The sequence below is a fragment of the Triticum urartu genome, chromosome 1 (assembly GCF_003073215.2).
Source record: "Triticum urartu cultivar G1812 chromosome 1, Tu2.1, whole genome shotgun sequence".
In the NCBI taxonomy this organism is placed as follows: Eukaryota; Viridiplantae; Streptophyta; class Magnoliopsida; order Poales; family Poaceae; genus Triticum; species Triticum urartu.
Genome location: NC_053022.1, coordinates 459747303 through 459819391, shown reverse-complemented (window position 1 = coordinate 459819391; position 72089 = coordinate 459747303). Strand labels below are relative to the sequence as shown.

The following is a 72089-nucleotide window of genomic DNA, read 5'->3' as shown; positions in this document are numbered from 1 at the left end:
CTTGCCACCATCATCTGCATTCATGTACTCAGCTTCTGTAGTTGATGTAGAAACACATTTCTCCGACCTTGATTTCCATGACATTGCTCCCCTGCATATGTCATCAGATATCCATATGTGAACTTCATACAATCCTTGTCACCAGCATTACCTAAATTTGCATAGCCCTGCAATACAGAATCACCACTTTCCAAAGCATGAACATTATGTAGAAGTTCCTTTGAGATACCTGAGTATCCACTTCACTGCTTTTGATTGAGTTTTGCCTCATTAACGGGCTAACAATTCCAACTGCATAGGCATTATCAGGCCTAGTGCACATCATGGCATGCATCATGCTGCCCATAGTAGATTGGTATGATACCTCACTCATTTCTTCTTTCTCCTTCTTCCTTGTAGGACAATGTGTATGATGGCCTACAAGCGGAGACATCACAAAATTTTGCATCTTTCATACTAAATCTTTGAAGTACCTTGTCAATGTGTTTTTTCTGTAAGAGCCAAAGCAGATTATTTTATCTATCACGGTAGATTTTTAGTCCAAGTATTTGCTTACCTGGCCCCAACTCCTTCATGACAAATGATATACTCAATGTCTTCTTGAGGAGAACAATCCTATTTGTGTTATTCCCAACAATCACATGTCATCAACATATAGCAAGAGAATAAAGAAATCACCCTCAACATACCTCTTCATAAGGACACAAAGCTTAGGTTGTGCTTTATGGTAACCAAGTCGTGTCATAAAAGACTCAAACTTCTTGTACCATTGTTGATGAGCTTGTTTCAAGCCACACAAGCTCCTGTTCATTTTCCAAACTAAGTCATCCTTGCATACAACCATTAACCCCCTGGCTACTCCATATATATCTCTTCCTTTTAAGAATGTTGTCTTCACATCAAGTTGTTCAATTTCCAACTCCATGGTGGAAGTCATGCCAAGAACAACTCGAATTCAAGACATCTTGGCCACTGAAGAGAATATTTCAACATAATCAATACCTGTTTTCTGACTAAAACCTTTCACAACCAATCTCGCATTGTACAAGTGTGTGAGGTGTTTTATTAAGTCTTCACTATGTACACACATATGTTCTTTAATGTTTTCTTTCCCTTTAGAAAACTCACCAATTCAAAGGTGTCATTCTCATACGGGGATTTCATCTCATCCTACATGGCTTCTGACCATTCGGTCTTGTGCTCATCAGACACTGCCTCCTCATAGTATAAGGGCTCATCTCCATCAATCATCAACATATATTGATGTGGTGGGTGCTTATGAGAAGGAATGTGACATCTTTAACTTCTTCCTTGTTGTTGCACTAGTGGTGAATTAGGTGGATTATCATCATTATAATGACTGCTCATCACTTTGTCTTGTACTGCCTTGGTCGGTTGCATCTTCACTCTCTTCAGCGTCATCATCTCCCCCGTGATTGTCATACACAAGGGTAGGACAAACTGGTTCCATCTGAATCTAAGGTGTGATGGTCATTAGCTTCTCTGGTTTTCCAATATCTTTTATTGTGTCATCTTCAATGAACCCAACATCTAGGCTTCTCGCAATCTTCCTATTGACCGGATCCCACAACGTGTAGCCAAGCTCTTCACTTGGTTGGTTGAGTTAGATACATTGCTTTATCTTGCTATCAAGCGTCGATCTCCCGTCCCTTGGCAGATGTACAAATGCCCTGCAATCAAGTACCTTCAAGTGCTCGTATGATACCTATTTCCCCGACCAAACTCTCTAAGGAATATCACCTGCAAGAGGAACTAGGGAAGATAGGTTAACCACGTACATATCATTCATCAACGCAAAAATGAATTGGGTAAATTAGCACGAGAGAACATAGTTGTGACCCGAGAAGTGTACGACAAATATATGTCAAAATATCGTTTATGAATGACAAGTGCCGGATGGATTGGCCCATTTAGCAGTTGCATGAATCAGATTTTAGGAACTTTCTAGGAGGTTCCTTGTAACGCCCCATCCACGGTTCTCACTTCCTGACCGTTACGCCCGACGAGATCTATACTCGCCCCACAAACCAATAATAGTCTTGCCTGCGCATTTGTTCTTACTTGTGCGCATCCGAAATCAATTTCCCAATAGTTGTAGATGGACTCTGTAAAAAAGAAGGAATTCCTTAATGAGACGAGTAATCTATTATTTCTATTAAGCCAAGATGTCACATACGCCCTCATTCATGCGCACCAAGGATCAACTTTCTAGAATTGTGGATGGCTCCCAGAAAAGACAAAATTACTTATTGACATGTGTAGCCTATCATTTCTATTAAGTCAGCATGTCACATATACTTTCACTTAAAAAACCAATGTCCTCGTCGGCTCAACAAAAACGTTCCCTGTTAGCACACGTCTATGTGTGTCGATGCCAACATCCACATGTGCAGATGCTACGTGTCATGTCGGGCCATACATGCCATGTACATGTTTGCGCCAATGACCCACACATGCTCGTGTAACCGCGAGGTTTGGCTCTAATGCCATTTGTAATGCCTCGGCCACAGCTACTAGTTCCCGGCTATTACGTCTGGCGAGATCCAGACTAGCCATATAGACCAACACCAGTCTTTTCTGCACATTTTGTCCTCACTTGTACGCACCCGAAATCTATTTTCTAGTCGATCACATATCCTTAAATTGCTAGAAGTCAAGCACGCTTAACTTTGAGATTCCTTGCGGATGAGCTCCTAAGAAAGAAGAAATTTCTTATTAATATGAGTAGTCTATCATTCCTATTAAGCGAGAATGTCACATTCCTGTTCAGCTCTTATCAGGTTTACGGACCTTCTATAGAGTTTCTGGTCGAATTTCTGTTTTTCTTTCCCTTTTTGTTTTTTCAAAATTTTCCTTTCCTTTTTAGAAATGATTGATTCTTTGTAAAAATGTTTTGAATTTAAAAAACAATTCACTATTTCAAAACATTTTCACAAAAATTTAAATGTGTTAATGTTTTTTTAAATCACAATTTCAAAAATTGTTTAATTTTTTTTACAAATGTTCACATTTTTTAAATTTAGTAATCCAAAAAAGAATGACTTTTAGAGATCTCCTTTTATTAAAAAATCAGAATTTTAAAATGTTCGGGCTTGGTAAAACTAAAATCGCCAAACTTATTCATGTTTAATTTTTTTTCCTTCCTAAAATGACCAGAAAAAACGTGTGCTCAAGTGTTTGACTATATACTTTGATCCGCCACAGTGTGTAGTAAAAAAACGGAAAATAAAGAACGGAAGGAACTGAATGTCGCTAAATGGGACGGCCCGTTCGCCCATACGCTGTATGTCTGGGGTCTATTTGACGCAAAATGTGTCATATAAGACGAGACCTCCTGTTCCCCGATTCGGTAGAAAGTGAGCCGAAGCCCATTGCCTTCCTGTGGGCGCTTTGGCTCCGCCCATCTACGGGGTGGGGTGCCGCTGCTTTTTCCTTTCATTTATTTTCGTTTTTTTTTGCTTCTTTACAGAATGTATGGGATTTCTAAAAGGGTTCGAATATAAAAAAATGTTCATAAATTTCAAAAATTGTTCCCGGATATGAAAAATGTTCATGAAAATGAAATTGTTTCTGTATTTAATATTTTTTATGGATTTAAATGATGCTCATGAATTTCAAAACATATTTATGAATTCAAGAAATGTTCATGGATTTGAAAATGTTACCGTATTTAATAAATATTTTATGAATTTCCAAAAATAATCATGAATTCATAATTGTTCATGATTTTTATAAATCACAGATTACAAATAAGTTTTGGCAATTTCAAAAATGTCTGCAGATTTAAAAATCAGTTCGAGAATTTTAAAAAATGTTCTTCAAATTTCAAAAGGAAATCACGAATTCATAGAATGTTCACGAATATAAAAACAAAATTTTGAATTCAAAAAATGTTGGCGCATTTCTAAAAATATTTATGAATTTTATAAAAATGATCACGAAATCATAAAATATTTAGGAATCTAAAAAAATGTTGCAAGTTTTGAATTTTTTTTTGCAAAATCAAGAAATTCTTCTGAATTTAAAAATGAAAAAATAAAGGAAAAACAAAAATACAAAATACGAAAATTAACAAGATGAGAAAACCAAAATAAAAAATCAGTAACCTGAAGAGGGGCCTAGGCTAGCCCAATAGTATCTAGCGGTCCGCTATAGGGTACGCATTATAAATCTGTCCTTCAAGGCAATTCCTATTTAACGCTGCAGGCCCCGGTTTCTACTGTTGTAACAGCGGCTGCAGGAGCTACTTGCGGGCTGGCCATATTTCATTTTTCTTCTGTTTTCTAAACTGGGTTCGACCCCGCGTCTAGGGTTACAAGTGATCAACCTCTAACCAACCCGACCACCTCACCAGGTGTGATAACGTACATGTTTTTCAACCTTTTCTTCATCCCTCTTTTTCCTTTTTCTTTTTTCTCTGTCCTTTTCTTTTTCCAAATTCGTAATTATTTTCTTCAAATAGATGATTTTTTTTCAGAATCCATGAACTAGTTTTTTCGAAACTAGTGAACTTTAAAAAAAAATTTATGAACCTTTTTCAAAATCGATTAACTTGTTTTTGAAACTTGATGAACTTTTCCATTTTTTTGAATTTTTTCTCAAAATAAATGAATTTTTTTCGAAATTGATGAAAATTTTCAAAATCGATTAACTTTTTCTTCAAAATCGATGAACTTTTCCAAACTGATGAACTTTTTTTCAGATTTGATGAACTTTTTTATCCAAAGCAATGAACTTTTTTAAAAAACAGATGAACTTTTTTCAGAAGCAGTGAACTTTTTTTTAATTTCGGTGAACCTTTTTCAAATTCGGTGAACATTTTTTCAAATTTGATGAAATTTTTACATTTTGTGAACTTTTTCAATTGGTACAAACGTTTTCAATATTTTGATTTCTATCAATTCGTGGTTTTTGTGAATGCCTTTTCAAATTTATATTTTTGTATTCAATAATTTATAGCGGATATACAAGAGGGCGAAGTATCAAGTGAAAACGTTTGATCAGTAAAAACTGAAAACTATCACCCTAGTCCATCGGATTAAGGACATACAGCAGAGATCGGAGGTGGGAATATGGCTATCCACTTAACAATTCTTTTGCACATAACCCCCCGTGCTTACATTCTATCTTGTGAAAGATTTAGCGAACTAGAAAAAAAAAGCAAAACGAATCTCGACCTAGGCGGCGGCGACTGGATTGCGACTTGGCGGCCGCCATGAAGCCTCGTCATGTGCAGAACGCCATGTGCCCTAGCTCTCCAATGGCTCAGTCCTTGAGCCCTCTTCCTCATCCTCCATCGGCCATGTACACCAGTGTTAGTCCTCCGTCGGCACCGCCCAGCAGCGTGAGCGCTCCGCCGCCCGTGATCGTCAGCCCACTGTCGGCCCCGTCCAGTAGCGCGAGCGCTCCGGCGGCCATGATCCCCCGTCCTCCGTTGGCCCCGTCCAGCAGCACGAGCGCTACGGCGGCCATGATCCCCCGTCCTCCGTTGGCACTGTCTAGCAACACGAGCGCTCCGGCTGTCATGATCCCCCGTCCTCCGTTGGCCCCGTCCAGCAGCGCGATCACTCCGTCGGCCGTGATTCCACACCCTCTGGCGGTGCCGTCCAGCAGCGCGAGTCCTCTGCCGGCCTCCGCGGTAAGCAATGATTTTTTTTGATGGTTTATTTTCTTCCTCCATTGATACGAACTGATCATGCTAATGACATGGTTACTTTTGTTAGCTTGGTGGTGATTTGGTTTTTCAAAACCATAATTGCGATGAAGGAGTACGCCATGACATTGAAATACATCCTCCTCCCATCAATTTGGATAGCTTCCGGACACCCAAAAAAAGAGCCACGGACGTCCTAGTTTGTGTGAGTGTCATACAACTTAGTTCAAATGCATCTAACAATTACTAACTTGTATGACTAATGGCTGTTGTAATTTTTAGAGTTCATCATGTACACCCAAATGCGATGAGAACTTGAAGCCAGCTGTAGGAATGCCATTTGATAGTATGGAAGAGGTCGAGGAGTTTTACAAGGCTTATGCGCACAATGTTGGATTTTCAGTTCGAATTGGACAGAGGAAGACTGTAGATAATGTGATAGTCTGGAGGCGTTTTCTTTGTTCAAAATCAGGATTCCGAACAGAGAAGGTGGATGAACCCAGGACGAATTTGAACGGAGAGAAGAAAAGAACACATGCAAGAAAGATCACTAGATGTGGTTGTGAGGCCATGATAACTGTGAAGCATATAAAGGATGGCAAATACTCAATATCAGATTTTCATGAAGAACACACCCATGATTTTGTCACACCTAGGAAGCAACATTTAATCAAGTCTAACAGAAAAGTCAGCGAGAAGGCCAAGGGCACACTATTCACATGTCATGCAGCTAGCATTGGTACATCTGGGGCATTTCGATTGCTTCATGTTGGTGAGGGTGGATTTGAGTTCGTGGGGTGCACAAAAAGAGACCTGCAAAATTATCATCGTGACATGAGAAGTACTTTCAAGGATTCAGATGCTCAAATGTTCATTGACAACCTTAGGAAGAGGAAGAAAATCAACCCGGGGTTCTTCTTTGAGTATGTTCTTGATGATAAAAACTGTTTGACACATGTATTTTGGGCTGATGCTTTTTGTAGAAAGAATTATGCTTTGTTTGGCGAAATGGTGTCCTTTGACTCTACATATAGCACCAACCAGTACAACATGATTTTTTGCCCATTCACAGGAATAAACCACCACATGGGATCTGTTTTTTATGGTGCCGCCTTGATTGTAGATGAGAAGATAGAGTCATATGAATGGGTATTTGAAATGTTCTTGAAAGCAATGGATGGGGCAGCACCAAGGCTTATAGTGACCGATGAAGACCAAAGCATGAAGGCTGCAATTGAACATATAATGCCAAACACTATCCATAGGTTATGCATGTGGCACATAATGAGAAAGCTTCCAGAAAAGGTTGGCCCTCCATTGAGAGAGGATGAACATTTCTATAGTACAATTAACTCATGTGTATGGGGCTCTGAAAACCCAGCTGAATTTGAGGCAAAATGGTCTTCATTGATTTCTGAATTTGGGCTTGAGGAAAATACATGGTTTGCTAGGAGATACGAACTTCGTGAATCATGGATACCAGCCTACTTCAGAGGTGTTTTTTTGGGTGAGACTCTAAGAACCACTTCAAGGTCAGAGAGTGCTAACTCGTTTTTCAATCACTTTATTGGCTACAAACATGCTTTGGTGGAGTTTTGGATTAGGATTGGTACAGCCCTAGAAGAACAACGTCAGAATGAACTCAAGGCTGACCATGAGTGCCTCAATTCTATGCCTCCATTGATTACATCTTGGGAGATTGAGAAGCATGCTAGTCTGGTCTTCACCCATGAGGTTTTCAAATATTTTCAGAAGGAGGTGCGTGCAGCTAGAGATCATTGCTTGATTGAAATCATATCACATGAAGGTGATGTGAGAACCACGGTTATAGGTGGTGACCGCTCTTTGAAGTCTCGAGAAGTTCAATTCAACACAACATCCATGAGTGGTCATTGCTCTTGCATGTTATTTCAGACACGTGGAATTCCATGCCGGCATATCATTGTGTTTTGAGAGGTGCAAAGATGAATGAGCTACCTAGCCATTTTATTCTAGATAGGTGGAAGAAAACGGTTAACAGGAGGGTACTATATGATAGCTACGGCAACTTGCTTGAAGAGAATGAAAGTAGTTCCTCTGATTTGGCAAAGCGAAAATGGTTTCTGAGATACACCAAGCAAGTGGATGATACAATTAGGTTGGCTGAACACTCTCCTGAAGAATTGGAAGCAATAAGAAACATTCTCATCGACATGAAAAGAAATGTTTCTGAAAGGGTTGTTGCCAATCATCCTAGTAGACAAGATGAGTTTGAGGCATATATTGGTTGTACTATGCCTAATCAAGTTGAAATTCATCCACCAACAGATGTCCATACAAAAGGGAGATGCAAAAGAATTAAGGGGCACTTAGACAAGGGTGGGCATCAAAATAAGGATGTAGAAGGGAAGCAAAATAAGGATGGAGAGGGGAAGAAAAATATTGGTGGACAAAAAAAGAAAGTGCCTAGAACGTGCAAGAAGTGTAAGCAAGTTGGCTTCCATGATAGCCGTAATTGCCCTAACAATAACTAAGAAAACTACTGGTACTTTTCATGACCATACAATTTATTTTTCTTTCAAAAATGTATACACAGACACAAACTTATCTGTTTATGTCAAACTGCAGGTCTTGTTCCAACTCCACGATGCATTTCGAAACGACAACTTTGCATTGAAGCTCATGTGTTGGACGGATTTTACATGAACTTTCCGCTTATATTTCCTAGGAGATTATTATTTTATTTCCAAATATTGTAGTTCTGTTGAATATTTATGTCTGAATATTGTATTTCTGAATATTTATGTCTGAAGATTCATCAAAATGGCCAGAGAGAAATTTTGTTTCGCGATGCAAGAATAATATTTCGCATGGCAAGTTGTTTGCTCCAGTTTACTGTGTACAAGTGATGTTGAAATCATCGCCTGCTTATGTCAAGTGTGGGAAAGGTTTGTAGATAACAGAGGGCATTGAGCTTACCAGGATCCCCCTGCCTACTCCTCCTGCTGCTATCTTTTGGCTGGCAACTGTTCGCTTTTACTGAAAAGGGTTAGACTTAGACAGGATAATAAGGCACAAGAGGTTCATTGGTTAACGTTGCGTCCTGTTGGTTTTAGCACATGTGCCTTACGGAATTCTGAAATTAGAAAGACAAAAGATGTTAAATCACCAGTGCATGCCTCACTTTTAACAAGGGAATATTTCTGCAACCAATTCACATTCATTCTGTAAATCTGCAAATTCAGTATGTACAGCAGTAGCAAAAGAGCAAATATTTCTTGTATATATCCAAATTAATTCAAGTGTTTTTTGAAACTGTTGTTTGTACAGCCAAATATTTCAGTATGTAGCAACATGTTCATACTTAAATGTACATCCAAATCGACGTGGATAGCAAAACAACAACAGTAGCAAGAGCAAATGTTTCTGTATGTACATCGACTCACGTGTTTTTTGAATACCCACTTTCACTTTCACTTCAGGTGAAGTAAAACAACAAAGATTTATCTTATCTGTACATCACCATTCAGTCAGCTACACAGCAAGAACACCAACGATTTTAATCTACAGCAAAACAACAGCTCCAGAGGGCAAGCAAGTTGCCGGGTCGCCGTCGCATGGAGGCAGCGCCGCCGGCCGCCGCCACTGGGTCTCCCTCGCCTGGGCCAGCGCCAGGTCGCTGGGTCGTGGACGTCGCCTTGGCCAGGGTCATCTCGGTGGCCGTCTTGTCGCCGTTGGGTGGGGATACCGCCAGCATGCGCCAGATCGCCTGGGGGCATCGCGGTCGCGTCGTTGCTCCACCGTGGCCTCCAAGTCGCCGTCGCTAGGGGTGCGGCGCCGGCCTCCAAGTCGCAGTCCAGTAGCCACCGCCAAGTCTCGCCCTCGCCTGGGTCGAGATTCGTTTTGCTTGTTTCTTTTCTTTCTAGTTCGCTAAATCTTTCACAAGACAGAACGTAAGCACGGGGGGTTATGTGCAAAAGAATTGTTAAGTGGATGGCCATATTCCCACCTCCGATCTCTGCTGTACGTCCTCGATCCGATGGGCTAGGATGATAGTTTTCAGTTTTTACTGATCAAGCGTTTTCATTTGATACTTCGCCATACAGGAGTACTATATGTTTAATGTTTATAGTGACAAAGGTCAAATAGAGCTATTTCCTCCTGCAGTCAATGAACTGTTCTTGGTCAAGTGGTTTAACGTGTCTGGTAGTGGCTCTAGTGTGAGGAGTTTGACTTCCACTACTCCCGAATTAACGTGACCTTTTTCCCTTCGCCCGCTGCACTTCGCGTGCGAGCTTGCAGCGCCGAACAGGAGGTCCCGTCCTTTAACCTTTGTGGGAATCATTTCTTAAGAAAACCTATGTGGGAAATAGGATCCGTCATATAGTAACTCCCCAAGGCGGCATATGAGAACACGGTAGATGTAGTCGTACGTCTTCACGATCCGACCGATCCAAGTACCGAACGCACGACACCTCTGAGTTCAGCACACGTTCAGCTCGATGACGTCCCACGAACTCCGATCCAGCAGAGCTTCGAGGAAGAGTTCTGTCAGCACGACGGCGTGATGACAGTGATGATGTTGCTACCAATGCAAGGCTTCGCCTAAGCACTGCTACGATATGATCGAGGTGGATTATGGTGGAGGGGGGCACCGCACACGGCTTGGAACAATCAACTTGTGTGTCTTTGGGTGCCCCCACCCCCGTATATAAAGGAGCAAGGGGGAGGCCGGCCGGCCTTGGTGCGCCCCAAGGAGAGGAGGAATCCTCCTCCTAGTAGGAGTAGGATTCATCCTTTCCTAGTCCTACTAGGAAGGGGGAAGGGGGAAGGAAAGAGAGGGGGAGGGAGAGGGAAAGAGGGGCCGCGCCCCCCTCCCCTAGTCTAATTCGGACTCCTCATGGGAGGAGGCGCGCCACCTCCTGGGCTATTGCCCTCTCTCTCCCCTCAAGCCCACTAAGACCCAATACTTCCCCGGGGGTTCCGGTAACCCCTCCGGCACTCTGGTTTTCTCTGAAACCATCCGGAACACTTCCGGTGTCCGAATATAGCCGTCCAATATATCAATCTTTATGTCTCGACCATTTCGAGACTCCTCGTCATGTCCGTGATCACATCCGGGACTCCAAACTACCTTCGGTACATCAAAACAGATAAACTCATAATACTGATCGTCACCGAACTTTAAGCGTGCGGACCCTACGGGTTTGAGAACTATGTAGACATGACCAAGACTCGTCTCCGGTCAATAACCAATAGCGGAACCTGAATTCTCATATTGGTTCCTACATATTCTACGAAGATCTTTATCGGTCAAACCGCATAACAACATACGTTGTTCCCTTTGTCATCGGTATGTTACTTGCCCGAGATTCGATCGTCGGTATCCTCATACCTAGTTCAATCTCGTTACCGGCAAGTCTCTTTACTCATTCCATAATACATCATCCCGCAACTAACTCATTAGTCACAATGCTTGCAAGGCTTATACTGATGTGCATTACCGAGAGGGCCCAGAGATACCTCTCCGACAATCGGAGTGACAAATCCTAATCTTGATCCATACCAACTCAACAAACACCATCAGAGACATCTGTAGTGCACCTTTATAATCACCCAGTTACGTTGTGATGTTTGGTAGCACACAAAGTGTTCCTCCGGTATTCGGGAGTTGCATGATCTCATAGTCATAGGAACATGTATAGTTATGGAGAAAGCAATAGCAACAAAATAAACGATCAACGTGCTAAGCTAACGGATGGGTAAAGTCAATCACATCATTCTCTAATGATGTGATCCCGTTAATCAAATGACAACTCATGTCTATGGTTAGAAAACATAACAATCATTGATTCGACGAGCTAGTCAAGTAGAGGCAAACTAGTGGCACTCTATTTGTCTATGTATTCACACATGTACTAAGTTTTCGGTTAATACAATCTAGCATGAATAATAAACATTTATCATGATATAAGGAAATATAAATAACAACTTTATTATTGCCTCTAGGGTATATTTCCTTCAGTCTCTCACTTGCATTAGAGCCAATAATCTAGTTCACACCGTCATGTGATTTAACACCAATAGTTCACATATTTATGTGATTAGTTCACATCTCCATGTGATTAACAACCAAAGGGTTTACTAGAGTCAATAATCTAGTTCACATCGCTATGTGATTAACACCCAAAGAGTGATCATGTTTTGATTGTGAGAGAAATTTAGTCAACGGGTCTGCCACATTTAGAGCCATATGTATTTTGAAAATTTTCTATGTCTACAATGCTTTGCACGGAGCTACTCTAGCTAATTGCTCCCACTTTCGATATGTATCTAGATCGAGACTTAGAGTCATCCAGATCGGTGTCAAAGCTTGCATCGACGTAACTCTTTACGTTGAACTCTTTGTCACCTCCATAACCAATAAACATTTCCTTATTCCACTAAGGATATTTTTGACCGATGTCCAGTGATCTGCTCCTGGATCACTATTGTACCCTTTTGCCTAACTTATGGTGAGGTACACAATAGGTCTGGTACACAGCATAACATACTTTATAGAACCTATGACCGAGGCATAGGGAATGACTTTTCATTCTCTTTCTTTTTTCTGCCGTGGTTGGGTTTTGAGTCTTTACTCAACTTCACATCTTGCAACACAGGCAAGAACTCCTTCTTTGACTGTTCCATTTTGAAGTACTTCAAAATCTTGTCAAGGTATGTACCCATTGAAAATATATCAAGCGTCTTGATCTATCTCTATAGATCTTGATGCTCAATATGTAAGTAGCTTCACCGAGGTCTTTCTTTGAAAAACTCCTTTCAAACATTCCTTTATGCTTTCCAGAAAATTCTACATTATTTCTGATCAACAATATGTCATTCACATATACTTATCAAAAATGCTGTAGTGCTCCCACTCACTTTCTTGTAAATACAGACTTCACCGCAAGTCTGTATAAAACCATATGCTTTGATCACTTTATCAAAGTATATATTCCAACTCCGAGATGCTTGCACTACTCCATATATGGATCGCTGGAGCTTGCACACTTTGTTAGCACCTTTAGGATTGACAAAACCTTCTTGTTGCATCATATACAACTCTTCTTTAAGAAATCCATTAAGGAATGTAGTTTTGACATCCATTTGCCAGATTTCATAAAACGTGGCAATTGCTAACATGATTCGTACAGACTTAAGCATCGCTACGAGTGAGAAAATCTCATCGTAGTCAACATCTTGAACTTGTCGAAAACCTTTTGCGACAATTCGAGCTTTGTAGATAGTAACACTACTATCAGTGTCCGTCTTCCTCTTGAAAATCCATTTATTCTTAATGGCTCACCGATCAACGGGCAAGTCAATCAAAATCCATACTTTGTTCTAATACATGGATCTCATCTCAGATTTCATGGCTTCAAGCCATTTCGCAGAATCTGGGCTCATCATCGCTTCCTCATAGTTCGTAGGTTTGTCATGGTCAAGTAACATGACCTCCAGAACAGGATTACCGTACCACTCTGGTGCAGAACGTATTCTGGTTGACCTACGAGGTTCGATAGTAACTTGATCTGAAGTTTCATGATCATCATCATTAACTTCCTCACAAATTGGTGTAGGAATCACTAGAACTGATTTCTGTGATGAACTACTTTCCAATTCGGGAGAAGGTATAATTACCTCATCAAGTTCTACATTCTCCCACTCACTTATTTCGAGAGAAACTTCTTCTCTAGAAAGGATCCACTCTTAGCAAAAAGATATTGCCTTTCGGATCTGTGATAGAAGGTGTACCCAATAGTTTCTTTTGGGTATCCTATGAAGACGCACTTTTCCGATTTAGGTTTGTGCTTATCAGGCTGAAACTTTTTCACATAAGCATCACAACCCCAAACTTTAAGAAACGACAGCTTAGGTTTCTAGCCAAACCATAATTCATACGGTGTCGTCTCAACGGATTAGACAGTGCCCTATTTAATGTGAATGTAGCTATCTCTAATGCATAACCCCAAAACGATAGTGGCAAATCGGTAAGAGACATCATAGATTGCACTATATCCAATAAAGTACGGTTATGATGTTCGGACACACCATTATGCTGTGGTGTTCGAGGTGGCATGAATTTGTGAAACTATTCCACATTGTTTTAGTTGAAGACCAAACTCGTAACTCAAATATTCGTCTCCGCGATCAGATCATAGAAACTTTATTTTCTAGTTATGATGATTTTCCACTTCACTCTGAAATTCTTTGAACTTTTCAAATGTTTCAGACTTATGTTTCATCAAGTAGATATACCCATATCTGCTCAAATCATATGTGAAGGTCAGAAAATAATGATACCCACTGCGAGCCTCAACACTCATTGGACCGCATACATTAGTATGTATTATTTCCAACAAGTCAGTTGCTCGCTCCATTGTTCCAGAGAACGGAGGCTTAGTCATCTTGCCTATGAGGCATGGTTCGCAAGTATCAAGTGATTCCAAAAACCCATCAACATGGAGTTTCTTCATGCGCTTTACACCAATATGACCCAAACGGCAGTGCCACAAATAAGTTGCACCATCATTATTAACTTTGCATTTTTTGGCTTCAATATTATGAATATGTGTATCACTACGATCGAGATCCAACAAACCATTTTCATTGGGTGTATAACCATAGAAGGTTTTATTCATGTAAACAGAACAATAATTATTCTCTAACTTAAATGAATAATCGTATTGCAATAAACATGATCAAATCATATTCATGCTCAACGCAAACACCAAATAACATTTATTTAGGTTCAACACTAATCCCGAAAGTATAGGAAGTGTGCGATGATGATCATATCATTCTTGGAGCCACTTCCAACACACATCGTCACTTCACCCTTAACTAGTCTCTGTTCATTCTGCAACTCTCGTTTCAATTCACTACTCTTAGCAACTGCACTAGTATCAAATACCGAGGGGTTACTATAAACACTAGTAAAGTACACATCAATAACATGTATATCAAATATACCTTTGTTCATTTTGCCATCCTTCTTATCCGCCAAGTATCTAGGGGCAGTTCCACTTCCAGTGACCATTTCCTTTGCAGTAGAAGCACTCAGTTTCAGGCTTGAGTCTAGCTTTGGGTTTCTTCATGGGAGTGACAACTTGTTTGTCATTCTTCTTGAAGTTCCCTTTCTATTCTTTTGCCCTTTTTCTTGAAACTAGTGGTCTTGTAAACCATCAACACTTGATGCTCTTTCTTGATTTCTACCTTCGCCAATTTCAACATCGCGAAGAGCTCGGGAATTACTTTCGTCATCCCTTGCGTATTATAGTTCATCACGAAGTTCTAGTAACTTGGTGATAGTGACTAGAGAACTTTGTCAATTACTATCTTATCTGGAAGATTAACTCCCACTTGATTCAAGCAATTGTAGTACCCAGACAATCTGAGCACATGCTCACTGGTTGAGCCATTCTCCTCCATTTTGCAGGCAAAGTACTGTCAGAGGTCTCATACGTCTCGACATGGGCATGAGTATGAAATACCAATTTCAACTCTTGAAACATCTTATATGCTCCTCAGCGTTCAAAACATTTTTGAAGTCCCGGTACTAAGCCGTAAAGCATGGTGCACTAAACTATCAAGTAGTCATCATACCGAGCTTTTGTCAAAATGTTCATAACGTCTGCATCTGCTCCTGCAATAGGTCTGTCACCTAGCGGTGCATTAAGGACATAATTCTTCTGTGCAGCAATGAGGAAAATCCTCAGATCACGGACCAAGTCCGCATCATTGCTACTAACATCTTTCAACATAGTTTTTCTCTAGGAACATATCAAAATAAACGGGGAGCTACATCGTGAGCTATTGATCTACAACATAGTTATGCAAATACTATCAGGACTAAGTTCATGATAAATTAAAGTTCAATTAATCATATAACTTAAGAACTCCCACTTAGATAGACATCCCTCTAGTCATCTAAATGATCACGTGATCCAAATCAACTAAACCATGTCCGATCATCACGTGCGATGGAGTAGTTTTCAATGGTGAACATCACTATGTTGATCATATCTACTATATGATTCACGCTCGACCTTTCGATCTCCAGTGTTCCGAGGCCATATCTACATATGCTAGGCTCGTCAATTTTAACCCGAGTATTCCGCGTGTGCAAAACTGGCTTGCACCCGTTGTATGTGAACGTAGAGCTTATCACACCCGATCATCACGTGGTGTCTCAGCACGACGAACTGTCACAATGGTGCATACTCAGGGAGAACACTTATACCTTGAAATTTTGTGAGCGATCATCTTATAATGCTACTGCCGTACTAAGCAAAATAAGAAGCATAAAAGATAAACATCACATGTAATCAAAATATGTGACATGATATGGCCATCATCATCTTATGCCTTTGATCTCCATCTCCAAAGTACCATCATGATCTCCATCGTCACCGGCATGACACCATGATCTCCATCATCTTGATCTCTATCAACGTGTCATCACATGGTCATCTCGCTAACTATTGCTTTTGCAACTATTGCTATCGCATAGCGATAAAGTAAAGCAATTGTATGGTGCTTGCATCTTATGCAATAAAGAGACAACCATAAGGCTTCTGCCAGTTGCCGATAACTCTGTTACAAAACATGATCATCTCATACAATAAAATTTAGCATCATGTCTTTACCATATCACATCATAACATGCCCTGCAAAAACAAGTTAGACGCCCTCTACTTTGTTGTTGCAAGTTTTACGTGGATGCTATGGGCTGAGCAAGAACCGTTCTTACCTACGCATTGATACGTCCATTTTGCATCATGCTTTTATATCGATATTTATTGCATTATGGGCTGTTAATACACATTATATCACAATACTTATGCATATTCTCTCTTATTCTATAAGGTTTACATAAAGAGGGAGAATGCCGACAGCTGGGATTCTAGGCTGGAAAAGGAGCAAATATTAGAGACCTATTCTGCACAGCTCCAAAAGTCCTGAAACTTCACAGAAGACGTTTTCAGAATATATAAAAAATACTCAGCGGAAAAAATTCACCAGGGGGGCACACCCTGCCCACGAGGGTGGGGGCACGCCCTACCCCCTGGGCGCGCCCCCCTACATCGTGGGCCCCCTGGTGGCCCTTCGGTGGCCATCTTCTGCTATGTGAAGTCTCTCGATGGGAAAAAATCATAAGCCATCTTCTCGGACGAAACTCCGCTGCCATGAGGCGAAACCTTGGTGGAACCAATCTAGGGCTCTGGCGGAGCTGTTCTGCCAGGGAAACTTCCCTCCCGGAGGGGGAAATCATCGCCATCGTCATCACCAACGCTCCTCTCATCAGGAGAGGGCAATCTCCATCAACATCTTCATCAGCACCATCTCCTCTCAAAACCCTAGTTCATCTCTTCTATCCAATTCTTGTCTCCAAGTCCGGGATTGGTGCTAGGAGGTTGCTAGTAGTGTTGATTACTCCTTGTAGTTGATGCTAGTTGGTTTAATTGGTGGAAGATCATATGTTCAGATCCTATATTCGTATTAATACCCCTCTGATTATGAACATGTTTATGCTTTGTGAGTAGTTACTTTTGTTCCTGAGGACATGGGAGAAGTCTTGCAATTAGTAGTCATGTGAATTTGGTATTTGTTCGATATTTTGATGAGATGTATGTTGTCTCTCCTCTAGTGGTGTTATGTGAACGTCGACTACATGACACTTCACCATTTTTTGGGCCTAGAGGAAGGCATTGGAGAGTAATAAGTAGATGATGGGTTTCTAGAGTGACAGAAGCGTAAACCCTAGTTTATGCGTTGCTTCATAAGGGGCTGATTTGGATCCATATGTTTCATGTTATGGTTAGGTTTACCTTAACACTTTTGTTGTAGTTGTGGATGCTTGCAATAGAGGTTAATCATAAGTGGGATGCTTGTCCAAGTAAGGGCAGTACCCAAGCACCAGTCCACCCACATACCAAATTATCAAAGTACCGAACGCGAATCATATGAGCATGATGAAAACTAGCTTGACGATATTCCCATGTGTCCTCGGGAGCGCTTTTCTCTATATAAGAGTTTATCCAGGCTTGTCCTTTGCTACAAAAAGGATTGGGCCACCTTCCTGCACTTTATTTACTTTTGTTACTTGTTGCTCGTTACAAATTATCCTATCATAAAACTATCTGTTACCACTTATTTCAGTACTTGCAGAGAGTACCTTGCTGGAAACCGCTTATCATTTCCTTCTGCTCCTCGTTGGGTTCGACACTCTTACTTATCGAAAGGACTACGATAGATCCCCTATACTTGTGGGTCATCAAGACTCTTTTCTGGCGCCGTTGCCGGGGAGTGAAGCGCCTTTGGTAGGTGGAATTTGGTAAGGAAAAATTTATATAGTGTGCTGAAATTTACTGTCACTTGTTACTATGGAAAGTAATCCTCTGAGGGGCTTGTTCGGGGTATCTTCACCCCGACCAGTAGAGCAAACAGTTGCTCCTCAACCTACTCAACCTACTGAAAATGAAAATGAAAATGAAAATGTTTGCTTTGAAATTTCTTCGGGTATGATAGAAAAACTGCTAGCTAATCCCTTTTTAGGAGATGGAACAAAACATCCTGATGAGCATCTAATATATGTGGATGAAGTTTGTGGATTATTTAAGCTTGCAGGTGTACCCGGAGATGTTGTTAAGAAGAAGGTCTTCCTTTATCTTTGAAGGGAGATGCATCGACATGGTATAGGCTATGTGATGATATGGGGTCTTGGAATTACAAACGATTGAAATTGGAATTTCATCAGAACTTTTATCCTATGCATCTTGTTCATCATGATCGCAATTATATATATATATATATATAATGTTTGCCTCGCGAAGGAGAAAGCATCGCTCAAGCTTGGGGGGTGCTTAAATCAATGTTATATTCATGCCCCAATCATGAGCTCTCAAGAGAAATGATTATTCAAAATTTTATGCTCGGCTTTCTGATAGCAATCGCACCATGCTTGATACTTCTTGTGCTGGCTCTTTTATGATGAAGACTATTGAATTCAAATGGGATTTATTGGAAAGAATTAAACGCAACTATGAAGATTGGGACCTCGACAAAGGTAAGGAGTCAGGTATGACACCTAGTTTTGATTGTGTTAAATCTTTTATGGATACCGATATTTTCTGTAAATTTAGCACTAAATATGGACTTGACTCTGAGATAGTAGCTTCTTTCTATGAATCTTTTGCTACTTATGTTGATCTCCCCAAGGAGAAGTGGTTTAAATATCATCCTCCCATAGAAGTAAAAGTAGCTGCACCTATTAAAGTTGAAGAAAAGATTACCACTTATAATGATCCTATTATTCCTACTGCATATGTTGAGAAACCACCTTTCCCTGTTAGGATAAAGGATCATGCTAAAGCTTCAACTATGGTTCATAAAAGCAATATTATAACATATACACCTCTTGAGCAAGTTAAAGTTGAACCTAATATTGCTATTGTTAAAGATCTCTTGTCTGATAATATTGATGGGCATGTTATTCAGTTCGAAGGTGAAACTACTAGAATTGCTAAACCTTGTGATAAAGATAAACATAGACCCGTGGTAGGCGTGCCTGTTATTTCTGTTAAAATAGGAGATCATTGTTATCATGGCTTATGTGATATGGGTGCTAGTGCTAGTGCAATACTATTGACTTATACAAAGAAATTATGCATGACATTGCACCTGTTGAGTTAGAAGAAATTGATGTTACTATTAAACTTGCCAAAAGAGATACTATTTCACCAATGGGAATTGTTAGAGATGTTGAAGTCTTGTGTGGGAAAACTAAATATCCTGCTGATTTTCTTGTTCTTAGTTCCCCACAAGATAGCTTTTGTCCCATTATATTTGGTAGACCCTTCTTAAACACTGTTAATGCTACCATAGATTGCAAAAGGGATGTTGTTACTACCGGTTTAGATGATATGACTCATGAATTTAATTTCTCTAAATTTAGTAGACAACACCGTGAAGAAGAATTACCTAGTAAGGATGAAGTTATTGGTCTTGCTTCTATTGTCGTACCTCCTAGTGATCCTTTAGAACATTATTTGCTAAACCATGAAAATGATATGTTTATGAATGAAAGAAGGGAAATAGATGAAGTATTCTTTAAACAGGAACCTATTTTGAAAAACAATTTACCTGTTGAAATCTTAGGGGATCCTCCTCCACCCAAGGGTGATCCCATGTTTGAGCTTAAACCGTTGCCTGATACTCTTAAATATGCTTATCTTGATGAGAAAAAGATATATCATGTTATTATTAGTGCTAACCTTTTAGAGCATGAGGAAGAGAGATTATTGAAAACTCTAAAGAAGCACCGTGCTGCTATTGGGTATACTCTTGATGATCTTAAGGGCATTAGTCCCACTCTATGTCAACATAAAATTAATTTCGAAGAAGATGCTAAACCAGTTCGTGATCATCAATGTCGGCTGAATCCTAAAATGAAAGAAGTGGTAAGAAAGGAAATACTAAAGATCCTTGAGGCAGGTATAATCTATCCCGTTGCTGATAGTCAGTGGGTAAGTCTTGTCCATTGTGTCCCTAAGAAGGGAGGTATTACTGTTGTTCCTAATGATAAAGATGAATTGATTCCTCAAAGAATTATTACATGTTATAGGATGGTAATTGATTTCCGTAAATTAAATAAGGAAACTAAAAAGGATCATTACCCCTTACCTTTTATCGATCAATGCTAGAAAGATTATCCAAACATACACATTTTTGCTTTCTAGATGGTTATTCTGGTTTCTCTCAAATACCTATGTCAGCCAAAGATCAATCAAAGACTACTTTTACATGCCCTTTTGGTACTTTTGCTTATAGACGTATGCCTTTTGGTTTATGAAATGCACCTGCTACCTTTCAAAGATGCATGATGGCTATATTCTCTGACTTTTGTGAAAAGATTTGTGAGGTTTTCATGGACGATTTCTCCGTCTATGGATCTTCTTTTGATGATTTCTTGAGCAACCTTGATCGAGTTTTGCAGAGATGTGAAGAAACTAATCTTGTCTTGAATTGGGAAAAGTGCCACTTTATGGTTAATGAAGGTATTGTCTTGGGGCACAAAGTTTCTGAAAGAGGTATTGAGGTTGATAAAGCCAAGGTTGACGCTATTGAGAAGATGCCATGTCCCAAGGACATCAAAGGTATAAGAAGTTTCCTTGGTCATGCCGGATTTTATAGGAGGTTCATTAAGGACTTCTCAAAAATTTCTTGGCCTCTGACTAGCTAATTTATTACAAAAAGATATACCATTTGTCTTTGATGATGATTGTGTAGAAGCATTTGAAATACTTAAGAAAGCATTGATCTCTGCACCTATTGTTCAGCCACCTGATTGGAATTTACCCTTTGAAATTATGTGTGATGCTAGTGATTATGCTGTAGGTGCTATTCTAGGGCAAAGAGTTGATAAGAAATTAAATGTTATTCAATATGCTAGTAAAACCCTAGACAATGCTCAAAGAAATTATGCTAGTACTGAAAAGGAATTCTTAGCAGTTATATTTGCTTGTGATAAGTTCAGACCTTATATTGTTGATTCTAAAGTAACTATTCACATTGATCATGTTGCTATTAAATATCTCATGGAAAAGAAAGATGCTAAACCTAGACTTATTAGATGGGTTCTCTTGCTACAAGAATTGGACTTACATATTGCTGATAGAAAGGGAGCTGAGAACCCCGTTGCAGACAACTTGTCTAGGTTAGAAAATGTGCTTGATAACCCACTACCTATTGATGATAGCTTTCATGATGAGCAATTCAATGTCATAAATGCTTCTCATACTGCTCCATGGTATGCTGATTATGCTAATTACATTGTTGCTAAGTTTATACCACCTAGTTTCACATACCAGCAAAAGAAAAAGTTCTTCTATGATTTGAGGCACTACTTTTGGGATAACCCACATCTTTATAAAGAAGGAGTATATGGTGTTATTAGACGTTGTATACCTGAGCATGAATAGGAACAGATCCTACGCAAGTGTCACTCTGAAGCTTATGGAGGACACCATGCTCGAGATAGAACTGCACATAAGGTAGTGCAATCTGGTTTTTATTAGCCTACTCTCTTCAAGGATGCCCGTAAGTTTGTCTTATCTTGTGATGAATGTCAAAGAATTGGTAATATTAGTAGACGTCAAGAAATGCCTATGAACTATTCACTTTATTGAACCATTTGATGTTTGGGGCTTTGACTATATGGGACCCTTTCCTTCCTCTAATGGATATACACATATCTTAGTTGTTGTTGATTACATTACTAAGTGGGTAGAAGCTATTCCAACTAGTAGTGCTGATCATGACACTTCTATTAAAATGCTTAAAGAAGTTATTTTTCCAAGATTTGGAGTCCCTAGATATTTAATGACTGATGGTGGTTCACATTTTATTCATGGTGTTTTCCGTAAAATGTTTGCTAAATATGATGTTAATCATAGAATTGCATCTCCTTATCATCCTCAGTGTAGTGGTCAAGTAGAATTGAGTAATAGAGAGCTAAAATTAATTTTGCAAAAGACTGTTAATAGATCTAGAAAAAATTGGTCCAAGAAACTTGATGATGCATTATGGGCCTATAGAACTGCATATAAAAATCCTATGGGTATGTCTCCGTATAAATGGTTTATGGAAAAGCATGTCACTTACCTATCAAACTAGAACACAAGGCATATTGGGCTATTAAAGAACTCAATTATGATTTCAAACTTGCCGGTGAGAAGAGGTTATTTGATATTAGCTCACTTGATGAATGGAGAACCCAAGCCTATGAAAATGCCAACTTGTTTACAGAAAAAGTTAAAATATGGCATGACAAAAGGATACAAAAGCGTGAGTTTAATGTAGGTGATTATGTTTTGCTATACAACTCTCGTTTAAGATTTTTTGCAGGAAAACTTCTCTCTAAATGGGAAGGTCCTTACGTTATTGAGGAGGTCTATCGTTCCGGTGCCATAAAAATCAACAACTTCGAAGGCACAAATCCGAAGGTGGTGAACGGTCAAAGAATCAAACATTATATCTCAGGTAATCCCATAAATGTTGAAACCAATGTTATTGAAACCGTAACCCCGGAGGAATACATAAGGGACACTTTATGGAACGTTTCAGACTCCGAAAAGGAATAGGTATGTGGTACAGTAAGTAAACCGACTCCAAAACAGTTTTTAAGGCAATATTTCTCTGTTTTGGAATACTTAGAAAAATAGAAAAATAAGTAGCAGTCCGGGAAGGACACGAGGGCTCCACGAGGGTGGAGGGCGCGCCCTACCCCTCGGCGCGCCCCCTACCTCGTGGGCACCTCGTGTGCTCTATGGACTCCGTTTTTGTACATGACACGTATTTTGGTCGATAAAAATTCATTATATAATATCCCGGGGGTTTTGACTCCCGTATCACGCAAAAATCTCCTTTCTTTGTTTCGAGTTGTCCTGCTGCAGATTTGACCAACATGTTGTCCCAGGATTCGGAAGGAGAGAGCTATGTGGCTGATTACCTTGCAGACCCTAAAGTCTATGGGGATGTGGAGCATTGTGGTTGGACTACGGAAGAAGAAGAGGACTATGAACCTAAGGGAAAGGAGGAGATGAGCTCAGATGAAGATGAAGTCCCACTACCTCAACCTGGGGACATGCATGTGGAGTTCAAAAAGTCAAGCCTAAATGATAGAGTGAAGAAACCTAAGATTGAGTTTATCCCTTTTCACCTCTTGCAGGAAAACAAACATGAACTATGCAAAAAGATACTGAGCCTGGAGCAGAAGATCGAGGACCTAAGGGACCAAAATTCTGTCCTCAAGCGTAAATTAAGGAAGAAACTTACGCCATCAACAAAATCACCACCGTCTCCACCAACAAAGAAGAATTGAGTATCTGGTATGGGCAGCCCCCTTGGCAACTACCAAGCTTGGGGGAGTGCCCCGGTATCGTATCACCATCACTTTTATCTTTACCGTTTTTCTTAGTTCGATCCTTTTGGTAATATCTTGATCTAGTAGAATAAAAGTTCTTAGTATGATCTAGTCGTGAGTTTTGCTTTATAATCCTTTTATGTAATCGAGTTCGTGAGCTATATATAATAAAGATTAGTGTTGAGTCAAGGGCTTGATTCTTTTGCCACGATCTTAAGTCAATAAAAGAAAAAGAGAAAGAAATAAAAAGAAACAAAGAGATCATATGGATCTCATGGAGAGTAATGAGCTCACATAGAAAAAGTATGATGAATAAAAGTTGTTGAGGGTTGACAAACATAGTTTTGGTCATCGTTGCAATTAATAGGAATTAATAAAGAAAGAGAGGTCTTCACATATATACATACTATCTTGGACATCTTTTATGATTGTGAGCACTCATTAAAATATGACATGCTAAAAGAGTTGACGTTGGACAAGGAAGACAACGTAATGGGTTATGTTTTCTTACATCTGAGATAAATTATATTGTCATGGATCATCCAACATGGTTGAGCTTGCCTTTCCCCCTCGTGCTAGCCAAATTCATCGCACCTAGTAGAGATACTACTTGTGCTTCCAAATACCTTTAAACTAGTTTTGCCATGAGAGTCCACTATACCTATCTATGGATTGAGTAAGATCCTCTAAGTAAGTTGTCATTGGTGCAAGCAATAAAAATTGCTCTCTAAATATGTATGACTTATTAGTGTGGGAGAAATAAGCTTTATACGATCGTGTGATATGGAAGAAATAAAGTGAAAAACTGCATAATTAAGGTCCATATTACAAGTGGCAATATAAAGTGACGTTCTTTCGCATTAAGATTTTGTGCATCCAACTTGTGACGCCCCCGATTTGACCGTACACTAATCATACACGCAAACGTGTACGATCAAGATCAGGGACTCACGGGAAGATATCACAACACAACTCTACAAATAAAATAAGTCATACAAGCATCATATTACAAGCTGGGGGCCTCGAGGGCTCGAATACAAGAACTCGATCATAGATGAGTCAGCGGAAGCAACAATATCTGAGTACAGACATAAGTAAACAAGTTTGCCTTAAGAAGGCTAGCACAAACTGGGATACAGATCGAAAGAGGCACAGGCCTCCTGCCTGGGATCCTCCTAAACTACTCCTGGTCGTCATCAGCGGGCTGCACGTAGTAGTAAGCACCTCCCGAGTAGTAGTAGTAGTCGTCGACGGTGGCGTCTGGCTCCTGGGCTCCAACATCTGGTTGCAGCAATCGAGTATAGGAAGGGGGAAAAGAGGGAGCAAAGCAACCGTGAGTACTCATCCAAAGTACTCGCAAGCAAGGAGCTACACTACATATGTATGCCTTGGTATCAAATGGAATAAGGGTATCATATGTGGACTGAACTGCAGAATGCTGGAATAAGAGGGGGATAGCTAGTCCTTTCAAAGACTACGCTTCTGGTAACCTCCATCTTGCAGCAGGAGAAGAGAGTAGATGGTAAGTTCACCAAGTAACATCGCATAGCATAATCCTAACCGATGATCCTCCCTTCGTCGCCCTGTGAGAGAGCGATCACCGGTTGTATCTGGCACTTGGAAGGGTGTGTTTTATTAAGTATCTGGTTCTAGTTGTCATAAGGTCAAGGTACAACTCCGGGTCGTCCTTTTACCGAGGGACATGGCTATTTGAATAGATCAACTTCCCTGATATGAAACGAAGCGCAAGGGATAACTTCAAAACAGGGATGTACAGGAGAGTCAGGTTTCGATCCTGTGGAACTATGGGTTATGGGCCCACCATGTGGGTTAAAAGTAGGAGCGGTGACATCTTGCTCGGTCATGACAACAAGGAATGTCAAAAGGGTAGCCTGTCAATTATGTCGGCAACAACGTCGGTACCAAGGGCGAGGGGCAAAGAGAACTATCTTCCTGCTCGTTGAACGAGGCGGACCAATAGGCAAAGTTCTCGTCCATCGGTGGTTACCAGAATGTCAACAACAATAGTAACAGGGTCTTACTGACAGAGTTGTACACTGAGGTGCTTATAAAAGCAGTGATGTATTACTGCTTAGATCATTTAAACCTCAAGAAGGTTAAACAGAACAATGGAAAGGAAAATGTGATTATTAGATTAAACAGATCAATGGGAAGGAAAATGTGTTTAAACACATGTTTCAGGGGTATATCATTCCCAAGAACAAGCAGAGTATGATATCCAAGACCAGATAGAAGATAGAAAACCACTTAAGTAAGGGGGAGGAAGCTCATGATATTACCCATACAACGTTGTTTGGATAATTGAGCAGGAAACATTTAGCATTAGCTTCAATGTTCTTGTTGAAAATCGGAATACCATAGACATGCTTCGAGATAGCATTGACATGGTTAACGGGTGAAGATCAGACTCTGGAGACACACAGGATCCATCAGGAATAACTTGAAGAATAGGTCTTACAATTCCCTCATGGAAGAATGGATAACCTTGCTGAAAAGGAATCTATAACAACAAGTCCTCCGGCCAGGTGTGATAGGCATGACCCCACCTTACCGATATATAAGGACCAATGTAATAACTCTTGGAAATATGTTCCAACCATCATATCTGACCGAGGTTCAGATCTGATTGGTGCCAGGATGCCTCAGACTCAGAATGCCTGAGAAGAAAAGGTGCAACATAATTGACGAGACAACAATGTAAGATTCTTGGGAAATGTACTATGGAAGCGAGTTCCAAAACAAGAGTTCATCGTTAAACCAAGGGGAGGATGAAGAGGTGGCTGATGAACTCAACGACAATTCATTAAGATTTTCAACAGATGGATTTCCACACTTATGTGAACAAGGAGTCAACATTTGTCGGGTCAAATGATATAAGGATGTATGCTCGAGGAAAACATACACAATTAAGCATTGATTGAAAAGTGCACCCAAAATATGGTCTTAGGTAGCATGATCAATGTTAGAAAGGTGATTCAACAACCAATAGTCTAAGAATGAAATATCGACCATTAACTTGAAAGCAATAGGGTGCTAGAGACACGAACAAGTTTGTGTTGAACGGAAGGCAATAAAGTGGTCAATGATAACACAAATCATCGAGGGCAAGGAGGGTACTTCTCATCATGAATTCAATTAATATCTTGGAAGGGGTCAAAATGTTGATGATGATCATGACAAATCTTGTCGAGAGGCTCCATGAGGATGTAATCGCTCGGCGATTACATCAAGCCAAGGGAATGGTGAAGCAAAATGTTATTATAACCATAGATAAGATGCCATCTCAGAATTCAGAGTTGTCTCTCAAGACAAACAATATGATGGTGAAGGTTCGATGTAAGCTTAGAGCACTGTCGGGATTGTGTCCCGAGGATGAAGGACATAGGTAGAATGGTCAAGCAGTCAGCCTGACGACGACGATGTAGTCAATCAGCTGGGAATGACACTATCGAGTACAAACTCGTAAGCATTGAAGATTACTAAGAGTTGTTGAATCGTAGTGCGGACTCGATTCAGTTATCGATGTCCTCGAGTGGCTAACAACTCGGAACCAGGAAACATTGGAATCGGTGAGGAATAATACTCGATGAAGGCTCATAATAAGCAACATGGTTCGATGATATTATCAAGATACCAGAGGTTAATACTCGGAGGTAGATCATAATAGAGGTTGCAGAGGTGTATTGATCTGCAAAAGACAAGTGCTTTAACTTGTCCCCGAATATGGAATCAAGGAGAAAATATGGTCGGAACCACGATTGCAAAGGGTCAATTCACCGATACCAAATGATATTATATCAAGGGAATAGTTATTATTACAAGAAGCTTTCATGATAGGATCTACATCGTGTCCATGGGCATGAACACAAAGTTCAAGGTCGACTCCCACTTCTCCAATGCATAACCTTTCATTCACTTCTCATTTTTCGAAGAAGTTGTAATGTTTAAATTTTATCTAGCAAAACACCTGAAGAGTATGACTCGTGATAGTCCTCGAGTTTACCCGAATCTGGGAAGGCATAGGTTCAACCCTTTGGGGCATCTTGGGAACTTATACCACAAGCTTCAATAGTAAATAACACAAGCTCGATAGTAGAGCATGGGTGAAAAACGAGAGGATACAACTTACCGAAGGCATTATGTATTAGGGAAAGAACTTCTCGAGGTTTTTGTATACGAAGGACACTGTCGGATGATATTTCAACAAAGGATCCGATGGTCCATAGCGAAGCTGATGTGAGTATCGGCACACAACCAGAGGAAGAAACATTGCGAAGGCATTGGATTATAGAAGCAACCGGCTAATTCAAAGCTCACATGTAAAGTAATTATGATTTCCAAATCAAAGGATCAGAAGCAACGCTCTGATTAAGGATGGATAGGTTGAGCAAGCTTAGGGGTAAAATCGACAACAATTTGATTGGTCGAGATTTAGCTCATGTTTAAAAATGACGTCTGAGCCGAAAGGATGAATTCTAGGATCTGATTGAGGATTGCGAGCATTCGCAACATTTTGAATCAACAGACTCAAAATGATAATGACAAGGGATGCCAATATGATTACGAGACTTATGGGATTAACCATAATGCAAGCAAGCAAGAATTTCAAGAGCAATACGCTCCTGAGGATTTTCGGAAGATCGAATGGTATTTCGAAGCTTGGTGACATACATGAATCAACAAGGGACGAGTGGATACTCGGTAAGTGCGAGAAATTATCCGTAGGGATATTCATGTGGCAAGAACTGCAAGGCAGTAGGCACAAAGTATTCTCGGAACATTAGAGAGAATTTTGGGGTATCTTGTAATAACAAGATCAACTGGGAATAAAGGTAAGAACGACAGGTGTAAGTATTTATCCATAGGGCTGTTCCGGTGGTAGGGAATTGCAAAAGCGACAGGCACAAGGTCTTGAGAGAATACCGGAGAGTATCTTTGAATTCTTCTGGTTCACGGAGCAATCATCTGGAGTGAGGGGTTCTCCAGGAGGAAGTAGTAACGAGATCCTAAAGTTAGACTTTAGTAAATACAGTAAACCCGAATAGAAGAGAGATCAGAGTCCCGGAGTAAAGGTCAAGGAGTAAAAGATCCTAATACCACCCAAATGGTGACGTGGGCCCGTAAGACACACAACCATCTTAGTAAAAAGTTTTGTAATGTCTAGAGTCGACTTCGGCCAAGGAGGAAGGGGGATTCCTACAGGCAGTCGGCTCTAATACCAACTTGTGACGCCCCCGATTTGACCGTACACTAATCATACACGCAAACATGTATGATCAAGATCAGGGACTCACGGGAAGATATCACAACACAACTCTACAAATAAAATAAGTCGTACAAGCATCATATTACAAGCCGGGGGCCTCGAGGGCTCGAATACAAGAACTCGATCATAGATGAGTCAGCGGAAGCAATAATATCTGAGTACAGACATAAGTAAACAAGTTTGCCTTAAGAAGGCTAGCACAAACTGGGATACAGATCGAAAGAGGCGCAGGCCTCCTACCTGGGATCCTCCTAAACTACTCCTGGTCGTCGTCAGCGGGCTGCACGTAGTAGTAGGCACCTCCCGAGTAGTAGTAGTCGTCGTCGACAGTGGCGTCTGGCTCCTGGGCTCCAACGTATGGTCGCAGCAATCGAGTATAGAAAGGGGGAAAAGAGGGAGCAAAGCAACCATGAGTACTCATCCAGAGTACTCGCAAGCAAGGAGCTACACTACATATGTATGCGTTGGTATCAAATGGAATAAGGGTATCATATGTGGACTGAACTACAGAATGCCGGAATAAGAGGGGATAGCTAGTCCTTTCGAAGACTATGCTTCTGGTAACCTCCATCTTGCAGCAGGAGAAGAGAGTAGATGGTAAGTTCACCAAGTAACATCGCATAGCATAATCCTAACCGATGGTCCTCCCTTCGTCGCCCTATGAGAGAGCGATCACCGGTTGTATCTGGCACTTGGAAGGGTGTGTTTCATTAAGTATCCGGTTCTAGTTGTCATAAGGTCAACGTACAACTCCGGGTCGTCCTTTTACCGAGGGACACAGCTATTCGAATAGATCAACTTCCCTGCAGGGGTGCACCACATAACCCAACACGCCCGATCCCATTTGGCCGGACACACTTTTCTGGGTCATGCCCGGCCTTGAAAGATCAACACGTTGCAGCCCTACCTAGGCACAACAGAGAGGTCAGCACGCCGGTCTAAATCCTATGGCGCAGGGGTCTGGGCCCATCGCCCTTTGCACACCTGCACGTTGCGAACGCAGCCGGTGAGCAGACCTAGCCTCCCTTATACAAGAGTAGGCGTTCCGGTCCAACCCGGCGCGCGTCGCTTAGTCGCTGACGTCACGAAGGTTTCGGCTGATACCACGACGTCGAGTGCCCATAACTGTTCCCGCGTAGATGGTTAGTGCGTATAGGCCAGTAGCCAGACTCAGATCAAATACCAAGAGCTCGTTAAGCGTGTTAAGTATCCGCGAACGCCGACTAGGGCCAGGCCCACCTCTCTCCTAGGTGGCCTCAACCTGCCCTGTCGCTCCACCACAAAGTAATAGTCGGGGGCCGTCGAGAACCCAGGCCCACCTCTACCGGGATGGAGCCACCTGCCCCTTCAGCCCCCATCTCCGAACAGTATCATAAGTAATGTAACAGTATAAGGTATATATCATATGCCCGTGATCACCTCCCGAAGTGATTACGGCCTAGTAGTATAGCATGGCAGACGGACAAGAATGAAGGGCCACTGATGGTAAACTAGCATCCTATACTAAGCATTTAGGATTGCAGGTAAGGTATCAACAGTGTAGCAATAATGACAGGCTATGCAACAGAATAGGGTTAACGGAAAGCAGTAACATGCTACACTACTCTAATGCAAGTAGTATAGAGGAGAGTAGGCGATATCTGGTGATCAAGGGGAGGGGGCTTGCCTAGTTGCTTTGGCAAGAGAGAGGGGTCGTCAACACCGTAGTCGTACTGGGTAGCAGCGGCGTCGGTCTCGGTGTCTAACGAGAGAAGAGGGGGAAGAAACAATAAATATAATACAAACATAAGCATGATGATGGAAGACATGACAATGCGCGATGCTGGGTGTGCCCTAACGCGGTAGGAGGTGATACCAACGAAGGGGGGAAACATCCGGGAAAGTATTCCCGGTGTTTCGCGTTTTCGGACAGATGAACCGGAGGGGGAAAGTTGTGTGTTTGCTATGCTAGGGATGTGTGGCGGACGAACGGGCTTCGTATTCGGATTCGTCTCGTCGTTCTGAGCAACTTTCATGTATAAAGTTTTTCCATCCGAGCTATGGTTTATTTTATATTAATTTTAGAAGATATAAATCATTTTTAGGATTTATTTAATTATTTAAATTCAACATTATCCAGAATAGTGTTTGTTGACGTCAGCATGACGTCAGCAGTCAACGTTGACCGTTGACCTGGTCAACCTGACGTGTGGGTCTAGTGGGACCCACCTGTCATTCTCTACTTAGCTTAATTAGGATTTAGGTTAATTAGCTAGGATTAATTAGTTTTTTATTTTAATTAATCAAAATTAGTTAAGTTAATTAATTCTTTAATTAATTAATTAATTAGTTAATTATTTTTATTTTTGTTATTATTCATTCATTTTTTTAAACGTTCCAGGGGCTGGGCCCCACTTGTCATTGGCCCTGGGGGGTCTAGCGGGCGTGCGGTTCACGGGCGTGTGGGCGCCTAGCCCGAACGGGCGCCGGTAGCGGGTGTTGAGCGGCGGAGGAGCAGTGGGGCGCTGCGGTGGTGGAGCAGCACGGGGCCAGCGGCAGAGGAGGCGGGGAGTGGCAGGGGCTATGGTCGCGCTGGAGCAGACGAGCAGCGGAGCAGCGAGTAGGGGGCAGGCGACGCGCGTTGACGGCGCGGTGGAGCGAGGCGAAGGGCGCGGGCGGTTGCGGTCGCGCGCGGTGGCGCGGTGACGGACCAGCAGAGGCGAGGCGCGGAACGCGACGACGGCATGGCGCGCATGGCTGCGGGCGCGGCCCTCGGCGCAGCAGGGCGCCGAGTGCGGCGGCTAGCGCGAGCAGAGGGGCTCGCTCGGTGCCGGTGAGGCAAGGGCAGGAGGGAGGCGGCCCGCCAAGCGAGGTCATGGTCAGCGTCGAGCGGGCAGTTGCAGCATGGGTGAGCGTGAGCGACAGCGGGTGACCGGAGCAAGGGAAGACGGGGTCGGATGGGAAGGTCCTCACCGGCCCTGTAGTGGTGCATGAGTGTGCTCGGGGAGGGCCTGAGTTGCGGGGCGATGGCGAGTTGGCGTCGAGGCGGCGAGCACGGTGGGGACGAGGTGGCGATCCGGCGACGGCGACGGGACGGCGTCCACCGGGGTTGGCGCAGAGGCGAGAGGGCGTCGCAGCAAGGGGGGCTCCGGCGAGTGTTCGCGTGGATCGGCGGCGGCGGCGGGCAGTTGCCCCTGATCCAGATCGGATCGGGAGGGGGATCGAGACGTGGGGGAGTGGGGGAAGTGGTGTGGTGTGTCGGTAGGTGATTAGGTTTCGATGGGGGGATAAGGTAGCGTGGGGAGGGCCGACCTCGTTGGATGGCCAGCTGGGCTGAGGCCCAGCGCGGGGGGGGGGGGGGTCCCTTTTTTTCCTTTTACCGTTTTACTTTGTCTTTCTTTTTATTTAGTTTCAGTTTTGTTTTACTTTTCTAAAGCAAAAATAGTTTCATAAAATGAGAAACTTGCACCTAAGATTGAATTATAAATCAAACTACTGCCACATTAAGTTTGGCATCAAATTAAAATAGTTTGTAATTTATACAGTTTTAAAAAAAGGCATTTAAATTATTATGATAGACATTGGTTTATTACATTGGGGCAATTAAACACCTTATAAAAATGTTGGTCCACTATGATAATTATTCAAGGATTGTTTGCGACACTTTGAACATTTTTGTTTTAATAATTGAAAACCTTTGATGTTTGCCTCTATTTTGAATTTGAATCTGAATCGGTTTCGAACTAACGCGAACTTAGCAACAGTAATCAAGGTGACATGGCATCATTAGCAGAGGTTACTGTAGCTTAATTACCCGGGCGTCACACAACTATAAAAGCGCATGACAACCTCTGCTTCCCTCTGCGAAGGGCCTATCTTTTACTTTTATCTCCTACCCTGCATAAGAGTCATGGTGATCTTCACCCTTCCTTTTTACATTTTATCCTTTGGCAAGCACAGTATGTTGGAAAGATCCTAGTATATATGGCTAATTGGATGTGGGTTTTCATGAACTATTACTATTGGCATTACCCTTGAGGTAAGACGTTGGGAGGCAAAACTATAAGCCCCTATCTTTCTCTGTGTTCGATTAAAACTCCATACCCATAAGTATTGCGTGAGTGTCAGCAATTGTGAAAGACTATATGATAGTTGAGTATGTGGACTTGCTGAAAAGCTCTTGTATATTGACTCTTTCCTATGTTATGATAAATTGCAATTGTTCCAATGACTGAGATTATAGTTTGTTAGTTTTCAATGAAGTTTACTATTCATACTTGAAATTGTGATTGAATTATTACTCTAGCATAAGAAATTATATGACAAGAATTATATAAGTTACTGTTCTAAGAATGATCATGATGCCCTCATGTCTGTATTTTATTTTTTATCGACACCTGCTACCTCTTGAGCACTGCGTTGGTTTTCCCCGAAGAGGAAGGGTTGATGCAAAAAGTAGCGTAAGTATTTCCCTCAGTTTTTGAGAACCAAGGTATCAATCCAGTAGGAGGCTACGCGCGAGTCCCTCGTACCTGCACAAAACAAATAAATCCTCGCAACCAACGCAAATAGGGGTTGTCAATCCCTATAAGGCCACTTACGAGAGTGAGATCTGATAGATATGATAAGATAATATTTTTGGTATTTTTATGATAAAAGATGCAAAGTAAAATAAAGGCAAAGGAAATAGCAAAGGAAATAACTAAGTAGTAGGAGATCAATATGATAAAGATAGACCCGGGGGCCATAGGTTTCACTAGTGGCTTCTCTCGAGAGCATAAGTATTCTACGGTGGGTGAACAAATTATTGTTGAGCAATTGACAGAGTTGAGCATAGTTATGAGAATATCTAGGTATGATCATGTATATAGGCATCACGTCCGAGAAAAGTAGACCGACTCCTGCCTGCATCTACTACTATTACTCCACTCATCGACCGCTATCCAGCATGCATCTAGAGTATTAAGTTAAAAACAGAGTAACGCCTTAAGCAAGATGACATGATGTAGAGGGACAGACTCATGCAATATGAAGAAAACCCATCTTGTTATCCTCGATGGCAACAATACAATACGTGCCTTACTGCCCCTACTTTCACTGGGAAAGGACACCGCAAGATTGAACCCAAAGCTAAGCACTTATCCCATTGCAAGAAATATCAATCTAGTAGGCCAAACCAAACTGATAATTCGAAGCGACTTGCAAAGATAACCAATCATACATAAAAGAATTCAGAGAAGATTCAAATATTATTCATAGATAGACTTGATCATAAACCCACAATTCATCGATCTCAACAAACACACCGCAAAAAGAAGATTACATCGAATAGATCTCCACAAGAGAGGGGGAGAACATTGTACTGAGATCCAAAAAGAGAGAAGAAGCCATCTAGCTACTAACTATGGACCCGTAGGTCTGAGGTGAACTACTCACACTTCATCGGAGGGGCTATGGTGTTGATGTAGAAGCCCTCCGTGATCGATGCCCCTTCGGCGGAGCTCCGGAACAGGCCCCAAGATGGGATCTCGTGGATACAGAAAGTTACGGCGGTGGAATTAGGGTTTTGGCTCCGTATCTGATCATTTGGGGGTACGTAGGTATATATAGGAGGAAGGCGTACGTCGGTGGAGCAACAGGGGGCCCACGAGGGTGGAGGGCGCGCCTGGGGGGGGTGGTAGGCGCACCCCCCTACCTCGTGGCCTCCTGTTTCTTTTCTTGACGTAGGGTCCAAGTCTCCCGGATCATAATCTTCCTAAAAATCACGTTCCTAAATGTTTCATTCCGTTTGATGTTCCTTTTCTTCGAAACCCTAAAACAAGCAAAAAAACAATTCTGGGCTGGGCCTCCGGTTAATAGGTCAGTCCCAAAAATAATATAAAAGTGCATAATAAAGCCCAATAATGTCCAAAATAGTAGATAATATAGCATGGAGCAATCAAAAATTATAGATACGTTGGAGACGTATAAAGCATCCCCAAACTTAATTCCTGCTCGTCCTCAAGTAGGTAAATGATAAAAAACAGAATTTTTGATGCGGAGTGCTACTTGGCATAATTTTAATGTAATTCTTCTTAATTGTGGTATGAATATTTAGATCCGAAAGATTCAAGACAAAATTTTATATTGACATAAAAATAATAATACTTCAAGCATACTAACTAAGCAATTATGTCTTCTCAAAATAACATGGCTAAAGAAAGTTCATCCCTACAAAATCATATAGTCTGGCTATGCTCTATCTTCACCACACAAAATATTTAAATCATGCACAACCCCAATGACAAGCCAAGCAATTGTTTCATACTTTTGACATTCTCAAAACTTTTTCAATCTTCACGCAATACATGAGCGTGAGCCATGGACATAGCACTATATGTGGAATAGAATGGTGGTTGTGGAGAAGACAAAAAGGGAGAAGATAGTCTCACATCAACTAGGCGTATCAACGGGCTATGAAGATGCCCACCAATAGATATCAATGTGAGTGAGTAGGGATTGCCATGCAACGGATGCACTAGAGCTATAAGTATATGAAAGCTCAAAAAGAAACTAAGTGGGTGTGCATCCAACTTGCTTGCTCATGAAGACCTAGGACATTTTGAGGAAGCCCATCATTGGAATATACAAGCCAAGTTCTATAATGAAAGATTCCCACTAGTATATGAAAGTGATAACATGAGAGACTCTCTACTATGAAGATCATGGTGCTACTTTGAAGCACAAGTGTGTTAAAATGATAGTAACATTGTCCCTTCTCTATTTTTCTCTCATTTTTTTATTTGGGCCTTTTTATGGCCTCTTTTCTTTCTCTCTTTTTTTATTATTTTTCGTCCAGAGTCTCATCCTAACTTTTGGGGGAATAGTCTCCATCATCCTTTCCTCACTGGGACAATGCTCTAATAATGATGATCATCACATTTTTATTTTTCTTACAACTCAACAATTACAACTCGATACTTAGAACAAAATATGACTCTATATGAATGCCTCCGGCGGTGTACCGGGATATGCAATGACTCATGAGTGACATGTATGAAAGAATTATGAACGGTGGCTTTGCCACAAATACGATGTCGACTACATGATCATGCTAAGCAATATGACAATGATGGAGTGTGTCATAATAAACGGAATGGTGGAAAGTTGCATGGCAATATATCTTGGAATGGCTATGGAAATGCCATAATAGGTAGGTATGGTGGCTGTTTTGAGGAAGGTATATGGTGGGTGTATGATACCAGCGAAAGGTGCGCGGTATTAGAGAGGCTAGCAAAGGTGGAAGGGTGAGAGTGTGTATAATCCATGGACTCAACATTAGTCATAAAGAACTCATATACTTATTGCAAAAATCTAGAAGTTATCAAAGCAAAGTATTACGCGCATGCTCCTAGGGGGATAGATTTATAGGAAAAGACCATCGCTCATCCCCGGCCGCCACTCATAAGGAAGGCAATCAAAAAATAAATCATGCTCCGACTTCATCACATAACGGTTCACCATACGTGCATGCTACGAGAATCACAAGCTTCAACACAAGTATTTCTCAAATTCACAACTACTCAACTAGCATGAATTTAATATCACCATCTCCATATCTCAAAACAATTATCAAGTATCAAACTTATCATAGTATCCAACACACTCATTAGAAAATTTTATTATTAATCTTGTGTACCAAGCATATTAGGATTTTAAGCAAATTACCATGCTATTTAAGACTCTCAAAATAATCTAAGTGAAGCATGAGAGATCAATAGTTTCTATAAAACAAATCCACCACCGTGCTCTAAAAGATATAAGTGAAGCACTAGAGCAAAATTATATAACTCAAAAGATATAAGCAAAGCACATAGAGTATTCTAGCAAATTCCAAATCATATATGGCTCTCTCAAAAGGTGTGTACAGCAAGGATGATTGTGGTAAACTAAAAAGTAAAGACTCAAATAATACAAGATGCTCCAAGCAAAACACATATCATGTGGCGAATAAAAATATAGCTCCAAGTAAAGTTACCGATAGAAGTAGACGAAAGAGGGGATGCCTTCCGGGGCATCCCCAAGCTTTGGCTTTTAGGTGTCCTTAGATTATCTTGGGGGTGCCATGGGCATCCCCAAGATTAGGATCTTGCCACTCCTTGTTCCATAATCCATCAAATCTTTACCCAAAACTTGAAAACTTCACAACACAAAACTTAAAGTAGAAAATCTCGTGAGCTCCGTTAGCGAAAGAAAACAAAAGGCCACTTCAAGATACTGTAATGAACTCATTATTTATTTATATTGGTGTTATACCTACTGTATTCCAACTTCTCTATGGTTTATAAACTATTTTACTAGCCATAGATTCATCAAAATAAGCAAACAACACACGACAAACAGAATCTGTCAAAAACAGAACAGTCTGTACTAATCTGTAGCTAGCTCAAGATCTGGAACCCCAAAAATTCTAAAATAAATTTCTGAACGTGAGGAATTTATCTATTAATCATCTTCAAAAAGAATTAACTAAATATCACTCTCCAAATAAAAATGGCAGCAGTTCTCGTGAGCGCTAAAGTTTCTATTTTTTACAGAAAGTTCAACAAGACTTTCCCCAAGTCTTCTCAATGGTTCTACTTGGCAGAAACACTAATTAAACACAAAAAACACAACCAAAACAGAGGCTAGAAAAATTATTTATTACTAAACAGGATCAAAAAGTAAGGAATAAAAATAAAATTGGGTTGCCTCCCAACAAGCGCTGTCGTTTAACGCCCCTAGCTAGGCATAACAATCAGGAATAGATCTAGGTATTGCCATAATAGTAAGATAGATTATTAAAACTCATTTCATATTCTCTACGTTCGGCAGAAAGTTTTCTTTGAGGCAAGCAAAAGTAATCAAAAGGGCTAAATTTAATGGGACAAAAGTCCCCAAGATCAACCTTGGGAGGTATAGGTTCCTCCTTTGGTCCTTCATATTGCACAACCAATTCATCATTATAAGCATTCTTTTGACAGAACTTTGTGAGCCTATATTCAAGAGAATATCCTAGTTCGTTATTTCGAATAGCCAAATCATCATTAAGTTCAGAAATTCTATCAACTAGAACATTGGTAGGAACCCTTTTTCTAAGATTTTCATTGAAAGCAACATATTTTAGAGATTGAAAACGCATTATTTCTTCTTGATCAAAGAGGATAGCCTCTATGGGACGACGGCAAGAGTCCCCCCTATAATGTGCAAAGATTTCTTTGGCCTCTTTTATTATGCATCTAACTCATGAGCCAAAAAGATAGTAGCGGCACACTTAACAGAAAAATGCTCAATATTAGAAAATTCCAGAAAAATCCTTTGTATGGAAGGATGCATGTGCATTAATTGTCTTTCAAGTTCAACTACAAGCATGGCAATAGCGTCCGCAAGACTACTAGTTCTATGAAGGATAGAACTACCCATAGAGGGTAAAGCACCGGCACAAGTAAAGAAATCTTGAATAACTCCTTTTCCAATAATATTACCACTACCAACATGGCATCTTTTTATATGTGAGATAGTGGGTTCTTTAGTAGGAGCACCAGAATTATTATCTACAATAGTTTCCCCAATTTCAGACATAGAGGCAGAAGGTAAAGGACTAGCCATAAAGACAAGCAAACAAACTAACACACAAGCAAACAAAAAGCAAGCGGGCAAAAAGAGGCAAATACGGAAAGAGAGGGAGGATGGAGAGAGAGAGAGGATGAATAAAACGGCAAGGGTGAAGTGGGGGAGAGGAAAATAGGAGGCAAATAGAAAATAATGTAATGCGGGAGATAAGGGTATGTGATGGGTACTTGGTATGTTGACTTTTGCGTAGACCTCCCCGGCAACGGCGCCAGAAATCCTTCTTGCTACCTCTTGAGCACTGCGTTGGTTTTCCCCGAAGAGGAAGGGATGATGCAGCAAAGTAGCGTAAGTATTTCCCTCAGTTTTTGAGAACCAAGGTATCAATCCAGTAGGAGGCTACGTGCGAGTCCCTCGTACCTACACAAAACAAATAAATCCTCGCAACCAACGTAGATAGGGGTTGTCAATCCCTATAAGGCCACTTACGAGAGTGAGATGTGATAGATATGATAAGATAATACTTTTGGTATTTTTATGATAAAAGATGCAAAGTAAAATAAAGGCAAAGGAAATAGCAAAGGAAATAACTAAGTAGTAGGAGATCAATATGATAAAGATAGACCCGGGGCCATAGGTTTCACTAGTGGCTTCTCTAGAGAGCATAAGTATTCTACGGTGGGTGAACAAATTACTATTGAGCAATTGATAGAATTGAGCATAGTTATGAGAATATCTAGGTATGATCATGTATATAGGCATCACGTCCGAGACAAGTAGACCGACTCCTGCCTGCATCTACTACTATTACTCCACTCATCGACCGCTATCCAGCATGCATCTAAAGTATTAAGTTAAAAACAGAGTAACGTCTTAAGCAAGATGACATGATGTAGAGGGATAGACTCATGCAATATGAAGAAAACCCCATCTTGTTATCCTCGATGGCAACAATACAATACGTACCTTGCTGCCCCTACTTTCACTGGGAAAGGACACCGCAAGATTGAACCCAAAGCTAAGCATTTCTCCCATTGCAAGAAAGATCAATCTAGTAGGCCAAACCAAACTGATAATTCGAAGAGACTTGCAAAGATAACCAATCATACATAAAAGAATTCAGAGAAGATTCAAATATTATTCATAGATAGACTTGATCATAAACCCACAATTCACCGGTCTCAACAAACACACCGCAAAAACAAGATTACATCGAATAGATCTCCACAAGAGAGGGGGAGAACATTGTATTGAGATCCAAAAAGAGAGAAGAAGCCATCTAGCTACTAACTATGGACCCGTAGGTCTGAGGTGAACTACTCACTCTTCATCAGAGGGGCTATGGTGTTGATGTAGAAGCCCTCCGTGATCGATGCCCCCTCCGACGGAGCTCCGGAACAGGCCCCAAGATGGGATCTCGTGGATACAGAAAGTTACGACGGTGGAATTAGGGTTTTGGCTCCGTATCTGATCGTTTGGGGGTACGTAGGTATATATAGGAGGAAGGAGTATGTCGGTGGAGCAACAGGGGGCCCATGAGGGTGGAGGGCGCGCCTGGGGGGGGGGTAGGCGTGCCCCCTACCTCGTGGCCTCCTGTTTCTTTTCTTGACGTAGGGGCCAAGTCTCCCGTATCATAATGTTCCTAAAAATCACGTTCCCGAAGGTTTCATTCCGTTTGGACTCCGTTTGATATTCCTTTTCTTCGAAACCCTAAAATAGGCAAAAAAAAACAGCAATTCTGGGCTGGGCCTCCGGTTAATAGGTTAGTCCCAAAAATAATATAAAAGTGGATAATAAAGCCCAATAATGTCCAAAACAGTAGATAATATAGCATGGAGCAATCAAAAATTATAGATACGTTGGAGACGTATCAACACCTCTATCTCTAAACATGTGGACATATTTTTCGATTTCGGCTTTCGCTTGAGGACAAGCGAGGTCTAAGCTTGGGGGAGTTGATACGTCCATTTTGCATCATGCTTTTATATCGATATTTATTGCATTATGGGTTGTTAATACACATTATATCACAATACTTATGCATATTCTCTCTTATTCTACAAGGTTTACATAAAGAGGGAGAATGCCGGTAGCTGGGATTCTGGACTGAAAAAGGAGCAAATATTATAGACCTATTCTGCACAGCTCCAAAAGTCCTGAAACTTCACGGAAGACGTTTTCAGAATATATAAAAAATACTCAGCGGAAGAAATTCACCAGGGGGGCCACACCATGCCCACGAGGGTGGGGGCGCACCCTACCCCCCTGGGCGCCCCCCTACCTCATGGGCCCCCTGGTGGCCCTCCGGTGGCCATCTTCTGCTATATGAAGTCTCTCAATGGGAAAAAAATCATAAGCCATCTTCTCGGACGAAACTCCGCCGCCACGAGGCAGAACCTTGGCGGAACCAGTCTAGGGCTCTGGCGGAGCTGTTCTGCCGGGGAAACTTCCCTCCCAGAGGGGGAAATCATCGCTATCGTCATCACCAACGCTCCTCTCATCGGGAGAGGGCAATCTCCATCAACATCTTCATCAGCACCATCTCCTCTCAAAACCCTAGTTCATCTCTTCTATCCAATTCTTGTCTCCAAGTCCGGGATTGGTGCTAGTAGGTTGCTAGTAGTGTTAATTACTCCTTGTAGTTGATGCTAGTTGGTTTAATTGGTGGAAGATCATATGTTCAGATCCTATATTCATATTAATACCCCTCTGATTATGAACATGTTTATGCTTTGTGAGTAGTTACTTTTGTTCCTGAGGACATGGGAGAAGTCTTGCTATTAGTAGTCATGTGAATTTGGTATTCGTTCGATATTTTGATGAGATGTATGTTGTCTCTCCTCTAGTGGTGTTATGTGAACGTCGACTACATGACACTTCACCATTGTTTGGGCCTAGAGGAAGGCATTGGGGAGTAATAAGTAGATGATGGGTTGCTAGAGTGACAGAACCTTAAACCCTAGTTTATGCGTTGCTTCGTAAGGGGCTGATTTGGATCCATATGTTTCATGCTATGGTTAGGTTTACCTTAATACTTTTGTTGTAGTTGCGGATGCTTGCAATAGAGGTTAATCATAAGTGGGATGCTTGTCCAAGTAAGGGCAGTACCCAAGCACCGGTCCACCCACATACCAAATTATCAAAGTACCAAACGCGAATCATATGAGCGTGATGAAAACTAGCTTGACGATATTCCCATGTGTCCTCGGGAGCGCTTTTCTCTATATAAGAGTTTGTCCAGGCTTGTCCTTTGCTACAAAAAGGATCGGGCCACCTTGCTGCACTTTATTTACTTTTGTTACTTGTTGCTCGTTACAAATTATCCTATCACAAAACTATCTGTTATCACTTATTTCAGTACTTGCAGAGAGTACCTTGCTGGAAACTGCTTATCATTTCCTTCTGCTCCTCGTTGGGTTCGACACTCTTACTTATCGAAGGGACTATGATAGATCCCCTATACTTGTGGGTCATCACGCATCAAAAACCACAACGCGGTATAGTGATTGCTTTTTGATCTTCAGAAAGAACCCTGTTGATTCAATGCGATTCAACTAAAGTTGGAGAAACAGACACCCACTAGGCACCTGTGTGCGAAGCACATCGTAGAACCAGTCTCGCGTAAGTGTATGCGTAATGTCGGTCTGAGCCGCTTCATCCAACAATGTCGCTGAATCAAGAATCAACTAGTGACGGCAAGCAATATGTATATACCCACGCCCACAACTCCTTTGTGTTCTACTCGTGCATATAACATCTACGCATAAACTTGGCTCGGATGTCACCGTTGGGGAACGCAATAATTTCAAAAAAAATTCCTACGCACACGCAAGATCATGGTGATGCATAGCAACGAGAGGGGAGAGTATCGTCCACGTACCCTCGTAGACCGTAAGCGGAAGCGTTATGAGAACGCAATTGATGTAGTCGTACGTCCTCACGATCTGACCAATCCAAGTACCGAACGCATGGAACCTCCGAGTTCAGCACACGTTCAGCTCGATGACGTCCCACGAACTCCGATCCAGCAACACTTCGAGGGAGAGTTCCGTCAGCACGACGGCATGATGACGGTGATGATGTTGCTACCGACGCAGGGCTTCGCCTAAGCACTGCTACGATATGATCAAGGTGGATTATGGTGGAGGGGGGCACCGCACACGGCTTGGAACAATCAACTTGTGTGTCTTTGGGTGCCCCCCGCCCCTGTATATAAAGGAGCAAGGGGGAGGCCGGCCGGCCTTGGTGCGCCCCAAGGAGAGGAGGAATCCTCCTCCTAGTAGGAGTAGGATTCATCCTTTCCTAGTCCTACTAGGAAGGGGGAAGGGGGAAGGAAAGAGAGGGAGAGGGAGAGGGAAAGAGGGGCCGTGCCCCCTCCCCTAGTCCAATTCGGACTCCTCATGGGAGGGGGCGTGCCACCTCCTGGGCTACTGCCCTCTCTCTCTCCCCTCAGGCCCACTAAGGCCCAATACTTCCCTGGGGGGGGGTCCGGTAACCCCTCCGACACTCCGGTTTTTTCCGAAACCATCCGGAACACTTCCGGTGTCCGAATATAGCCATCCAATATATCAATATTTATGTCTCGACCATTTCGAGACTCCTCGTCATGTCCGTGATCACATCCGGGACTCCGAACTACCTTCGGTACATCGAAACACATAAACTCATAATACCAATCGTCATCGAACTTTAAGCGTGCGGACCCTACGGGTTCGAGAACTATGTAGACATAACCGAGACTCGTCTCCGGTCAATAACCAATAGCGGAATCTGGATGCTCATATTGGTTCCTACATATTCTACGAAGATCTTTATCGGTCAAACCACATAACAACATACGTTGTTCCCTTTGTCATCGGTATGTTACTTGCCCGAGATTCGATCGTCGGTATCCTCATACCTAGTTCAATCTCGTTACCGGCAAGTCTCTTCACTCGTTCTGTAATACATCATCCCGCAACTAACTCATTAGTCACAATGCTTGCAAGGCTTATAGTGATGTGCATTACCAAGAGGGCCCAGAGATACCTCTCCGACAATCGGAGTGACAAATCCTAATCTTGATCCATGCCAACTCAACAAACACCATCGGAGACACCTGTAGAGCACATTTATAATCACCCAGTTATGTTGTGACGTTTGGTAGCACACAACACAAAGTGTTCCTCCGGTATTCGGGAGTTGCATGATCTCATAGTCATAGGAACATGTATAGTTATGGAGAAAGCAATAGCAACAAACTAAACGATCAACATGCTAAGCTAACAGATGGGTCAAGTCAATCACATCATTCTCTAATGATGTGATCCCGTTAATCAAATGACAACTCATGTCTATGGTTAGAAAGCATAACCATCATTGATTCAACGAGCTAGTCAAGTAGAGGCAAACTAGTGACACTCTGTTTGTCTATGTTTTCACACATGTACTAAGTTTCCGGTTAATACAATTCTAGCATGAATAATAAACATTTATCATGATATAAGGAAATATAAATAACAACTTCATTATTGCCTCTAGGGCATATTTCCTTAGGGGGGCTCTGGGAAGTCCGGACGTCTGCCACGTTGGACTCAGACACCCTCGACCCATCCAGAAACCCTCTCCGGTCTCCGCTCTAGAACCCTCCGCGCATTCTTTCCGGCATGACTGGCTCACCGGCCACTAGCCTACCTGCATTCATTGTGGCGTGATGATAGAGAAGCCTAATCCGGTTTTCAAGTTTGTCGGCCTCCTCCTTCACAAATCATATCCACACAATCCTCCTCCTCTCCCACACCTCCACCGACCGCTACACACCACGACACCTCCGCCTGCCAGAATGGGCAAGAAGACGAACGTCGAGAAGACTCGGACGTGATGCTGCTGGACGGCTACCACTCGAACAAGCCGCCGTCACGCCAGGATGACGGATCTAAGGGGCTTCGGATCCAGTTCACGCCGTCACCCACGGTCGTCGGGATCATCGTCCTCCACAGTTCCATCCACCGTAAAGGTGTAGACGATGTTGAACGATGAGAACAAGCAGCCATCGTTGCTCACCGCAGCGGCCCGCTCAGACGACAAGTTCAGGCAGCAGATGGAGGAGGTGTTGTGCCTATCATTGATCGACTAGGCTTCGTCATGGTTGCCCCCTCCGCGCAACCCGGCGTCCAAATCGAGTGTCGATTCAAAGAGGAGCCACTGTACCCTCCGCCTAACACTAGCGTACAAATTGGATGCCACGTCAAGGAGGAGTCGTCGGCCCCTCTGCGCCGCCATCTGGGCACCCAGTGGTGCCAGGTCCTTCCCGACGTCAAGGAGACATCCCCCCTCCCCCCACCTCCACTAGGCGTGTAACCCTACCATATAAAAAAAACCAAAGTGGGGAAACTAGAGCTCTATCCGGGCACCCCTACACTTGCGGAGGAGGGGTGATGTGCGCTTAGAAAACTCCTTTTTAGAGATTGGTTAATTGATCCAAATGTTTTTCCGTTACAAACATTCCCCCGACAAGCTCGACACCACCACTCATGTAACGCTCATCAACGGACGAAAGACGATAAACGACATAAAAACGTTGAATAAAAATAATACTTCCTCCTCCCATAATACAAGAGCGAGCGTTTTTACACTATAATAATATTAAAAACACTCTTATATTATGAGACGAAGGGAGTACTCAGCAAAATATGACAATTGCACGCATTATGAAGAAGAAGAAGAAGAAGAAGAAGAAGAAGAAGAAGAAGAAGAAGAAGAATCACAAAGATAAGGCAAATAGAATCGACACCCTATTTGATGGGGTCCTTTTCCTCCGTGTGCAGCGCATTGCACGCACACCAATCATGATGTGCATCCGTCGACTTACATCAACTAATTCACAGCATCGCGTGCAAGAATTGCACGCGCGCCAATCCCGGAAACCAAATTAACCAACAGTTTGTTGCGTACACGTACGTATATGAAATCACGTAACCAACTGCCCGATCCTACATCGTCGCCACGCCCACGCCGGCGCCCTCGCCAACGTCCGCGACGCCGTTGCCACGGCACCTGCACTGCGGGGACTCCTCGAAGTTGTCCGACGTGAAGGCCTGGGAGAGCGGGCCGACGTAGAACATGAGGTGGTCGGCGTCGGCCATGACCACCTGGTCGATGCCCCAGTTGACGAAGAAGATCTTCACCGAGACGCCCCGGAGGTCCCACAAGCTGCCGCCGGCCACCCTGCCGGAGATCGTCCGCTTGTAGGTAAGCTTGTACCCGCCGTCCACCTCGAACTCGCAATCCTTGTCCATGAACACCTGGAACGCGCCGTCCGACCGCCGGAGCGTGTAGCCGGTGACGCCCACCGGGAGTATTCCCTTTGGGAAGCCAAATTTCTCCAACATCTCGTAGGCGCTCGGCTCCGCGCCGACCGGACCCGCGACGGCCGGCTCGGCAGGGGCGTCGCGGGCGGCGGAGACGGAGAAGACGGCGGTGCCGGCGAGCAGCGTGAATAGGAGGAGTAGGAGGCGGAGTCGCGTGGTGGCCATGATGGCGTGTGGATTTTCCTGGTTGTTTGGGTGTTCTCTTGCCGGCTATTATTTGCCAGGTTTGCTGGTGAGGAGGTAGGGCCGTGTGGGGGTAGATTTGGGTTTAAGTTTGGGCATCCGGAGATGTGTTACATGTGTTGAGGTCGCGTTGCCGTGAGGTTGGGTCCGAGTCTGGCTCTAACTTGGGTTGTAAGTTGACAAGGACCTCATTGCAGCAGGCAAACGTATCAATCATTAGAGCATCTTCAACAGCCGCGTTTCGCGCCGCGCGCTAAAAACTAGTTTGCCGCGCGCCGTTCGTCTGGTTTTGCGCGGCCGCCAGCGCTGGTTCCAACAGCCGCGCTAAAATGCAGCGTGCGCGTCGCTCCAGCAGCGCGCGCGACTCGCCGGGGCATTGCATATATGGCATTTTGGACACAAAATAAATTTGAAACATTCAAAATGCAATGAACATGACATATAAAATTTCACACAAACAAGTTGATGAATAAAAGTTCATGCCCACAAGTTTAAAATCATGCCCACAAGTTCGTCCAATCAAGTTCAAAATGCAAACCAAGTTCAAGACACAAGTGAAAGACACATCAATCCTCGTCCTCGTCTTCGTCCTCATCTTCGGAAGACCATTCTTCCGCCTCCGAAGATGGTCGGAGGAGCTCCGGCGGAGGCGAGGCCAACGCCACTCGGGCTAGGGTTTGCGGCGGCGGCGACGGCGGCGGCAGCGGTGGAGGGGTCGCGGCTATAGGATGGGGTGAGCGGGGTGCCGGCGCGTGTGTCCATGGGTGCAGTTCGCCGGCGCCGGCGCGCGCGGGCGTAGGAGGCGGAGAGGAGAGAGTGCGGTGCGAGCGCTCGAGTGTGCCGCGCGCGGAAGCGGGTGCCCCAAATACACCGCGCGAGATAGCGAATCCGACCGCGCGCCCAACTCCTTATACCGTGTGCGCGATTATTGTGCGCCCGCTGGAGCAACCCGCCGGGTTACGCGCGCTAAAATAACCAAATTTGCGGCGCGGCGCTTGTTTAGCGCGGCTGTTGGAGATGCTCTTAGCTGCGTACCCTTGCAACGCAATTTATTAGACTCCCGAAATCTCTCATGCAAACCAAACCGCCTTAAAACTACAGCTCTGTTTTAAGTATATAGTATCATCTTCCTGTTAACTTGGTAATCGGTGACAACAGAGATGTCACAAGGACGCCATCATACTTCAACAAACAAGGCAAGGACAATAGAGCTCGCTACCCTTGATAGTTGAGTGCTAGCCACCACGTTCCAGGTTTTGTAAACGTTTGATCGGCACACATTATCTAGATTAGGGTTTCGGTTTTACGGTACAATTGTGTGCCCTTAGAGGAGGTCGCTCCGGCTATTTAGAGATTTTTTTGGAAGAAAGGCGCAAGGATGTCCGGCTTTAAACTAATGAAGCCAACACAAATTATAGATTCTTACAAAGTCTTACATCCGGAATAGAAACAACTAGCCAAATAATAAGGCTAGGGGGAAAACATAATGTAACCGCATAAAGGCGAAACCCTACTACAAAATATGTAATCTTAAGAGCATCGAGGCTTCAAGACAGAGCTCCTTAATCTCTTGCAAAAGATTAACCGTCTCTTTTCTTTTGCATGGAGGCATTTAAGGCGGTTTGGTTTGCATGAGAGCACTTTGTTGATTTGAATATGTAATCTTCTGCATGGAGGCATTTAATCTTGCAAAGCACTTCGTTGGCCTCATCATAGTCCTCTTCCCTAGAGGGCACCACTACAGAAAGAAAAGAGGCCATTTAAAAATGTAGTTATCTGGATGAGTAGGCAATTTTCCTTCGATAGCAATTTTCTTGCGGGTGGTCCAAAGTGCCCAATCTAAGGGCGCAAACGAGCGCCAGGCTAATCTAAGGTGTTGGCCTCGTGAGATGGGAAGTGGTGCTAGTTGATCTACCAAGGAATTTGGAGCCTAGTTAGCGCCTAAGCTTTTCCCATGACAGCTTCATAGGAACTTAACTGGGGCATACTCGAAAAGGATGTTGTCGACATTTTCTAGGTTGTCGCAAAAGGCACAACAGTCATTGCCCGGGCCGCTCCATGTCTGATGATTAAATGTTGATGGTAGGCAATCTAACGAACCTTGCCAAAGGAATATGCAGGCTTTTAGCGGAACCCTTGAAGCCCACATGCCTTAGCATATCGCACCCTAGGGCCTTGGTTTAGTTTGGCGTAAAAAGATTTCAATGTGAAGACACCTGGCATCTCCAGGTTCCATTTCCCTAAATCCCATTCTTTGGATAGGAGAAACCTACGAGCTGCCCTTGTAACCCTACCCAAGAAACAAGTTTAGGCCTATGGGAGCTGTGAAAGCACCGAAACTCGGTGGTATTAGATGGTGCTACCCTGGAGATTGCTAGGGTTGTGCGTCGCGTGGAACAGGAGGGACATGCCTGGCGTACTGCAGGACTCATTCGAGGTGATGTAGAGGAGTCTCTATAAAAGTTGAGCAAATGGGGTATGTCCTGAGTAGTTTCTAGTCTCTTGTTCTTGTGTGGAGTGGACTAGATGTGGAGGTGCAACATGTAATTTGTAATTGGACCATCGGTGGAGGGTTTCCTATATCCTTTTCTCTATCTTTAATGAATGATACACATGCTATGCGTGTTCGAGAAAAAAAAAAGCGAGATTGAACATACTGTCAATAAACACATTGCTGACAAGGATCTCAGGGCCAGATTATGATTAAAAAGTTAGGATATCTAGTGTAGAGAGGCTTGTCATCGATCCACTTAGAAAGCCAAAATTTAGTGTCTCTCCCATTCCCGACCTCCAAGCGAATGCTCAGGTTGAAAATCCCTTTGTATTTTTGGATCCCTCTCCAAATTTGGGAGCCCTTAGTCTTAGAAGCTAAGAAAGAAACATCTGGGATGTACTTCCCTTTGAGAATTCGAGCCCACATGTTGTCATCATTCAGGGAAGATTTTCAAATCCACTTGGTTACTAGAGTCAAGTTCATCTTCTTGGGGTTAGTGATACCCAGGTTTCTCTGGACTTTAGGTTTGCAAATGTTTGCCCATCAGACCATATATATTTTCATTTAGCCATGTCCGCTTCCCAGAAAAACCTAGCCCTAACTTTGTCAAATTGCACATGAACACCGTCTCCTAGAATAAAGAGGCCCATTGCTGAGATCAGGATAGTAGATAATCACGGGTTGGAAGAGTTAGTCGTATGCCCTAAGACATGAGTTTCCCTTGCCAAGGGTCTACTCTCTTAACAACTTTACTAACCATGGGATCCCAATTTGACGCCACCAACTGTTTATCCGAGCACGAAAGACCAAGGTATGTAATGGGAAATTCCACTTTCTCATAGTTGAGGAGATTAGCAATATGAACAGTAATGCCTCGTCAACACTTAAAGTGAAAAGCCTCGAGATTACAATGCATGGAATGAAAGCCTCCTAGGTCCCAAGGTGTGACATCTTAAAGAGAATGATATATAGACTACTCATATCAATAAGATGCATCTTCTTTTTCGGGAGCCCATCGAAGAAGAACCTCAAAATTAAGTACGTTTGGCTTGTGAGAGAGTGCACCGGAAAAAAATAGTGTTGGTCTGTGTGTCCAGCCGCAACGACCAGAAACCGATGGGTTTGCCAGGGCGTTACACAAGGCCATCCTTGTAGCAGATGCCAGGGAGCCAGTGGTGTTTGTATCCCACGACCCTTGAGCCGATTGTTCGTTGTTTGGTGCGTTGACATGTCTTGCTTGTAACATGTTTGTGTAGTTCCTAATTATCGACATACATGCATCCATTTGTGCAAGTGCTCTCGGTTTTCTTCTCTGTCGGGCTTGTGACGAAAAAGCAATTCGACAACCTATACTGTGAGGGGTCCTGCCTATTGCCACAGTGCTTTCTGACACTTCAAAATCTCTAAAGGTGGAGGCTGCAGGCCACTTGAGAACTCTAGGACATGTATTGCTGGTGTTCATGTCAGTTCCTTAGACGCTATACCATCACTATTTTATCAATGGAACCAGATCATCGCTCTGAAGAAAACAGTATCATCATCACAACATTCAGAACATTTCAAACCAGGTTAGCATTTTTTATATAACAAGAAAAAGGAGAGAGCAGAACGCATAACTGAACATGTTTAGACATAGACTTGCATCAACCTCTGAAACCAACTGATGTCCATCCCACAATTCACAGCAGAGGCCAAAGTTTCGTAGGACCAGGTAATGTAAGTCTGACTGGTCCTCCCACCATAATATTAGGAACAAAGTAGGAGAATCTGGGCAGGAATATATTACAGGAGAAGCCCCCTCTTTCACATTAACTTGCTAGCATGGGAACCCCAAGTAGCTGCCATCCTTCTCAGCGCTTCAGGCGCAGAGCGTCCTTGAGCAAGATGGCAGAGTCGCTAGACTGACCGGCTCTCCAGACCCTGAAGTCATCGTCGAAGTACCCTTGCATGTTCCAACCATCCAACAGCTCTAGAGAGAAGGGGCCTTGCTCGTCACCAAAAGGATCCCTGTAATGCCACATGCCCGACTGCCTTGTCTTGCGTTGCGCCACATGAATATTCCCAGACTCATCGGCATCCATATCAACAACAACCACGTTTGCACCTTGATCATGCGTCGGATCATCTTCGTCGTCATCAATGTTGATTACTTCGGCTGGGATGCGAGCGGCATTGCCTGCATCAATCATGGTTGGTCAGGTAGAACAGAATGCTAAAATTATATAAGAACCAGCAAAATTAGGAATAAAGCTGGAAAATTGTAATCAAACTCGTGGCCTCATGGGTTCACTAAACTGCTTACATATGTGAACGATGGGAGATGTGCGCAAAATTCAAAACCATTCATTTACAAAACTAGGGTCACATGATGTTTTCTTTTCTCACTGTAGGTCACATATGTTTTACCATAGAAATTCACAGGTGACTTTTAAGTTACTTAATAGTAGCTCAATGGGTAAAACACAGCGCCTCTAAAAAACTCACTACATTTTCCCTCATATATAATAGTAACAAATAAAAGGATGGTAATAAGAGAGAACCTTCAGCACCCTGCTTCTGGACATTTGCTCCCAGTTTATCACCAGCAGCATTCTCTTCACTACCTGCATTGTGAAATATGAACAGTGAAAAGTGGGGTATCTGACAAAGGCCGGTGTCTCAACAGAATGAAAATGCAACAGCAGCTCGACACAGGGAAGGTGGAGGACCAATCCTTCCAAGAGCAATGCAATTATTAGTGAAATGACAGGTAGCATGACCTTACCCTGAGTACTCTGGCTTTGGACATTTGTTCTAGGTGTATCGCCAGCAGCATTGGATTTAGTGTCTGCGTCATTAAAACATGAACAATGAGAAACAGGTAGCTCGGAATGGTCAGTATGTCACTAGAATGAAACTGCAACATCAGCTGGAATAAAGGCTTGAAGAAGACTAATCATCTAATCCTCAGAGGAGTACTCCCTCTGTAAACTAATATGAGACTTTTTAGATCACTAAAGTCGTGATCTAAAAGGTCTTATATTAATTTACAGAGGTAGTACAGCATAACTAGTGAAAGGATATTTGCTCAAAAAAAAACTAGCGAAAGGATGGGCAGTAAGCACAGACCTGCAGTGCCCTGATTTTGAACACACGTTTTCGGTGTATCAGTGTCACCTTCAGTACCTGCATAATGTAATATGAACAATGAAACTGGGAAGGTAACTCAAAGAAGAGAGGGGGAGAGAAAGAGGTGACATGGGGATTCTGTAATATTCTTTTCTTCAAACCAAGGTTAAGTAAAGCTGTTGTTTAGACAAGGAGTTTTCTGAGCCTCGGCTCAAACTATTTAGGGGTATAATTTAGAACAATTATCAATCCAAATTAAAATGACAACCAATGATTGAGATGATGTCAATAGTAACCAAAGAGCCAACTTACTTAACTGAAGATGCATTATTTATTAGAGGGCATATCATACAGAGTAATGGTTACTTATCGACCGCAAATGTGGATAGCACTTATCGATAGTTGCTAAGTTGTCTAATCTACAGGTGCATAAAATGATTGGAATGAATCTTCTAGTGTTCTTTTAGTGGGCATTCTACAATATTAAACTCTACGGTTCACAGCAGAAGAGAATAGCACTAACGGTCTCATGCAGCATTGAACTCCACTACCATTGATATCAAAATAGGCATAGCATTAGAAGTGTAACGTAAGTATTAACTCAAACTAGTCATCCAACATCAAGTATGTAAAACTGAAATACAACGTTACAAAATCCAGATGAATGCAGATAATCATTATATAAGTAAAACCTTTAGAATTTTCTTCTGGACAACTTTTTAAGGATAGGGAAACGGCTCTGCCGTCGTTGGCACCTACACAAAAATCAGGAGTGTTTTACAACCTCTTTGAAAAAAAATACTGCACATCATGTAAGCAAACCTTCAGATTTTTCTTCAGAGCAACTTTTCAGGTAAGCAGCTTCCTCATTGGCACCTGCACAAAAAGTATCAAGTATGTAAAACAGAAATACAACTTTACAAAATCCAGCTGAATGCAGATAATCATTATACAAGTAAAACCTTTAGAATTTTCTTCCGGGCAACTTTCTAAGGAAACAGCTCTGTCCTCACTGGCACCTACAAAAATCAGGAGTGTTTTACAACCTTTCAGAACAATTTACCACACATCATGTAAGCACACCTTTAGTCTTTTCTTCAGAGAAACTTTTCATGTGAGCAGCTTTCTCATTGGCACCTGCACAAAAAGTCAGAATGGTTACCAGCATTTGGAACAATTTAGTGAACACTATGTGAACAATTTAGTGAACGCCACACCTTCTGAGTAACTTTTCAAGCAAACAGCTCTCTCGTCATTGGCACCTACACAAAAAGAAGTTTTACCAACATTCACAACAATTTAGTGCATAGTATCTAATCAAACCTTCAGATTTGTCTTCCGAGCAACTTCTCAAGCAAACAGCTATCTCATTGGCACCTACACAAAAATCAGTGTGTTTTAGCAACATTGACTACAACTTTTAGAGCCTTTTCCAAAAATAATAATTTAGTGTATGGTATTGTAATCAAACCTCTAGGCTTTTCTTTTGAGCAACGTGTCAAACGAACAGCTTTCTCCCCATTGGCACCTACACAAAAACAGTGATTATCTCCTGTTCGTGAATTGTGACTGAATGGATACTCTATCTAAAAGTAAATCTTTAGGTATTTCTTCCGGGTAACTTTTTCAATAAACAACTCACACTCTTGGCACCTATATAAATATCAGAATCTATCAATCAACCATAAAAGTTGAAAGCAAATTACAGAAGCAAACCTTTAGATTCTTCTGAGTATCTTTCCGAGAAAACAGCTCTGTCCCCACTGGCACCTACACAAAATAAGTATTTACCTGCTATTTTAGAACAACTTGAGAAATTCCTGATAAACCGTTGAAATAAGCAACAAAAAAGGTTAAAAAGGAGCAGCTTCAATTGTGATGAAAAGGATTAGAAATCAAAGATCAGTATGACAATGGTCATACAACCACATGTCGCAAGACGAGTAAAAACACGTGCATAACTGATAGAGACCATATAATCTATTGGAGTGGATAGAGGCCATATAATCTATTGGAGTGGATATTTTTGCTAGTGGTAATTGTCCAAAGTAAACCAGCTGTTATACTTGGCATCCATTTCCAAATAGAAACTAGACGACTAGCTCTAAGATGAACAGTAACCTGGCACGAAAATCAATAAATAAAGAAATTTCCCATTCTTAACAAAGTAAGTTGAGTTAGATTGGGGTTCCTGCATGTAACTAACTGCCCTTATGTAGTGGTCTATAAAATGTAGGATGTTACTGAACACACAGTCACACACATAACAGAATTCACTATTTGTCCAGGACAAAGTGTAGCTGTAAAACAACAGAAACACTAGTAGATACAATATCTAGATTTAGTGTCTTTGTACAGGTAATCTATTGGTGGAAACAGTAGTAGAGATACATGCTGTAATAAGTTAACCTAAATATAACAAATGTAAATAACATAAGGAAGCATATATGAGATATAACTGTGCAAATAGAATGGTGAGTTAATCCACCATTTGTTCCCGCAGATCTCTGCAGAAGCTCAATATGACACTAGATTGATTTTAGTAGCCAACGTGGCAGCCCACACAGGTAATAGAGATAGGAGCATCATCACCTTGTAAAGTAGCTGTATTCATCTGAAAAGACTTCTCTGATGCTGCGACTAATAATTCTGTGTCTTTATTATCTTCCAGATCTGGAATAACTCGAGGGACCTCTTCAAGAAGACGTTGTCTTTCGGATGGCGAGCGCAATAGCTGTCTCTTATCAATGTACTCGAGCTTCGTAAAATTTAGTTAAGGATATAACTGTACAAAGTCCACTTGCATGTCCTAAGATAGGTGTATCGTACTGAAGTATAAAAAGGAAACCAAGAACTTTTTTTATTAAAAAGATCATTAAATGAAAGAAAGATATTTATCTGACAAGGATATTCGCAGCGCCAACCTTTTTCATTGGCCAATTCAATTAAATTGTCCAGTCTCTTAAGTTCTTTATCGATCCACTGGAATGGGGAAAGGGCGATTTCGTTAACATTCTAACAGAAAAAAGAATTAATAGGTAAACTTAAAATAGGAGAGTTCAGACTCTAGAATATGTCACTGAAATACTATTTTGAATATAAAATGAGCTAATATCAAATGATGATGCATAAAAAAATGCAGAATGTACCAGACAAATACATAATGTTGGTATAATTTCCTAACAGACTTACATGAGTGACTATATCTCTGTGTACACTTCTCGCTTTTTCCTCAAGCTCAGCCTGTAAAAACCAGCACGTTCATGGAATCAACAATCAAGTAAAAAAGAGACCCAACAAATATCTGTAACATTTTCCAAAACCAGAAAAGAAGGAAACGCAGGAAAGAAATATGTCAAATAACTGGCATCCAAGACTCCAAGCAAATACTGAATACTTGAGTTGGTCTCACTCTCTGATAAGGATATTACACAAATATATAAAAAACATTGCAAGGTGCAACTGGCTAACTGTCACACCAGATTTTGTTTTGAGTTATTTTGCACATTTAACCCTCTTGTCATTAAATGAAGTTGTTGGCCCTGTTTCCCATAAAAACATAACTTGGAACTCCGATTCAAACATCCCAGGCTGTCTAGCACATCCGCAGATATCACAGTTTCACACCCGAGCACTTCAAGGCTGGCAGGGCTTGTCATCTATTTTCCAATGAAGAATGCACTTGTGACAAAGACAATTCAGATACAACACAAACTGTGTATATCTAAGTATCTATGGACATATGATGAGAAATCCGAAATAATTACATGTGAGGCACTGATACCAATACCACTATTTAACTTTACAAATTGCAATATGCTTCATTAGTTACATATCATGTTGGACAAAGAATATAGCCAAGCATCGACAGTTATCTTTTTCCTATAACTTCTAACTTTCTATGCATGTTGAAACAAAAATAATAGTAGTCTGCATTACATCAAATACTATCAGGACAACTGCATTTTGGGACACTAGAAATTGGAAAAGATTAACTTACAACAGTGAGCCTTTTAGAGTTTTCTTTCTGGACGAACAGGCGAAAATCTTCACATTCGTCCTGTTATTATCAACAACAAAAAACTTGAACAACATGTGCAAAGTTTAAGTGCATACATGAAGAAAATAAAATAATAGCAGAAAGAACCTATAGATCATAAGTTTGTTTTGATTCATATTTAATAGTCATCGGTGCCAATCTTCTATCTCTATGAATTGCTTTAGTAGTGTTGGAACATTAAGAAGTGTAATTCTCACAATAAAAAGCGTTATAAATTACCTCCCCAAAATCTTCCTCTGATAACATGGAAATTTTGACTTCAGACCAGCAGCTGGAAACACACAAAAGCATATCTGTAGACATGTCCTTTACCTTGTCCTTTACCTTGTATTCTTCTGAGGATTTCCTAATGCCTGTTGCATATCTCTCATCAGCAAACAATAACTAAATGCGATGTAGCCAAAAGATACAGAATAGAGTATTTATTCACATGCCCTGTGAAATGGAGTTTTATTCCCATGAGTTAAGCTCCTGGTAATGTATGGATTGTAGAATTCATCATTATTTCTTATTTACTCGCTGGAAGACAGTATATTTGAATAGACCTAAACAACATGCACATGAAACTGATACAGTTCTCTATTAGGGGAAGAACACTAAACCAGGCAAATGGAGCATAGAGTAGTAAAACGGAATATAGGGAACGTAAAAGGTTGAATATTACCAGTTACTTGTCCAATCTGGTAGAATGCTTTAGGCTTGTGGTAACTATAGTCTTTGGGGTCATTCTTTACTCTAACAAAACAACCAATAACTTTATTTTCAAATGCCTCAGGCTGCTTTAGCAGATCCACAACTAAGGATTTCTTCAAATATATCAACTTAATGTTGTCACAAACAAGAGAAGCAAAGCATCTCTTGTTTATTTCAGAAGTCCCTTTCGAAGTAGTGAACCCAGAGCCAGAGGTCATGGTCCGAGTTCTCTTTTTCATACATGAATCACTGTTATCCTCAGAACTGGCAAATGTTTCATCCTCAGATGTGTCATTTGCAGCAATATGCCTCTCGAGCAAGCTATATATCTTGTTGTACTTAATCTTTGATTTTCTAAACAATTTCTTGAGTTTCTCATCACATATGACATGCTTTTTCTTATCTTTCTGCGAAAGATCCTTCTGTCGAATGTACTCCTTGACAACTTCAGCAGCACCAAATTGATCTAGAGATTTGGATGTATCTTTGCCTATTGATTCAAGGAATCCAATCAGCTCTTTTGAACCCCAGCCAACATAGACATTCTTCTTTGATTTTGCATGCTTCAGAAAGGGTTTCACTTTATTTGATGTTCCATTTAAATTAGATGGGCAAATTGGCTCAGCATCACCACCATCACTATTGCCCAAGAAATCATCATCTGAGCTGTCCTGTACTTTAGGAAAATTCTCAGAATCTGACATCTGATCCGGGCCATCATTTAAACTAGCATAAGCTTCTTGAAGGTTATCCAATGTTAAGCCCTCTTTCTTTATAATTATCTCCCAGTATTCCTTAAACAAAAATTCAACAGTTGACCTGTCACTGAAATCAACCCTCTCCTAGAAAACAGAGAATCTACCATCAGAACATATGCATATATAGAGTAAAAAGAAACTCGAAGGGCCAAATGCCATCACCAAAGAGTAACTACTAAGTACCATCAGAAATGTGCACATAAGATAAATTTAATGGCAGCAGCATTCTACATGTCAGATGTTACATTCTGCATTAGAGCAATTGCTACAAGGAAATACAATATGCATTATGCAAGGAAACAATATATAGTTAAATACCACAATATATAGTTAAACAACACTGCACAAACTGATGTTTGCTGCAAGCCAACAAATATATCCAGTATAGAAGGTTATCAAAGATAGCCAAATAACAAAAGAAAGGAAACAGTTAAGCCCGTGTTCAATAAAAAAATAAAAACAGTTAATCCCCAATGGTCAAGATCCCCTAGAGTTATCCCTACTCCACCAAGTGGATATCAGCAGATTTTAACCTGTGATTGTTTTCTATGTATTATCAGCACCATGTTAGCCTTCTCTCTCCATCCAAAATCCATGCTCTTGTTACCTATCAACTGTGCTTGGTCCTCAAAAGAGAACTCCCAAGAACACATCGACAACAAAAAGTGCCCAACACTACATAGTTTTGGATCTTCTTTTTTGGTGGTGTTTAGAATTTCCTTCTATCTTTTCACACAAACATGTGACTGGAGAAGAATGACCGCTGGAAAACTTGAATCATTTGTGTAAAGACCATTGCATTTAAAAACATAGCTGTAGATGCCCAGATTTTTAAAGCACCCACATCATCTACTTCTCGACAACGTCTCCTTGGCTGCTGCAACCACTTTCTACTGAGAATATCACCATGCTGGTGGCGGACGGCCCAGGAACTTGAGGCGGTTCAACTGCTAGTTGCGGCGTGCCCCCCCCCCCCCCCAAGTGAGCCCGACGCCCGGTCTGTCACGCTCTGTGCGGGCCGTGGTGGTGGGTTCTCTTCACGGGGCGCCTACGCCCTCTACCACTACGGCGGCGTGGTGCGGCTTCCTTCCTTTGGTCTTCCCGTGCCCCATCGCGAGTTAAGTTCTTCGGGTGGCTGCTCACTCAGTCTCGTGTGCATACGCGGGACGTGCTGCTGCGCAAGACCATCCTCACTGCGGCGGAGGCCGGATGCCCCTGGAGCTCGAGACGGCCGACCACCTCATCTTCGGGTGCCCGTTCGCGGTGCAGTTTTGGCGTAGGATCGGGCTGCCCCCCGCTGCGGGTTCGGTTTGTGCGCTTCATCGCTTTGACGCGTCCCCGGCCGTCGGCACCAACTCTCCTGCGGGCTTCGTCCTGCTATGCTGCTGGCGGCTTTGGAAGCGTCGCAATGCAATTGTTTTCCAGGATGACACGATGTCCCTTGCTGCTACGCTCAAAGCCTGTCGAGATGATGCAGTGCTTTGGCGTGGCCGGATGAAGACCGACGATCAGTCCCACATCGACGTTTGGTTGTCTGTACTTAGATGAGCCGCGAGGCTTGCGGATCCTGAGAGTTGCACTCTGCTCTCGCCCCCTCTTGTAACGACTGAATTCTCTGGTGGCTTTTGCCCCCTTTACGCAATATATACAGGTGGTGGAAGGGCTTCCCTCCGCCCCCCCCCCCCCCCCCCCCCCCCCGGTGAAAATTCAAAAAAAAAAGGCGGGGCAGAGATTTTAGCTACTCCAGATCTAAATGGTTAGAGAAGTTATGACATGGGAAGAAGGCAGGGACGTGATTCAAGCGAACAAAAAGAGTGGCTTTGGTATCTAAACAAAGTGCCAGGATCAATCTGCTGAAATCCACTTGATGAAATTAGGGCAACTCCAAGGGCAAGCCCGCAAGTGTCAAATTTCAGTCCCCGTATGTGCGCGGACAGCAAAGAGTTGAGCCCCATTTGTCCTCCCCTCCAATTATGTTCCCCAATTTTATCCCCCAATTGTCCAACACATGCATATGATGGGTGGGGATGGAGAGAGGAGAGAGAAAAAGGAAAGAAAGAAAGTGGTCCAACATGGGCCGGAGCTGATGTGGCAGACATGTCCGGACAGCCTCATTTCTCCCGCACATATGGGGCAGGTTTGGGGAAGTCCGGACATATGGGGCAGATTTGGGGAAGCCCGTTGGGCAGGCGTTTTGTGTCCGGACAGAATCAGACTGTCCGCCCAGACATATGGGGGAGGTTTGAGGGGTGCCCTTTGAGATGCTCTTAGGGGCCACTCCAAGGGGATCTGCACCTGGCTGGACGGTGGATTGAAATTCTATCAAGGATTGAAGGATATGTACTTAGTTACCCCATCAGAGTCGGTTTGAATATTATTCTCAATCATGATTCCCAGCCTTAGACAGTTAGCGCATAATCCCTTTGTTTGCCTTCTTCCGACTTGGACAAAGTCTGCTTCTCTCAGGCAACCATAACAAACCGATTTAACTGGACAGCAGAGGCACCGATAGTATGAATGCCCTTTGCAGATACAGCATGTGTGCCAACCTGCCACATTTAGCAACCAGTAGGGTCAGTAATAAATAAAAATAATAACATTTGGTGGAATTAAAGACAACTTGGACAGCTGAAACTACTGTTAACAAAAAATCAGGAGCCATGTTTTGTTAGATCCATTAGGAATTCTAAGGTATCGTGTTTTAGCATACTGCTGCGCCATGTCATAGTGTCTGAAGGAACTAGCTAAACAGAGCAATAAAGGTAAGTAAAATTATTTCAGGTTTCACAGAGCAACTTTATTCACCCACATAACCACAAGAGTTCCACAGCAGTGGCAGTTGTAGCAATGGTAAATAAAGTACATGTAGGGATGTAGATACTCACCGCAGATGAAGTCCTCATCTGAATTGAGGAAATCCTCATCCTTTTCCACGCACTTGGGATGGTAAGCCTTGTTGCAGTTCCTGGAAGATACTGATAGGTATTAATATATGCTGTGAAAATGTCTGGGACTCTGGAACAATGCAATGGACTAAAACAATGTTTCCACCCATTTAGCATATACTAAAACCATAGTTAAAAGAGGCACACTTGATTGCGCTTAATGTGCGCATAACTGCGCTTAAGGCTTTGGTCAGAAAAGCGCAAGGGAGTGCCAAAATGCACAATTATTTACAGACTCATGCTAAGAAAAAAATAGACAGCGACGGGCCAAAGGTGATCAGGATTCTGTCCAGGACCAGGTAAACAGGCTGCTGCTTCAGCAGCGCAGTTTGTTGTATCTGTTATCCTATAGGCAGAGAAGGGGCTGGGCCTCATCCCACCACGACTTGCCATTGCACATGTTTTACTGGACATGTCGTCGTACAATGCAGTTGGCTAGGAGAACGCGGATGAACCAACCAACCCAGCAACCAACAGCGTGCCTCACACAAATTCAATCCACACAGCACGAACCCCATCAATTCTGACCCGACGGAACTCCACCTACGAGCCGGTTCTTAGATCATCGACCGGCATTCCGCTTTCTCCTCAGGCTGCGGGGACAGGGCAGGAACGGACAAGAAGACGAGGCCCGGGGCGAGAGCGGCGCGAACCTGTAGTCGCAGAGGCGGAGGTGGCCGCCGTCCTTGCAGACGAAGCAGAAGTCGCCCTCCTCCCCGTCGGGCTCGGGCTCGGTCTCGGTCTCGCCCTCGCTCACCGGCCGCGGCACGCTCCCGCCCGCGCCGCTGCGGGGCCTCGCGGCGGGTTTCTTGGCCTTCCTTTTCCCCATCCCGCGCGCCGACTCCGGGACGGGACGGAGGCGGTCGAAGCCGGCGGGGGGATTAAGGGATCGGGGGCGATCAAGGTGTGGGTGGAGGGAGAATCAAGAAAATATTTGTGGGCGGAGGGGATCTTGGCGATGAGGGCGGCGGAGTGGTGAGTGGAGAGTGGAGACAGAGTGGAGACAGGGGAGGGGGGTTTTAAGCGGGGGGAGGGGCGAGGTTTTCGAGGGGGCAGGGGTCGTGTTGACTGTGACTGCAGTGCGGGTGGGTACACCAGATATGTCTGCTTCCCTTCCCCTCGAAAGGGAAAAGGAGGGGAGATGGTGCGCCCGTAGGCTCCTCTCGACCGTCCGATCTAGCCGGGACGATCTGCGCCGTTGTTTCTTCGCTAGTGTAAGCGGATCGGGTCGGATTGGATAACGCTTCGGCTCATTCTTATTTGTCGGGTTTGAAGCGAATCGAATAATGACCGGATGCCGATTCGGATGCGGGCTATGCCGGACTATGAATTCGGAATGGAAACGGATAAAATATATCAGCCGAATGCACGCGAAGGGACATACTTTTATTTCTATTGGGCAAACAACATGAACAAGAAATTTATCTAGGAAACCATGTTAAGCAGACTGCTCATCTCCATTGGTCATACCATCGGCGACAACGTTGTCCATCTTGTTGGACCACTGGACCATCGAAGAAATGCAACCGGCGACACACAGATGTATGGTGATGCGATGACCACGACTTTGTATGTCGATGATAGTGCTCGCACGAGGACTATGTTATATTTACATGTAATGATTGCAGTTTTTGGTTTAATTAGACATTTTATTGAATAATTCGAATTGATAACCTGGGATAATCTGTAAGAAAAAGTAGCCCGCCAGGTATTAACAATACTATATCTATGGCTGACCAAAATTTGTACATATGTCCATATTTGACGACTTCGTGTCCTTGCATACCATCTTCTAAGAATGAATGTGGATTCGAAGCAAAAATTATATGTATCATATATATTACTCACGCGTGCCATATCTCTCCACCCATAGTATTCTCCTAATCTCGTATGTGCTTCGGCTTTTGGGATCCTTTCACTTTCAAAAGTGGGCCATAGAGTATAACGGCTGAAATTGGAGTTAGGGATGGCAATGGGTAGGGACCGTAGGGTATGGGTGGGTACAACCCCCTTCTGCCCAAATCTATACCCATAAAAACTTTCTATACCCACCCATTTCAATATTCACCGGCACAAATTGATACCCATGCGGCCATGCCCATACCCAACGAGTATCCTATACCAAATGGCTATCCAATTGGTACAATATATAGTGTTTACATTTTGAAAAGGTACAAAAAAGTCTGAAATTCAAGTGATGATGGATTATTAGTCTAGAACCAACACGTCCTCCTCCAGTGGGTGGCCTGTTGCGGGCGACAAGGGAGTACAATAAGCAGTTGATGGAAGCCCGGCACAGTGGGAGATAGTGATGAGAACTGGAGATCACCGATCCGAGAGTTGGATAAGAGTTCCTTGGTGATCAGACGATATTTCATCATTTCGAGGAGTCACATAGGACGTAAGAGGAGTGGTGAGTTCGTGGTTGTAGTCTTATTAGCTATGGCTAGTTTAGGGAATAAGCCATTGAGGGTTGGGCCATAGGACTTGGATGTTGACCCCTGATACGTCTCCAACGTATTTACTTTTCCAAACATTTTTGCTTTTGTTTTGGCCTTTAATTTGCATGATTTGAGTGAAACTAATCCAGACTAACGATGTTTCCATCAGAACTGCCTTGGTGTTGTTTTTGTGTAGAAATAAAACATTCTCGAAATTGGATGACACTTTATGAAGATTTATTTTGGAATGAATGTAAAATACTAGAGCTAATAAGTGCCGGAGGGGGCCACCCTGCGCTCACAAGCCTAGGGGCGCGCCTACCCCCCACCCCCAATGCACTGGGCATGCTTATGAGTCCCCTGGACCTGTTCCTGACCTAATTCCAGCGCTATATAATCTGTCTTCTTGAGGGGAAAAAATCAGAAAGAAAGTTTCATTGCGTTTTACAATACGGAGCCGTCTCCATCTTGATACGCCTCCAATGTATCTATGATTTATGAAGTATTCATGTCATGTTTACAATAATTTTATATGGTTTTGGTATGATTTGAATGGAACTAACCCGAACTGGCGCTATTTTTAGCAGAACTACCATGGTGTTGTTTTTTATGTAGAAATAAAAGTTCTCAGAATGGGCTGAAAAATTATGGTGATTTTTTATGGACCAGAAGAGACCCCCGAAGCTTCGTGGAGGGACCAGAAGAGCTACGAGGATGCGACAAGCCTAGTAGGCGCGCCCTGGGGGTAGGGAGGGCCTACTGAGCTTGTCGCTTCCTCATGGGCACCCTTGACGTGAAACCGACGCCAAAAATTCGTATAAATCTAGAAAACCCTAGAACTTCCGCTCCGCCGCCGCAAGCCTTTGTACTGAAGCGATCTTATCTGTAGCCCTGTCTCGGCACCCTGCCGGAGGGGGAAATCATCACCAGATGCCATCTTCATCATCCCGACGGTCTCCATGATGAGGAGGGACTAGTTCACCCTCGGGGCTGAGGGTATGTACCAGTAGCTATGTGTTTGATCTCTCTCTCGTGTTCTTGATTTGCATGATCTTGATGTACCGCGAGCTTTGTTAATATAGTTGGATCATACGGTGTTTCTCCTCTCTATCTTGTTGTGATGAATTGAGTTTTTACCTTTGAGGTTTTACTATTATTGCATTAAATACTTCTTGGATTTGAGAACACTTGATGTATGTCTTGCATGTGGATACCCGTGATGACAATGGGGTGTTCTATTGATTCACTTGATATATGTTTTGTCAATCAACTTGCGGATTCCCGTGGTGACATTAGAGTAATCTAGGCATAGAGCTTGATGCACGTTTTCGTCGTACTTTCTTCGGTAAAAATTTTGGGGCACTCTTTAAAGTTCTTTGTGTTGGGTTGAATATTATGAATCTGAAGTTGTTTGATGCATATTGTATAATTGACTCACGGATACTTGTGGTGACATTGAAGTATCTAGGTGACATTAGAGTTGATTGATGTGTATCATATGGTGTTATTTTAGTGCGAACTCTAGGGTTCACTACAAAAAAAGACACAGCCGTGACATTTTGGGTCGAACAGAATTTGTTTCTGTCATGCTTATGACACTTCTATGATGATAATTGTGACAAAACCTGGTATCATCATAGATGTGGTGGGCTCCTACTTCTATGATAAAAAATCATGACAGAAAAATGGGCTTTCCGTCCTGGGCGGGCCGGAGACGCAACTGCATGACATTCCTTGGGCCGTCCATGACAGAAAAAACCATGGTAGAAGCGAGGGCGAGGAAAATATCGGGGGAGTTCCCAGTTACGGTGGGTGGTTGGGGGCCGAGCGATGCACGTTTCTCTTGTACACGTACGTACGCGCGTGGGTGCGAGGCGTTGGGCTCTAACTGAACCCGAGTGAGGCGTTCGCCTACTGAACCCGAGCGATTGCACTACAGGCCACGCGTTACTGAATCCGAGCGATCGATCGATGGCTGTTAACTGAATGCGATCGAGCGATTCCTTCTCTACTGCTGCTAACTGAAGCCGATCGATGCTGCCTCTGGACGAACAGTGAGCATTGTTGGGGGTTTTGGATGAACAGTTCCCGGTGGGGGGTTGGATGAACAGGACCCCGTGGTAGTAGAGCTCGTTGCCGCTGGATGAACAGGACCCCGATCGAGCCGGTTGGGGGTGGATGAATAGGACCCCGTGAAGGGCTGGATGAATAGTAGCCGTGGAGGGGTGGTTGAACAGGACCCCGTGGAGAGGGCTGGTTGAACAATAGCCGGTGGAGGAGCGGTGGAGGCTGAATGAACAGGAGCCCGTAGATGAACAGTCACAGGTGGAGGATGGTGGAGGTCGACGCGGTGTTAGGGAACATAGTAATTTTAAAATTTTCCTACGCACACGCAAGATCATGGTGATGCATAGCAACGAGAGGGGAGAGTGTTGTCCACGTACCCTCGTAGACCGAAAGCGGAAGCGTTAGCACAACACGGTTGATGTAGTCGTACGTCTTCACGATCCGACCGATCCAAGTACCGAACGCACGGCACCTCCGAGTTCAGCACACGTTCAGCTCGATGACGTCCCGTGAACTCCGATCCAGCAGAGCTTCACGGGAGAGTTACGTCAGCACGATGACGTGGTGATGGTGATGATGTTGCTACCGACGCAGGGCTTCGCCTAAGCACCGCTACGATATGACCGAGATGGAATATGGTGAAGGGGGACCGCACACGGCTGGGAGAGATCAACTGATCAACTTGTGTGTCTAGAGGTGCCCCCCTGCCCCTGTATATAAAGGAGCAAGGGGGGAGGCCGGCCGGCCCTCTATGGGCGCGCCAGGAGGAGGAGTCCTCCTAGTAGGAGTAGGACTCCCCTTTCCTACTCCTACTAGGAGGAGGAAAGGAAGGAGGAGAAGGAGAAGGAGGAAAGGGGGGCCGCCCCCCTAGTCCAATTCGGTTTGGGCTAGGGGGGCCGCGCGCCCTGCCTCCTCTCTTCCACCACTTGGCCCATGAGGCCCATTACTTCTTCCTCGTATTCCCGTAACTCCCCGGTACCTCCGAAAATACCCGAATCACTCGGAACCTTTCCGATGTCCGAATATAGTCGTCCAATATATCGATCTTTACGTCTCGACCATTTCGAGACTCCTCGTCATGTCCCCGATCTCATCTGAGACTCCAAACTACCTTCGGTACATCAAATCACATAAACTCATAATACAATCGTCACCGAAACTTTAAGCGTGCGGACCCTACGGGTTCGAGAACTATGTAGACATGACCGAGACATGTCTCCAGTCAATAACCAATAGCGAAATCTGGATGCTCATATTGGCTCCCACATATTCTATGAAGATCTTTATCGGTCAGACCGCATAACAACATACGTTGTTCTCTTTGTCATCGGTATGTTACTTACCCGAGATTCGATCGTCAGTATCTCAATACCTAGTTCAATCTCGTTACCGGCAAGTCTCTTTACTCGTTCCGTAATCATCCCACAACTAACTCATTAGTTGCAGTGCTTGCAAGGCTTAAGTGATGTGCATTACCGAGAGGGCCCAGAGATACCTCTCTGACAATCGGAGTGGCAAATCCTAATCTCGAAATACGCCAACCCAACAAGTACTTTCGGAGACACCTGTAGAGCACCTTTATAATCACCCAGTTACGTTGTGACGTTTGGTAGCACACAAAGTGTTCCTCTGGTAAATGGGAGTTGCATAATCTCATAGTCATAGGAACATGTATAAGTCATGAAGAAAGCAATAGCAACAAACTAAACGATCAAGTGCTATGCTAACGGAATGGGTCAAGTCAATCACATCATTCTCCTAATGATGTGATCTCGTTAATCAAATGACAACTCATGTCTATGGTTAGGAAACATAACCATCTTTGATCAACGAGCTAGTCAAGTAGAGGCATACCAGTGACACTCTATTTGTCTATGTATTCACACATGTATTATGTTTCCGGTTAATACAATTCTAGCATGAATAATAAACATTTATCATGATATAAGGAAATAAATAATAACTTTATTATTGCCTCTAGGGCATATTTCCTTCAGTCTCCCACTTGCACTAGAGTCAATAATCTAGTTCACATCGCCATGTGATTTAATACCAATAGTTCACATCACCATGTGATTAACACCCATAGTTCACATCGACATGTGACCAACACGCAAAGGGTTTACTAGAGTCAATAATTTAGTTCACATTGCTATGTGATTAACACCCAAAGAGTACTGAGGTGTGATCATGTTTTGCTTGTGAGAAAAGTTTAGTCAACGGGTCTGCCACATTCAGATCCGTAAGTATTTTGCAAATTTCTATGTCAACAATGCTCTGCACAGAGCTACTCTAGCTAATTGCTCTCACTTTCAATATGTATCTAGATTGAGATTTAGAGTCATCTAGATCAGTGTCAAAATTTGCATCGACGTAACCTTTTACGACGAACCTTTTGTCACTTCCATAATCGAGAAACATATCCTTATTCCACTAAGGATAATTTTGACCAATGTCCAGTGATCTACTCCTAGATCACTATTGTACTCCTTTGCCAAACTCAGGACAGGGTATACAATAGGTCTGGTACACATCATGGCATACTTTATAGAACCTATGGCTGAGGCATAGGGAATGACTTTCATTCTCTCTCTATCTTCTGCCGTGGTCGGGTTTTGAGTCTTACTCAACTTCACACCTTGTAACACAGGCAAGAACTCCTTCTTTGACTGTTCCATTTTGAACTACTTCAAAATCTTGTCAAGGTATGTACTCATTGAAAAACTTATCAAGCGTCTTGATCTATCTCTATAGATCTTGATGCTCAATATGTAAGCAGCTTCATCGAGGTCTTTCTTTGAAAAAACTCCTTTCAAACATTCCTTTATGCTTTGCAGAATAATTCTACATCATCTCAGATCAACAATATGTCATACATATACTTATCAGAAATGCTGTAGTGCTCCCACTCACTTTCTTGTAAATACAGGCTTCACAGCAAGTCTGTATAAAACTATATGCTTTGATCAACTTATCAAAGCGTATATTCCAACTCTGAGATGCTTGCACCAGTCCATAGATGGATCGCTGGAGCTTGCATATTTTGTTAGTACCTTTAGGATCGACAAAACCTTCTGGTTGCATCATATACAACTCTTCTTTAATAAATCCTATTAAGGAATGTAGTTTTGTTTATCCATTTGCCAGATTTCATAAAATGCAGCAATAGCTAACATGATTCGGACAGACTTAAGCATAGATACGAGTGAGAAATTCTCATCGTGGTCAACACCTTGAACTTGTCGAAAACCTTTTTGCGACAATTCTAGCTTTGTAGATAGTAACACTACTATCAGCGTCCGTCTTCCTCTTGAAGATCCATTTAATCTCAATGGCTCGCCGATCTTTGGGCAAGTCAATCAAAGTCCATACTTTGTTCTTATACATGGATCTCATCTCAGATTTCATGGCCTCAAGCCATTTTGCGGAATCTGGGCTCATCATCACTTCCTCATAGTTCGTAGGTTCGTCATGGTCAAGTAACATGACCTCCAGAACGGGATTACCGTACCACTCTGGTGCGGATCTCACTCTGGTTTACCTACGAGGTTCGGTAGTAACTTGATCTGAAGTTACATGATCATCATCATTAGCTTCCTCACTAATTGGTGTAGTAGTCACAGGAAAAGATTTCTGTGATGAACTACTTTCCAATAAGGGAGCAGGTACAGTTACCTCATCAAGTTCTACTTTTCTCCCACTCACTTCTTTCGAGAGAAACTCCTTCTCTAGAAAGGATCCATTCTCAGAAATGAATAACTTGCCTTCGGATCTGTGATAGAAGGTGTACCCAACATTTTCTTTTGGGTATCCTATGAAGACGCACTTCTCCGATTTGGGTTTGAGCTTATCAGGTTGAAACTTTTTCACATAAGCATTGCAACCTCAAACTTTAAGAAACGACATCTTAGGTTTCTTGCCAAACCATAGTTCATATGGTGTCATCTCAACGGATTTAGATGGTGCCCTATTTGACGTGAATGTAGCTGTCTCTAATGCATAACCTCAAAACTATAGTGGTTAATCGGTAAGAAACATCATAGATTGCACTATATCCAATAATAGTACGGTTATGACGTTCGGACACACCATTATGCTGTGGTGTTCCAGGTGGCACGATTTTGTGAAACTATTCCACATTGTTTTAATTGAAGACCAAACTCGTAACTCAAATATTTGTCTCTGCGATCAGATCGTAGAAACTTTATTTTCTTGTCACGATGATTTTCCACTTCACTCTGAAGTTTTTGAACTTTTCAAATGTTTCAGACTTATTTTTCATCAAGTAGATATACCCATATCTGCTCAAATCATCTGTGAAGGTCAGAGAATAATGATACCCGCCGCGAGCCTCAACATTCATCGGACTGCATACATCAGTATGTATTATTTCCAATAAGTCAGTTGCTTGCTCCATTGTTCCGGAGAACGGAGTCTTAGTCATGTTGCCCATGAGGCACGGTTCGCAAGCATCAACTGATTCATAATCAAGTGATTCCAAAAGCCCATCAGCATGGATTTTCTTCATGCGCTTTACACCAATATGACCTAAACGGCAGTGCCACAAATAAGTTGCACTATCATTATTAACTTTGCATCTTTTGACTTCAATATTATGAGAATGTGTATCACCACAATCGAGATCCAACAAACCATTTTCATTGGGTGTATGACCATAGAAGGTTTTATTCATGTAAACAGAACAACAATTTATTCTCTTACTTAAATGAATAACCGTATTGCAATAAACATGATCAAATCATATTCATGCTCAACGCAAACACCAAATGACACTTATTTAGGTTCAACACTAATCCCGAAAGTATAGGGAGTGTGCGATGATGATCATATCAATCTTGGAACCACTTCCAACACACATCGTCACTTCACCCTTAACTAGTCTCTGTTCATTCTGCAACTCCCGTTTCGAGTTACTACTCTTAGCAACTGAACCAGTATCAAATATCGAGGGGTTGCTATGAACACTAGTAAAATACACATCAATAATCTGTATATCAAATATACCTTTGTTCACTTTGCTATCCTTCTTATCCGCCAAATACTTGGGGCAGTTCCGCTTCCAGTGACCAGTCCCTTTGCAGTAGAAGCACTTAGTCTCAGGCTTAGGACTAGACTTGGGCTTCTTCACTTGAGCAGAAACTTGCTTGCCTTTCTTCTTGAAGTTCCCTTTCTTTCCCTTTGCCCTTTTCTTAAAACTAGTGGTCTTGTTAATCATCAACACTTGATGCTCTTTCTTGATTTCTACCTTCATCGATTTCATCATCATGAAAAGCTCGGGAATCATTTTCATCATCCCTTGCATACTATAGTTCATCACGAAGTTCTACTAACTTGGTGATGGTGACTAGAGAATTCTGTCAATCACTATTTTATCTGGAAGATTAACTCCCACTTGATTCAAGCGATTGTAGTACCCAGACAATCTGAACACATGCTCACTGCTTGAGCTATTCTCCTCCATCTTTTAGCTATAGAACTTGTTGGAGACTTCATATCTCTCAACTCGGGTATTTGCTTGAAATATTAACTTCAACTCCTGGAACATTCATATGATCCATGACGTTCAAAACGTATTTGAAGTCCCGATTCTAAGCTGTTAAGCATGGTGCACTAAACTATCAAGTAGTCATCATATTGAGCTAGCCAAATGTTCATGACGTCTGCATCTGCTCCTGCAATAGGTCTGTCACCTAGCGGTGCATTAAGGACATAATTCTTCTGTGCAGCAATGAGGATAAACCTCAGATCACGGATCCAATCCGCATCATTGCTACTAACATCTTTCAACTTAGTTTTCTCTAGGAACATATCAAAAATAAAACAGGGGAGCTAAAGGCGAGCTATTGATCTACAACATAGATATGCTAATACTACCAGGACTAAGTTCATGATAAATTTAAGTTCAATTAATCATATTACTTAAGAACTCCCACTTAGAAAGACATCCCTCTAATCTTCCAAGTGATCACGTGATCCAAATCAACTAAACCATAACCGACCATCATGTGAAATGGAGTAGTTTTCAATGGTGAACATCACTATGTTGATCATATCTACTATATGATTCACACTCGACCTTTCAGTCTCAGTGTTCCGAGGCCATATCTGCATATGCTAGGCTCGTCAAGTTTAACCTGAGTATTCTGCGTGTGCAAAACTGGCTTGCACCCGTTGTAGATGGACGTAGAGCTTATCACACCTGATCATCACGTGGTGTCTGGGCACGACGAACTTTGGCAACGGTGCATACTCAGGGAGAACACTTTTATCTTGAAATTTAGTGAGAGATCATCTTATAATGCTACCATCAATTAAAGCAAGATAAGATGCATAAAAGATAAACATCACATGCAATCAAAATATGTGACATGATATGGCCATCATCATCTTGTGCCTTTGATCTCCATCTCCAAAACATCGTCATGATTTCCATTGTCACCGGCATGACACTATGATCTCCGTCATCTTGATCTATATCAATGTGTCGTCACATGGTCGTCTCGCCAACTATTGCTCTTGCAACTATTGCTATCGCATAGCGATAATTCTAAAGCAATTATTTGGCGCTTGCATCTTATGCAATAAAGAGACAACCATAAGGCTTCTGCCAGTTGTCGATAACTTCAACAAAACATGATCATCTTATACAACAACTTATATCTCATCACGTCTTGACCATATCACATCACAACATGCCCTACAAAAACAAGTTAGACATCCTCTACTTTGTTGTTGCAAGTTTTACGTGGCTGCTATGTGCTGAGCAAGAACCGTTCTTACCTACGCATCGAAAACCACAATGATAGTTTGTCAAGTTAGTGCTGTTTTAACCTTCTCAAGGACCGGGCGTAGACACACTCGGTTCAACTAAAGTTGGAGAAACTGACACCCGCTAGTCACCTGTGTGCATAGCACGGCGGTAAAACCAGTCTCGCGTAAGCGTACGCGTAATGTCGGTCCGGGCCGCTTCATCCAACAATACCGCCGAACCAAAGTGTGACATGCTGGTAAGCAGTATGACTTATGTCGCTCACAACTCACTTGTGTTCTACTCGTGCATCTGACATCTGCGCATAAAACCAGGCTCGGATACCACTGTTGGGGAACGTAGTAATTTCAAAATTTTCCTATGCACACGCAAGATCATGGTGATGCATAGCAACAAGAGGGGAGAGTGTTGTCCACGTACCCTCGTAGACCGAAAGCGGAAGCGTTAGCACAATGCGGTTGATGTAGTCGTACGTCTTCATGATCCGACCGATCCAAGTACCGAACGCACGACACCTCCGAGTTCAGCACACGTTCAGCTCGATGACGTCCCGTGAACTCCGATCCAGCAGAGCTTCACGGGAGAGTTCCGTCAGCACGACGGCGTGGTGACGGTGATGATGTTGCTACCGACGCAGGGCTTCGTCTAAGCACCGCTACGATATGACCGAGGTGGAATATGGTGGAGGGGGGCACCGCACACGGCTGGGAGAGATCAACTGATCAA

The 72089-nt window shown here is 42.6% G+C and overlaps 2 protein-coding genes across 10 annotated transcripts; both read right to left on the bottom strand.

Moving 5' to 3' along the window:
• Positions 1-45094: 45094 nt before the first annotated feature.
• Positions 45095-46070, bottom strand: LOC125535497. The gene has a single exon (XM_048698561.1). It carries the CDS (start codon positions 45987-45989, stop codon positions 45447-45449), a length of 543 nt encoding a protein of 180 aa, XP_048554518.1. The 5' UTR covers positions 45990-46070; the 3' UTR covers positions 45095-45446.
• Positions 46071-50097: 4027 nt separating this feature from the next.
• Positions 50098-61093, bottom strand: LOC125518868 (uncharacterized protein At5g08430-like). 9 transcript variants are annotated; one of them, XM_048683747.1, is made up of 21 exons: positions 60719-61093; positions 60006-60085; positions 59473-59669; positions 56334-57204; positions 55889-56022; positions 55610-55669; positions 54802-54852; positions 54521-54591; positions 54202-54371; positions 53326-53400; positions 53081-53137; positions 52933-52986; positions 52827-52871; positions 52693-52746; positions 52572-52628; positions 52432-52485; positions 52302-52364; positions 51610-51666; positions 51266-51328; positions 51042-51104; positions 50098-50677 (listed from the first exon to the last, which is right to left on the bottom strand). In XM_048683747.1, exons 1-21 carry the CDS (start codon positions 60892-60894, stop codon positions 50352-50354), a joined length of 2778 nt encoding a protein of 925 aa, XP_048539704.1. In that variant the 5' UTR covers positions 60895-61093; the 3' UTR covers positions 50098-50351. The 9 variants fall into 9 exon arrangements, with proteins under 9 accessions (XP_048539704.1, XP_048539710.1, XP_048539723.1 ...); XM_048683753.1 differs by having other exon boundaries at positions 53326-53379; positions 60719-61092; XM_048683766.1 differs by lacking the exon at positions 52302-52364.
• Positions 61094-72089: the final 10996 nt, after the last annotated feature.

Coding starts and splice junctions, on each gene's coding strand:
- LOC125535497 (XM_048698561.1), bottom strand. CDS start 45,989: ATGGCCACCACGCGACTCCGCCTCCTACTCCTCCTATTCACGCTGCTC.
- LOC125518868 (XM_048683747.1), bottom strand. CDS start 60,894: ATGGGGAAAAGGAAGGCCAAGAAACCCGCCGCGAGGCCCCGCAGCGGC. Junction 55,670..55,888: donor CAGAGGAAGATTTTGGGGAG/GTAATTTATAAC, acceptor TGATAATAACAG/GACGAATGTGAAGATTTTCG. Junction 52,987..53,080: donor CTCAAAAGAAAAGCCTAGAG/GTTTGATTACAA, acceptor ATTTTTGTGTAG/GTGCCAATGAGATAGCTGTT.